The 71392-nt window shown below is 40.8% G+C and overlaps 5 protein-coding genes and 1 long non-coding RNA gene across 8 annotated transcripts in view; 2 read left to right on the forward strand and 4 right to left on the reverse strand.

Moving 5' to 3' along the window:
• Positions 1 to 954: 954 nt before the first annotated feature.
• Positions 955 to 12615, forward strand: tspan5a (tetraspanin 5a). 2 transcript variants are annotated; one of them, XM_053416085.1, is made up of 11 exons: positions 955 to 1332; positions 2606 to 2656; positions 3431 to 3577; positions 3691 to 3861; positions 4411 to 4536; positions 5089 to 5136; positions 5933 to 6049; positions 6170 to 6231; positions 6907 to 7012; positions 9136 to 9177; positions 9290 to 12615. In XM_053416085.1, the coding sequence occupies exons 1-9, from the start codon at positions 1252 to 1254 to the stop codon at positions 6977 to 6979; spliced, it is 876 nt and encodes a 291-aa protein (XP_053272060.1). In that variant the 5' UTR covers positions 955 to 1251; the 3' UTR covers positions 6980 to 7012; positions 9136 to 9177; positions 9290 to 12615. The 2 variants fall into 2 exon arrangements, with proteins under 2 accessions (XP_053272060.1, XP_053272061.1); XM_053416086.1 differs by lacking the exon at positions 6907 to 7012.
• A 1419-nt stretch (positions 12616 to 14034) lies between these two features.
• On the reverse strand, positions 14035 to 37533 carry rap1gds1 (RAP1, GTP-GDP dissociation stimulator 1). Of its 2 annotated transcripts, XM_053416315.1 has the most exons (15): positions 37157 to 37533; positions 34560 to 34667; positions 33632 to 33754; positions 32027 to 32152; positions 27107 to 27253; positions 24635 to 24763; positions 24160 to 24285; positions 22558 to 22701; positions 21840 to 21971; positions 21309 to 21443; positions 21056 to 21181; positions 20514 to 20653; positions 18813 to 18939; positions 17823 to 17951; positions 14035 to 16441 (listed from the first exon to the last, which is right to left on the reverse strand). In XM_053416315.1, the coding sequence occupies exons 1-15, from the start codon at positions 37158 to 37160 to the stop codon at positions 16314 to 16316; spliced, it is 1824 nt and encodes a 607-aa protein (XP_053272290.1). In that variant the 5' UTR covers positions 37161 to 37533; the 3' UTR covers positions 14035 to 16313. The 2 variants fall into 2 exon arrangements, with proteins under 2 accessions (XP_053272290.1, XP_053272291.1); XM_053416316.1 differs by lacking the exon at positions 27107 to 27253.
• LOC128430284 (uncharacterized) lies at positions 18289 to 19092 on the forward strand. Its single transcript, XR_008333986.1, has 2 exons — positions 18289 to 18414; positions 18823 to 19092. It is a non-coding gene; the product is annotated as an uncharacterized LOC128430284 (long non-coding RNA).
• Positions 37534 to 38392: 859 nt separating the features above from the next.
• Positions 38393 to 40110, reverse strand: LOC128430317 (lymphocyte antigen 75). The gene is made up of 3 exons (XM_053416361.1): positions 39821 to 40110; positions 39341 to 39718; positions 38393 to 39225 (listed from the first exon to the last, which is right to left on the reverse strand). The coding sequence occupies exons 1-3, from the start codon at positions 39855 to 39857 to the stop codon at positions 38852 to 38854; spliced, it is 789 nt and encodes a 262-aa protein (XP_053272336.1). The 5' UTR covers positions 39858 to 40110; the 3' UTR covers positions 38393 to 38851.
• An 18423-nt stretch (positions 40111 to 58533) lies between these two features.
• On the reverse strand, positions 58534 to 61051 carry LOC128430643 (secretory phospholipase A2 receptor). Its single transcript, XM_053416748.1, has 5 exons — positions 61015 to 61051; positions 60622 to 60912; positions 60060 to 60413; positions 59877 to 59968; positions 58534 to 58946 (listed from the first exon to the last, which is right to left on the reverse strand). Exons 1-5 carry the CDS (start codon positions 61049 to 61051, stop codon positions 58821 to 58823), a joined length of 900 nt encoding a protein of 299 aa, XP_053272723.1. The 3' UTR covers positions 58534 to 58820.
• Positions 61052 to 69846: 8795 nt separating this feature from the next.
• LOC128430545 (macrophage mannose receptor 1) overlaps positions 69847 to 71392 on the reverse strand; it is a 3029-nt gene continuing 1483 nt past the window's right edge. The window contains exon 5 of the mRNA XM_053416645.1: positions 69847 to 70695. Within this exon, the coding sequence (XP_053272620.1) occupies positions 70570 to 70695 (126 nt within the window). The 3' untranslated portion in view covers positions 69847 to 70569. The remainder of the gene's footprint in view (positions 70696 to 71392) is intronic.

The raw sequence follows: 71392 nt of genomic DNA on the forward strand, positions 1-71392 counted from the left end.
CCTCCCCCATGGCCACATCAGGCTCCGAGATCGCTAGTGCTGCTCGCAGCCCTAGTTCTTATACTGACCCTTGATGATTTAAAATTCATATTAATCAATATCTATGATTACAACAACAAACACCACTAGAGCAAATTACATTACGTTTGGATCATTTTAAAGTATCTAAATATCTAAATATCAATTGGAGGTGATCTCAACTTAATTCATGATGAATTTTATGATAGAAATCCTTCGAGACACTTTGCAAGTCTACCAAACACCATATTTACAAAATTTTCCACGAACAAAGTTTAACTGAAGCATGGAGATATTTAAATCCATATATATATATATATATATATATATATAAATAAATATTCATGGTTCAGAGCAAATCACAGTTTAAAGTCGAGAACTGACTTCTGTTTAATTACATTAAATTACATACAATTGAATTTAGCTAAAGCTTTTATCCAAAGCGACTTACTATAAGTGCATTCAACCAATCGGGTACAATACAAAGTTTCTTCAAGTGTGAAATCAGCTATTGTATTTCTGCTACTCCACTAACTGATCACAGTGTTATCTGTGTGATAAGAGAAAACACAAAAAGAAGAATTCATGTACTGTTCAAAAGCTGAAACCTCCAATCACTGAAATTGAGAACTTTGAAGAACTAACACCTATCAAGAAATGGGAGTTTTTGAGGTATAAAATACTACAATTTACTATTTCATTCAATAAATGAAAATGGACATTATCAAACAATTCAATTTACTCTTCAATAATCCTAATCCTAAAACGATTGACAGAAAGAATCAAACCTTCAACCTAAATTGGATTAAACGTTTATTCAAAAAACTCAAGGGTCATAAAAAAAAGACAGGAAGTGCCCCGTACTTGCTCTCATCGGATTGGTCGCGCTCTCGGTCCTTCAAATCCCTTTGGTAGCCAATCGTTGACGCGCAGTCGCACTAGCGGTGCCGCCTCCTCAGATAGCGAAGCGTATCATTTCTCTTCGTCGGTATTTTCCGTTAACGTCCATTTTATCTTTAACATCTTGTTGTTACCGCCGCGTGTGTCAGCGCGTCCGGAGCTCCGTTCGACATGGAGCTGACATGGTGTTGAAGCGGCCTTGGGAGCTGTCTGAGGCGGACAAAGTGACATGTATCCCTGGGGCGCTGAACCTGTTCCATCCCGCACACAAAGCCTGTGAAGCAGGCCGTGTTTTTTCTCTCTGTCACGCAGAAACACGGATGATGCTCAGACATGTCGGGGAATCAGTTCAAAGGACAAGAAGTCAGCTGCTGCATCAAATACTTCATCTTTGGATTCAACATCCTGTTCTGGGTAAGAGCTGCGCTTTGTTTTACTGCACGTCCACCGCACCTCGGTATTATCATGTCGGCTGGCCAATAGGGAGGAAGGCCCGCTCCTCATCACCTCGGTTCTCGCAGTACTGACGGACCAGTGTGGGTTTCCTGTCGCGTCCTGTTAACACAGAACTGTTCACAACAGCGGCTGCAGCTCAGCTGACAACAAGCAGCTAATCGGCTTTCTGCACTGAACTATAATGACAGCTCAGCGCTACAGCTCATCTACTGACGCACTACTGACCTTTTTATATTCGTCTGTGGTACTGACACACATCATACACACTACTGACACACTACACACTCACTACAGACACACACACTCACTACAGATACATACCATCCACAGACACACTACACACTCACTACAGACACAGGACATACTCACTACTGACTCACTACAGACACACTACACTTTCACTACAGACATAGTTCACTCACTACAGACAGACATCATCCACTCACACAGACACACTACACATTCACTACATCCACTACATCCATACCACAGACACACTATATACAGTAAACACACTATAAAATTTGCTACAGACACACCTCATCCACAATACAGACACATCACACACTACACATTCCCTACAGAGACACCTCATCCACACTACAGACACATCACACACCAGAGACAGACTACACGTTTGATACAGAAACACCTTATCCACACTACAGACAAACTCACTTCACTCTCACCACAGACACACCACATCCAGACTACAGACACACTACACAGTCATTACAGACACTACATTCAGACTACTTCCATACCACAGACACAATAGACAGTAGACACATTCACTACACATTTGCTACAGACCCACCTCATCTACACTACAGACACACTAGATCCACACTCAAACTCACTGCAGACACACTACAGACACACTAAATCACGCTACACACTCACTGCAGACAAACTACAGACAGACTACACACTCATTACGGACTGTATGTGTGTGTGTACGTATATATTTATAGCAGCACTAATTTTAGTGGTGAGCACGATCTTCCCTCACCCAATTATAGCAACTTACACACTCAATACCACTCACTGAGAGTCTTGACACATAAATGAATGTCACGGTGAAATAAATACAAAAGTTACAGACGACCATCACAGACTCACAGTGGCCTCAGATGAACAATGTATATTTAAAATGCGACAGGCTGCCGTTGTGTCAATTTGCATTAACACATTCACGGGCATTTGACATAACTGTATTTTTTTTTTCCAGCTGTTGGGCATGGCCTTAGTTGCAATTGGACTGTGGGCATGGAGTGAGAAGGTGAGTAGTGCTATTATTGCAAAATATAAAAATGATGTGTCATATTTATCTTTTTATTAATAAAATGTGTTCTTCTTGTGAATTTCCATTTGTAAGATTTTTACTAAATGCCAGTATAATTAATATTGTCCTAATTTAAACACACACTCATTTAATGCTCAGTTTTTTTTTTTATTGTGTGCAAGTACTTATTCCTATTAAAGCTGCACTAATCAAGGTTCTACATTAATAATGGATCAAGTAATTTTGTATGATTTTAAAGGTGTTACTTGTAGTGATGAACCCTCAAGGAGTCATCTCCCTCTCTCCAGTTCTGCCCTGGACCTACAGAGTATTTTACCTTCTTTTGACTGTTGTAAATGGACTAAATTCATATATCACTTTTCTAATCTTAATGACCACCCAAAGCACTTAACAGTAAAAAATCCCATTCGCATAGCATCCAAACATATTGTTAAAATAACCATATTAAGTTTGAAACTAGGTTCAACATTCGTAACCTTTGTGTGTTACCAAATCATTGTAAATTCAATGCATGCAGAGTGATAGACAGATGACCACTTTTACTTCAAACATCTCACTGAAGCAGTTTATTCCACAGACTTTTCAAGTTCTCTAAATTCATGTTTGCAGCTGCATTGTTTCTCCTGTGAGTTCATCCAAGTTCCATCCTGTTTAATGTCACTGCGACCCTGTTGGCAAACATGATCTCTCCTGAAAGAGACGCAGCTGCCTGACTCACACTCTGTGTTGTGCTCTGTCTCCTCGCTCCAGGGGGTCCTGTCCAACATTTCATCCATCACAGACCTTGGGGGTCTGGACCCCGTCTGGCTCTTTATGGTGGTTGGGGGTGTCATGTTCATTCTGGGGTTTGCCGGATGCATTGGAGCGCTGCGAGAAAACACCTTCCTGCTCAAGTTTGTATGTTCCATGATATTAATAATCTTACAATCTGCATGCACATATGAATTATCGCAGAATGCAACTCCGCAAATGTGAATTTGTCATCTTGTCTTTTCCCCCTGCTCTTCCAGTTCTCTGTGTTTCTTGGAATCATCTTTTTCTTGGAGCTCACGACAGGAGTCCTGGCGTTTGTCTTTAAGGACTGGATTAAAGACCAGCTCAACCTGTTCATCAACAATAACATCCGGGCGTACCGGGACGACATCGATCTACAGAACCTCATCGACTTCACCCAGGAATACGTAAGACATATTGTAATGTTTATCAGCTCAGTTGATTCTTCAAACATTAAAACAGTCTTTCTACTAGTTTTTTCCCCCATGCTTTCAACCACATATCTTGGCAGTAATTCAATGAAGAGTGGTTTAAAGCTCCAGACTTTTATTGTTGAGCTGCTAGTTACTGTCAACTCTGCGGAGGTGGGATGCACATTCAGCACTGTTGCTGCTGTAAGCACCAATCGATATGTGCATGTTTATAAATATAGAGTGCAAATATAGAGTCATATAGCACTCTGACATCTGTTTCATTGGATGTCTTTAAGCTTTTGTCTTACCAGATGTTCATCTACTGTTAAACAAAATTAGATGCTGCAACATGTGATAATATAATAAATATGAATTGTTTTTTAATATGAAAACTTTCCTTTTACATAATAAACGATGCACATAAGCATTTATGTTTATGTGTTTCATTAAAATGATCTTTTTTTTAATTAAAATTGTATACGTCTATATACTTGTGTTTGAAACAGTCAGTTTCATCGTTCTTTCCTCTCTGTCTGACTTCAGTGGGACTGCTGTGGTGCGTTTGGAGCAGATGACTGGAACCTGAACATCTATTTCAACTGCACTGACGGGAACCCCAGCAGGGAAAAGTGCGGAGTTCCTTTCTCCTGCTGCCACAAGGACCCGGCGGTACGACTCCTCCGCCACTGCCTGCATTTACACACTTATAGAGCTCTACATAACACAGCATTGGTTCACAGAGTTGTAACACATTAGCTCTTTAACGCGAAATTGCTAGCCTGTTTGACCACAAAAGTATACATTAATGTTCGGCGTCCATGTTGCCGTTACCTAGCTGCAGTGTTCACACAACTTAATCACACCCACCATACTGCGTACACAACTTCCCATGCTGTGGTCATCTTTTTAAAGTCATCACATATTCATTGGTGACTTTAAAATATGTGTCTAGCAAAAGAAGTTAAACATTAGGATGCTAACCCCCTCAACTAAGATGTTGAACACATTGAACAGTATAACTGCTGGGCATGTTAGCATACTTCCTATATAGCATTTGGCTCTACGCACTGCTGTCCAGCCTCACAGAGCTGCTAGCATGGCTGCACACTTTTTGTCTTGTTCTTCCTCAGTTCTACACAAAAAGTTGCAAATTTTTAACCGATGCTTTGGTCAAAATGCTGCTTTTATTACGATACTATAAAGCTGACCCTTTGTCTACAGGAGGATGTAATCAACACTCAGTGTGGATACGACATTCGAGCTAAACCAGTAAGTGACATGTACATGTAAACTGTTTACTTTTTCTATGATTAAGGTGTAATTATTCATTTCTTTCTCTGTGTTTGATTTTAGAGATATAGTGATTTTCCTAACAGGGATTTAAAGGGATGGTTCACCCGAAAATGAAAATTCACTCCTTATTTACTCACCACTATGCGATGAAGTAATCTATACGAATCCTGTGGTGTCATACAAGTGCCCTTAAGACCTGACATTCAAAATCGAATCAAAATAGAATAATTTACACCGTATTTTTTGCCTAAATGTTTGCTTGTTCATTCATTCAAACACTCACATTAACTTGAACATGAATTGAATAATTATAACTTAGTATTATTCATTTAATACAAGATTAGCATTAGCAATTGGCCCTTTGCTTGGCACTTGATAGAACCTACAGCAAATTAAGTGGGAAATATTCAACATTTTCCTTAAACCCAATTGGTTTTCATGGAAAGTGTTTGACTTAAACAGCAATAGTAGTATATTCTTTCTCCTCAGTGACTAGCAAGAGGCTCGCAAAGACGTGTGCATCAACTCAAACACTAGTAACTCAACTAAGGATGTCTCTCTTTGGCTTCTTTTTTCATCATAATCAAATTTTGGATAGAAAGATACAAGTAAAAAATAATCTACTTTGCCGCAGAGTGTTCAGAACAGAGAACTTTGGTTTTGGGAAAGTCGTTTTTTAACGCACAAAAGTTAGTTTTTATAAAAGGCCAGATTAAGAAGGGCACACTGAGTGACAGTGTAAAGATGTTGACAGGCAGTTCTGTTTGTACAGGACTTAGAGCAGAAGGACTACATCAATGTGAAAGGCTGTGTGCCGCAGTTTGAGAAGTGGCTGCAGGACAATCTCACCTTAGTGGCGGGGATCTTCATTGGAGTTGCGCTACTGCAGGCAAGTCCCATTCACCTTTCCTGGTGCTCCAGAAAAATCTGGACACAAAAGCATCATTCCGTAATTTCTTCATGAAAACAGATAACGTTGCCATTTATGCTGTTTTTCTTTCATCCACAGATTTTTGGGATTTGTTTGGCCCAGAACTTAGTGAGTGACATCGAGGCTGTGCGGGCGAGCTGGTGAGAAAACGAACAATACTTTGACCTCAGTTCTGTGCCTCATGTGTCCACATTTTCCCCTTGATTTGCACTCATTTGTTTTGACTGTTTGCATTTCAAAACATCAACTCTTTGTCAGAGTATAAAGACTGAAAGTGTCGCTCTGGCAGGAAGAAAGATATATTTCAAATTACATGCACACATTTTTTGCATTACAGATAAAAAGTATGAGAGGAAACTATGGGGGCACAGTGTCTTAATCATACACATGAAACATTGCATAATGAATACCATTGGATTACTATTTCTTATCCCAAAGAGAAATGAATATAAATGCAGCATTTCTGCACTTACATATATGCTAAACATACATACACTATATATCTACACTCAAGAAGTTTCATATCTAGAGTGCATAGATCCATGTCTTGTTCTCACATAATCCACATACACAGACTCTAAGTGCTCTGTTGTTATTGTGAATACTCACTCACACTTAATTTTTGTAAAAAGACTTTGTAAATAGTGCGGAATAATGATGGAACAAGAAATGATGTCTGGAAAAAAATGCAGCTATGACATTGACATTGACAAGAAGTGTAGCTGGAAAGAGAGGAGGATTATTGAGCTATACCACCTATACCAATGCCAAAACTCACCTCACCACCTCATTCTTCCTCCTCCATGCTTCGCCAGGGTGCCCCCCCCTCACTCCATGCGCCGACTCCCACCACAATCCAGCAAGAAAGCATCGGGTTACTACTCATGAGACACACACATGCTGCATGTGTGTTTGTAGCCGGTGGGTGTGATGGATTCATTTGGTGATGTGTTTTGTCTTGAGTGTTGCTGGGATTGGGTGGATCTGTGTTTGTGTTTGCTGTTGTTTTGTGTCCTATGGAGCTGTATTTAATAGACCCTTAAAGCGTTGTATGGAGGCAAAAAGGGGCCACAAGAGTAAAACTTTTGTCGGTTTGTCAGTGTATCATTTGTAAAATTGGACATTCTACATTTAAAACTACATTTTTTTAAATGAAAACTCTCACTTCCTTGAAAACACTGCTTCTTTAGTGATGACCTCACTGGTTGGTCGGAGCTTAATAAAGCGGTGAAGTCATCATTCCAGCTTTAAAATGGACAGTTGTGAAAAGAGACTCGACAAAAAAGACTCCATACAAACACACAACTGAAACTTTGCGTCCTTCACTGTCCATACAGCATTTCCTGTTATTTCAGTATTCGACTGTGTTGGCTCACTAATTAGCAGTTGGTTAGCATTTAGTCCAAAGTACTGCTTCTCTGGACAGTTGACACATCCTGACACATCAAGATGCTGACGTGTGTGTTGCTCTTTAAGTTCATATCAGGTTTTTTGAGCATTAAGGCCTTTGCACACCAAGTTTTTACTTTTTGTCTCAAATTGTTGCCAGACCGCATCAATAGTGTTTTCGTAAGAGATTGCAGTTTCCGAATTTTTTCCCAAGATCCTATAGTTGTTGGATCACTCTTATAATGGAAGACACTGTTAACAAATGGTTGGAATTTGGTGGTCATCTATTAAACAGATGACTAAACTTTGTGAAATCGACCTGGAAATGTTATGGAGGTGAACGTTTTCGACTTTCATGCAGGAAGAGGAAGAGAAAATGATCCTCGCTGCTCAATGACTCCATTTTGTCTCATCAATGTTCACTTCACCACAAATATAATAATAAAACGGACATGGTTTTCAAGGTCTCTGTGCTCAAGGATTTTTATCAGATGACAGATTAAAACCTTGCAAATGAAAAAGAAGGACTTGGAGTACAAAGGCCTTCAGAAGTAATACTGTATGGTGCTTTAAGGACGCCACTACTTCACAGAAAACTTAGGATTGACAGAAAATATTATTTTCGACTCTGACCAGTATGGTCCTGACAAGTAGCAGAAGTCAAATGTAAAGTTTGGACCTGAAAAACCCTCACAGGCAAATGACAATTGTGTGGTTTGTTGTGACAGGTTTAAGCCCAAGGTTTTTATCTGTTAAGTCTCAGTGACCGCAGCCAATCGCCACTGACCTCTGCTTGAACAGAGAGACGGATTAAAAAAAAACAGAGAAAAAGAACCTGGAATTAGTGCAATAGAATTTCCAGAACTTCCAAAACCAGGGAAAAAATAGTATCCGCTTGATGAAACACACGGCAACGTTAGTATTGTAGCTAGGATAACACAGAGTAGTGCGATGCTCCTGAGAGTTTGGGAGAAGACAAGATGCCAGGGACCAACGCAGGGCCAGTCTGCTGTGATCTGAATACAAGATGGAGCAGAACATTATTGCTTTGTTGCTCAGGCTGATGGAGGTTTGTTTGCCTCCAGAAGAAACTTGTCAGACTTTTTGGTTCCGTTCAATTCGCTGACATGTTTAATGTGTTGAATTTACATACAATTAAATCACTGTCAGTCTGGACCTTTGGGAAATTCCGATTGTGTTGATGGAGCGACTGAAACCCTATTAAAATGGCATTAGCTTAGTCTTTAGGCCAGACAACTAATTTTCAGTGTGACTGCATGAGTGTGGTTTCCCCACATCTTCCTACTTAGCTACACAGTCAGGCTGGTTTGAATGAACAAGGCTCAGTCATGTGACCGCCACAACAATCCTTTCTTTCTCCGTTGCCTTTTCTTCCACTTCCCGCGTCTAACAGAAGACATTTGTGTTGTTTGAGTCTTTTCTCTGCCACATCTTTTAATCCCAAACCGTCTCTCTTCAGATCACACTGCTCATCCTCTGCAGAAAAACTCTTCTCTAAGCGTTCCCAGCATAACCCTTAAAGTCGCCGCTCCATGCTTTCCTTTTTCTGCCTGAAACTTCAAACTGAACTGTTGAACCTCAGGAGTGTTGGAGCCATGTTAATGACGTTCACCTCTTTATCTCTTCTTTTCCAGTTTCTTTACCTAATGCTGAAACAGCATTTCAACCTCTAACAGGTAACCCTTGACTTTCAATGAATTACAATCTAATGAACGGATTTTATGTTGTGTTGAATAGAAATACATCAAAAGTTGTCATTCATTAAATGTTGTCTTTGTCTTTTGCCAGACTTTGACACACCTCCTTGAACAGAGTGTCGGGGAGCGTTCAGAGGACGTCACTGATCACCTGCACCACTTTGCTCACTGAACCAGCACCTTTTGCAAGGCACTAATATGTGAGAATATGCTCTGTATATAACACTGTGTGTGACTACTGTAAACAGATAACCGTGTGGTTAAACATGCACTACATGCAGATCATCACAACGCTCCAGTTTTGATAGCTACTGTTAGTGTAGAGACTAGAGGTTTTGATACATCTTTTTGATATTAGATCGGTATTTTTCACTGTGGAAATATTGCTCCATTGCTAAACCCATCTGAATTAGTGTATAAAAAGAAACTGAGGTGTACTTTTTTTCAAAGTCCTGCGCTTGGCTTACGTAGCTTTCTACTACTTTTCCACGACATAATGCAGACGAGGGGGTAAGTCTCTAAAGTACAAAACATTGTCCCGAGCTCGTTTTATTGCTCAAAATAATATTTTGAGGATATTTTGCGTGTCACAGCAGATTGTGGGGCTGCAGTTGAGAAGTAAAATGAAGAAAACTGCACAACTCGAAGGAAACCTCATGAGTTCGAGGAAAAAGAAGAATTTACACTATAGGCTGTATATATATATATATATATATATATATATATATATACATATGGAGGATAAACAATGACAAGTCTACGTGTCAGAGCAGAATCAGAGAGAACATTTCAATTACTCACAGGAAGTAACCGCTCATTATAAAAACTTAACAAATTTTGAAATAATATAATGAACTTAATTTGTGCAGCATGTTTCAAAAGAGACTCAATACAGGGGCTGGCTCCTTCAGAGGACGCCGCCTACGCAACCCACAAAGGCCGAACCAAAACCAGGCAATCTTGTCCCCAGAGGATTTCCGGAAATTGGCGTCAATGAAAAATGGGGGACGGGCATTATCTCCTTTCCTTTGTTTGAGTATGGCCAGCGTTTCCTAAAGGAGATATGTTAGGAAGCATTGGAGCTCCTTCCCTCAGCATTCAGAGAATTTGAGCAGCTCTTTTTTTGTAACATCTTCAAGAAAAAATACCAATCAGCCACAGCCCAGACACTCTTTGAGCTTCCACGGTCTCTTCTGATCTATTCACTGACATGGATTTTTTATTTTGTGTTCGGCCGACTGTTCATCAGCACTAAGGAAATTTGTGCGTTCAGTCCTGATGGTATCTTAGAGCTTAACATTCTCCCTCCACATTCTAACTCGTCCAACATTAAACAGGAAGTCACCATGAAGTACTTCCAAGCATTCAGTATAATGAGTTCATACTCGACCAGTGGACTAACAGGAAGCGCAGTTAATTACATGAGGGGGTTTTCCTTTTACTAAAGGAAGATTTTAATGACCAGTATGTAGCACCAACGTGGTGGTCGCTGCTCTGGTTTTACTTTAAATCACACTAAGTATTGATAACTGTCAAATAAACATCTGATCGGATTATTCTTTGCCTCAGATGCATTCTCTTCTTACACCATTTTATAACCGCTTCTTGTTGCTTGGACAAAGTATACGGCTTCTTAAGTTTAAAAAAGAGATTTGGATCTGGACAGCTGCAAACCACACGTACGTCGATAGATGGTGTAATAATTCCCACCACCAGCCTTTAAACTAACTGTACATTCCAGAGTTCATCTGAAGCTCATGTGAGGAGGCTTGGACATTCTGAGTTTACCAGTTGAATCGTGTTGTGGTGCTTACATGTAGGTTAGGTAGGTCAGCCGGGTTGTAAGCCTGCTGCCGTGACTCAGGAGGAAGAACAAAAACACACCACAGCACAGATAGAGACCAACTCAGACTGTCATGAAGTCCTACCCAAGGTTGAGCTTGCTCTCACATTGTACAACAAGGATTCTGTCCCTCCATTTCTTTTCCACATTGCCGTAATTATTTCAAGGCTGCTGTGGAGAGTAGTTATGATGTCAGCAGCAAGTCTCTTAAGATGCTGCACCATGTTGTAATATACTACCATTAAATGGAAGTGTTTGAATGGCGTATGGCACCAGAATTCCAATACTGTATTCGTGCTTTCGTTGAAAAGTCCTAATAAAATAGAACAACACAACAGTCCTGAAGGTTTGACAAACGACACTTCCCATCTTAAAATAAAATGTAAGTCCAAATAAACAAGTTACTACAAATGTTGTCATTGCATAATATGGTTATTACTTTTTTAATGAGGTTTCACGTAAGTCGGGTGAAACATTAAAACGTCGATCACCCTCATTAATTGTTTATTTGTGAAGGACTTTTTAATATGGTGAGATGGGCTTTTTGGAACAATACTTTCCTCATACGTCACTGCACTTACCTGAACGAGAACTAGTCTGGCACGCGTGTCCTATGATTGTCTTTCACTGTGTGTGCTACTGATTCAGAGCTGAGACGAAAAACTTTAAATCCAGCCCAGAGTTTGAAAAAAAAAAAAGAGTTGAGATGTTATTTTAAATCAGTGTTTCTTCTCATGGTTTGAAGATTATTTCCACAAAGCATTCATCACTGGTTGCGTTTGTTGCAAAGTTATTTACACTACATCGGTAAATTATCTGCAGTCTAAAAATGTCAGTGTTAAGCTACTCAAAAGGGATCAACACTGTTTTTGATACTTAATATTTATTGTATGTTTGATTTGGTTTTATAATTTCCCCTTGTATTGTCCAGATTATCTTTTTGTTCTCCTGAAGCTTAGTTTTCACTCTACAGACTTGAGTGTTATGTCATATTTTACAAGGGGGGTTGTAAAAAATACTGGAGGAGTTGTGCAGGCCTCATCTCTCACGCATCACTACCTGTTTCACTTTCAACGATTGTCTGTATGATCACATTACACTGATGAGTCCAAATGTTATTACCACTGGTGCCTTTTATGCATTGGATCTTCCAAATCAGTGTCACTACGCAGATCCCACTTGCAGGGACGGGCCCCCACACAACCTCTGAAGGTGCCCTGTAGTTGTTCCAGCCTGCTACCATCCCAACCATGTGGTCAGACCATGGTTTATCCCCTCTAAGTGGGAGGTTGGTTGCCCCCCCCGTCACAAGCCCCGGTGGTTTGGAGAAGCTCTGACCGAGTGGTAGTGATTTGGCCCCTTGTCACCACACAATTCTAACAGATCCTAACCCCAACGTGTGACAGCTCTTTGCACCACTGTTATCCACCTCATGTGGTCATAACGTTTGAGCTCATCGGTGTACATCCCACAAACATTGTAATGTAACTACCTCCTCTCATTTGCTTGTTTCATGTCCTGCTCAAATTGGACTGATTTTAATATCAAGTAAGATAATAAAAGTGACAAATGACTTGCTGTTCTCTTTAGTGGTTTCTTTTATTTTTTTACTCCAGATTTTTGGCACTTAACATCCACAAATGTGTTTCTGCACCTCCCACACATCATCTGTCTCCTGGACGTCTGTGGTGTCTATCACTGCTCTTGTAAACTAAATTCAGGGCTGGGTAATAATCAGATTATAAAACAAGTAACCATATACTATCCGCTCTGGTTGCATTTGAAAAATTGTTAGATTCTTGAATTGTGAACACATACATTTTGATTATATATTTATAGAATTTGAAAATAATTAATATTTTTTTAGTGAAAACCACTGATATTAACCAACAAAAAGTGTGTCCGAAAAAATGTCTACGGTCAGTGAAGTTTGTGCAGGACAAAAATAAAATCTGCTGTCATCAGCAAAGAGCTTCACTTTTTCTCATGAGTCGGCAGCGACCGCAGCAGAAACAAATGTGGGATGGTTTTGACTTGAATTTAGTTTCAAGCACTTGCACCACAGTGCACATCAGCTCCCCTTCCTCTGCGATAGCTTAGCTCAGTAGCTAACATCTAAATACTTAATGTGAAGAGTTCTATTTGCATTTGAAATGTGATATGTTTCATCAGAGTAAAGAAGAATATAAGTTGTGTGTTTATGAGGTGCAATATTTTAAAGAAATCCATTAGTAATCAGACCATTTTGTTTCTAAATACAACTAGAAATACTGCACTGCAGCTGTATGCCGCCGATAGTGTATTTTCCAGACTCATGAGGTCACTGCGATCTTTTACTTTGACAACTGAAACCTAAACCTTTCATCTTTGATTACAAGGGACAACTGATCAGAAGCTACAGAAATTCCCTCAATGCGTTCGAGATATCAAAATCAGGCCAAAAACATGTTTTGTGAGACCACTGTGACCTTGCTGTTTGACCACCAAAATCTATTCATTTATTTCGTGAGTCCAAGTAAATGTTTGTGCCAAATTTGAAAGAATTCCCCTGAGGTGTTCCTGAGATATCACGTTCGCAAGGCAAAACATTGCTTGAGAGATAACAGTGACCTTGACCTTTGATCGCCTTATTCAAACGGGTCATCCATGAGTCCAAGTGAATGTTTGTGCCAGAAACTCCCTTTGGACCTTCCTGATATATAATCCAAATCTAAATGTAATCTGTAATCAGTGACTGGCTACATTTCAAAGTAATCGGACCTAACTTTGATTTACATTCAAGGACTTGACCATTTCTCATTTATTAGAGCTGGACATTTCAGTCAGTAAATAAGACTGTTGCTAATTATTGGGAACAAAAAAAAAACCTTCATACATACATACATATACATATATATATATATATAATCTGAAATATGAATCCACATTCAAGATTCATTGTGTATGAGGACAACAGAGACAAAGAGAAGACAAGAAAAAAAAAGAGACCAGCCTTGACCAGCTATTATCTTTTAATTATCTGCTGAGTTACAATCCTCCAAATGTACAACTCATGACATTTACAACAAACATTTAAGTTTATAGTATTTTATTACGCAGTTACTATGGATACATCTCGACTGGCATGTGTCTTTAGAAGAGCACAAATCTGATAAATACCATTCATACCTTTTAAAAACAAAACAAAAAGTGTAGGCCCAGACCAGGAAACACAGGGTGTCGGTAACAGTGTTGGACATGCTGAGATGTGTGGGTTTGCAGTTTTTCCCTTTGACTAGAGGAATGGATGAGAGACTTGCAGTGGTTGTGATACGTTGATCTGTGTTGGCGCTCGCTTTCCTGTTCTCTCCAGATCCCAGACTTGGCTTCAGGCGACTGAATCCCCACTGCACGTTCACGAACACACAAACAGACCACACACTCATCTATGTGGCTGCTTTAGTTCGTTCTGCTCAAATGACGGCCCATGTTTTTCTGTCTGCCGAAGAAAGTGAGTCCTGATGCTGGACTGAGCCTGATGTTTTAACATCTTCTGACATCTCCAGCATGAATTTGATTTTGTTCTTCCCTGCTCTTCATGGGTTACACCCCCTTCTCTGCTCATCCAGAAATATTTTTAACAGATGAAGTCCATCACTTTCACTTAAGAGGAAAATTTGGATTTTTGTTCTCATGTGAACGCAATACACTTCTGTATTTCTTGAATTCGGTCCAGAGCACAAAAAACCAAACACTTCTACCTGTAGACAATGCAAAGTGTCAAACGCTGATTGGTCCGATGTCGAAGACACAATTTTCCCAGCAGAATGCCAAGTGGCAGAAAATGGTCAAGTGGATGGAAAGAAACAAAAGAATTTGATTTAGTCTGGGACAGAGAAAGCTCTTAAATTCGAGACATTGAACACCATGCCCCATCTTTTAATTTACGTGGTTTGTATTGACTTGAATGGAAGAGTCAGGCTAAATCACATATTTGTTTCTTTGCCCCCACAATATTTTATTTCCTCCCACTTTATATCACATGAGGACGACCGGCTGCTACCTTGTGAGTTTGTATTTTTCAACATTACGTACATAGGCTGTTTGACAGTACTGGACCTGCAGAGATCTGTGCACCCCTGTTGACCTGACTACAGGCCTGTTCTTCACCCGGCTCTTCCATGATTCTCTTCCAGTGACGGGGTGGAACCCTGTGTGAAGCCTCTGAACTGTAACTGTAGAGCTGCTGGACCAGGGGGGAGTTGGTTTGGAAAACTGTGGATCTAACTACCCGGATTCAAATCTCTTGACCCAAGTCTTAAAAAACAAGCTGCAAAAAAGAGGAGTGGAGGTGTGAGTAGAAGGGGGCAGGCAGTTCTCTGGGGGTATGCGAGCGGCAGAGAGGTAAAATGAACACTGGCACACCTTCAACAGGACTAAAACATGCACAGTTTCTAGTCAGTTTATATTTGAGCTACTTGGGACACAACTGGGCACGTCAGAGATGGCTGCGTTTTCTTAAAAATGAATCACAACAGTAAAGGTTTTTTTTTTTGTTGTTCTTTTGTGCACACTTTCACTGATGGATTTACCGGCGGATGGAATCACAGCTATGGTCGTAAAAGAGTGTCTCTTAATCTATTGCGTCAGGCTGTCTATGGCGCCTCAGCTCCTGTGGAGCTACTTGTAGCAGAAGATGCATGCACAAGTAGAGGTGGGGACTAGGGCTTGACTGATGCTTCACTTCAAAACAAAAAAAAGATGCCATGAAGTCTGTGGTTTTGACCTCAAGATAAATCCCCTACTTGAGCATTATGGGGCGTCAGACTGTGAAGCCTGAAATAAATCATCTGACCCACCCAAAACAAATCTCTTTATTATGGCTAACAGGAGAGGTTTGGTATCCCATGGTCTAAAATTTGTTTACGAAGCTTTCTCTCATTTCGCTTGAACTCATTCAAAATAAAAATAAAAACTATATATTCGAAAAAACTAAGATCTGTGATTTGAAAAGACGCTGAAAGTGCACGCGTTCTAAAAGCCACATCAGTCTAACCCTAGCGGAGGTGGGCGGGACAGAGGGTCGAGACACATCTGTGTGTCTGGCTGGCAGTTAACGCGACATGGTACCTTGGCACGTGACAATGGGGCACAGAGGAGCGCAGTCATGAGGTGTCATTGGGTGATAAGGTGGTCAGGCAGGCATTTAGGTGGGTAGGTGAGTGGGTGGATGGGTGGGTGAGTGTGGGGGTGGGTGGGGGGGTGGGGGGGGAGTGGTCTCGGACACAGTCATTTAGCTCTGGGCAGTTAGCCGCTGCTCTGTGAGCGATGCCTGGTGTGATACCGTCTTGTTTTCATGAGCCCTCAGCTTGGACACCACGTCAATGAAAGCCAGGCTCTGGACTTCTTTGTGAAGAGGCTCTGAAATGCAGAAGAGGTATTCAAATAAATGGTACAGTCCATCAACACAGAGATGTCACACAAGTGACTCTGCTGCGGTTTCTCAGAAATATGAGTGCTTGTCTCTTTGCCCCCATTTCAGTCTTAAGCTACCACCATACAACCCTTAGCACTTCTTCCAGGTGTTTCACAATAAAAGCCTAAAAGTGAGGGACGACGCCTTTGGAACACATTTAATGTGAAACATCTCACAAAGGAAATGTAGTTTCACCTTAACAGTATCAACAAAGTAACACGACAGCAATACATATGGTAAACAGATAGCTGTTTGATTGCACATGTTTAACACAAAGTTATGGAGGGAGCTGTTGTGGATATTTTCTTATGTTTAAAGAATTGGCACATTCCTCCATTATGATACAAACTGTTTCTTCTAATCAATGTTTTAAATACTGTTTATTATGTCGATGTTCCCAGTTACACGCAGCATCTATTGCACTTCTGTCCGTCCTGGGAGAGGGATCCCTCACATGTGGCTCTCTCTGAGGGTTCTATGTTCTTTCCCCTGTCAATAGGGTTTTTTGATAGTTGTTTGTTAAGGGTTAAGGGGACCTTGTTAAAGCCTGATGAGACAAATTGTGATCTGGGAATATGGGCGATAAAAATAAAATGGGATAGATTTATTGATATTGATTGGCGTTTACAGCAGCCAATAGTGCTTACTGTGTGTCATGGCCCCCTGTGTAAGAGTTGACAGCAGCCCAACATGGAAAGTCATATTGTCAATCATCAATTTATGCAATAAATAATCATTTACATTTATTTTGTTATTGGACAGCTTAATGTAGATTGATATATTCCTTTTACTTTAATGCACCAAGCTCTTTCACAAACTTTATTTTGGGGAGATATGGGTAAAAGGCAGATTAGCAGTTCAGACTGGGCTATTTTTTTTCTTTGTGGAATAATGCCATGCAGTTTGTACTTTGTTTTTGTTTATTATTAAATAAATATAAATGACGTTTTTTTATTGTATTTTTGATAAATTCATTAATATATTAATCAAGTAATAAAACATTATCGTTAGATGAATCGATTAATCCAAAACTTGATCAGTCTACTTGGTTCTTTGGCTTTTGAGGTCGCGGTTTTTTTCTCCGTCAGCTTGTCACCGGGAGGCTCAGACCACAACTCTAATTTATGACAATGAATGACGCATCCTACCTATAGGGGGAGCCTGAGTATAGCTAGGAGCAAAACGTGCATTGTGTTGCTTTCTTGAGGGTGACATGACTGTTGGACCCACTACATGTTTCACGTTAAACTCGCACATAAACTGGAGACAATGTTAATCAAATTTGAAATACAAACCAAGTCATATGTGAAATATGTTTAGTCTTACCTGAGCCCATGACTGCACAGATAAGGATCATGGAGTTGTACTTGATCTCTGGGGCACTCCTCTCATCCGACAGCAGCTTGTGCAGCACTGACACCAGGTTGGCTCCAACAAAGTCCTTCTCAGCTGCAACTGCAACCCAGACACATTGAGTCACCATCATGAACAGTGTTGTACAGTATGTGCTGCTGAGTAGATGGTCGAGGTTTTCTTAGGGGATGCAATGCATGTCACAGTCACCAGTAAACCCAATAGACCGATCAGATGATTCTGCTTAAACTCCAATCTATAAAAATGTTGCAAAAAAAATACCATGTTTATTGCTTATTTGGACTCGTTCTGATTTTCTTTGATATAATGTGGTCTTTTCTACTGCTTTTACGTTATTAGTAAGCTGAATTTTCATCAAGTGTTTTTGGAGCAAATAAAACAAGCTGCAGAACCAGTGGCCTTGGCCATATATACAAGACGGAAGTCGAGAGTGGGGGGAGTTTCAGTAGAGTTTCATTATTCATGCATTTCTGATGTTTCCTGCTGTCCGGAGAACATGATGTGGAAAAGCTGCTTCTTAATCTCTAAAAGCAGAGGCAGTCATGTGAGTTAAAGTTTTAACTCAGAAGTTATTATTCAGAAAAATTGTTGCTTTCATATCCAAAAAATGCATGAATTCGTTTTTTCGAAAGAGGCAAAAAAAAAAGAGCTTGAGCAGCCGTAAAACATTTTTGAGGAAGTCAAAATGAGGAAGTTTATTTCAACCCTATCAAAATTCCTTTCCGATCTCTCCAGGGACAAAGTATGCTGTATTTTTAAAGACAGCATACTTTGTGATGGGAATATTGTGTGTCTGTGTGTGTTTATCGTGCAGTATGATCACGTACACTCATTACCAACAAATAGCATTAATAATAATAAACTTTATTTAAAAAGCCCCTTTAATAGCAGCTCGAAGTGCTTTAAAATAGGTGAATGACTATATCCGTTTTCTCTTCTTACCCAGATCCAGCGCCGCTATGAGTCCCAAAGCCACCAGAGCTTCATTCTGCATAATCATATGCTCACTGGTTGCCATGGTAACTAAATGCTTGACTCCTCCTCCCTGGATGACAGTTCTGACCACTTCCTGAAACCCACAAAAAGAGGCTGAGATGAATAAAACAGTTCTGATGCATTTTTTATAAATAGAGATTATAATTGTTTATCTGATGAATCTCAGTTGCTTCCTGTCTGTAACATGACAATGTTTACATGAAGAACAATAAACTGGTGACCTTAATTGATTATTATGACCACATTCAGTTAAGATAAATCAGAAAAAGGCTGTTGACAAGGCAGCTCTTACTCAGTCCTAATCAGGTTGATAGCCGAATGGTTTCGATGTGAATGTGTCTACTGACAACACGGTGATTCAATGATTCATCACCGATGCAGTAAACCCATCACTTTATACTTTTTTTTATGGATGCAAGTTCTCTGACCAATAGCGAAAACAAAATTATTTTTTCTTTGAAATAAACTCAGCTCTGTATTTAGTCTGCACAAGACTTATTTTTATAAATCATAATCATAGTTATCATTTAAACTTTCCTTCATTGTACCATGTGTCCCCAAACTGTACAGCCTCCAACTCCCATAATCACAGTGCCAGAGACTCATTACCCCCCCATCACTGGAGGGGCTTGACAGACACAGAGGATGTTGACTTGAGCCAGTTTGCAAGAACCCACCTACGTGGAGTGTTTCCTGTAAACTGAGCTGCTGCATCTCTCATAATCAACTCAGGGGTGAAAGAAAATGTGAAGGCTGATGACATTTTTTTTCATTTGCATGGTTTTATTTCAAATATAACTACCTTTTTGTTTTTGCTTTTGTAATTAGTGTGGCTGAGACACACTATTTTGAAACGTTTAAAATTTTAATTTGGTTTTAGGAAATCATTTTGTGAACAGCTATAGATAAACAAAGCTGTGACTAATATTATTAACTCAGTGGTTTGATCTAAAAACTGTTGATAATTCACATCTAGGTTTATCTCGACACCATCATTTGTTTGAGGCCTGTGTGAGAAAAAGTGACTGAATATTTCTTCCACATATCGAAGCATATATTATTTTTATTCATATTGTTTTGACACCAAGCAAACTCTTTACTTGTTCTGTAATGAACTGTTGATTTTGGAGGCTGATCTGACATGGCAACTCTCCTGGTGCTGCTCATACATTAGGAGTAAGGATGAAGGTGCAAACGCAGCAACAAACGCTGTCAAGGAAGAAGAGTGCCAGCTAGTAGGCATGGCTGCAAACACTACAAAATGTTAGATGAAGAAAATATCTGCTGGCACAGTTGTTCAGGGTTTTTTCCTTAACGTGCAAGTGCATCATCAAAGGGTTTTTTGACAGCACCTATAACAATGGAACTAAAATAACTCTGCTGAGAGTTTTCAACCATTCTGGAGAAACATTGCTTGGACAATATTCTCTCAGTAAATGAGGTGTGACGGTCTTATACTGATTGATTGACTGATATTTCAGGATTCAGTCATTACATCAGATATTCTTCTGGACAGGAGAGAACACCTTAGCAACTGCAGTATTTTAAAGTTTTGCATTATGGGCTGTATTTATTCAGCGATGGTCACAAAGTGAAGCTGTGACACGTTCGGCCCCCACAGAGGAGATGGGCAGCGCGGCGTCTCACCTTGGACTTGCTGTGTCGAATGAGAGCTGACAGGAGCCTGTTGGACTCGCCCATCACTCCTGCGTGATCTTTGGCTTCGCACCACTCCACCAGTCTCTCCACCAGCTTCCCGTTGGTTCCCAACTGGTCTGCTGCCTCAGCTGAACACACAATCACACACACACAAACAAACACATAAAGAGATTACGGCCATCTGTGCAGTCGGCTCTCATTAAAGTCCAGTTTGCGATTGAAGGATTTACAGCACTGAACCACGTTTTTAATCTCTCAGACTTTTTGATATGAAACCATCTGCACCTTCTTGAGCAGCACTTATCATCTCTGTGTATCTTTATTACTCAGAATTGAGGCTCTTACAGTCTGACCTAAGAATCTCTCATGATGGTTTTACCAAAGCTTCAACACAGCCGAGGGAACAGAACTTATATTTAGAATATCTTTCACAGGGACTTTAAACATAATTATCTGATCCGTGCTACATGACGACAGGATGTTTTTAGATTCACTTATCTGTTTGCTTAAAGTTAACATAAAAGTGCTACCTTGTGTATCGATGAGCATACGTAATGTTCCCAAAAGTTTAAACTGGACTGGAGGCATCTCTGACTGCAAAAACTTCAGCACCACGTCTGCTACGCCCGCTGACAGCATCTTGGATTTGTTGACCACTGGAACGAGAGAAGCCACAGGGGAGATTTAATCACAGGCTTAAATCAAACCAATGGAAAACTAACATAAACCTGTGTGTGTGTGTGTGTGTGTGTGTTGAATGTTTGACTTGATGCAGCAGCTCACCGGGTATGGCCAGGTTCCGCAGGGCGCTGAGAGCTGCGTGTTGCACGGTGACGTTTCCTTCCTCCACGTGCCGATCCAACAGCTCCAGAAGCTTCTGCACGATACCAGTGTCCACCATGTGGATGCAGTTCCCATCTAGACAAAATAAAAAACGGGACACTTTAGTTCACTGGGACGTCAGACAAGACCTGGGCTGGAAAGATGGACGAGTCAATAGTCAATAGTGAAATATATTTATATAGTCAAGCGCCTTACATTTCTATCATACACCATTCTATGACAGAACAGCCAGCACAGTATCGTAAACTTCAGGTTGATGTGGAATTGCATTATATTCTCATGTTGTTCGTGTTGTTAATAGAACTATAAAGATTCTCAGTCATCCAGGTCATGTTATGCTCTGAAATTATCATTTTCTCTATTGGACCTCATGGCTGTTTTAAAGCAGGACTGTCCCACGATGTATTCTCATTTATTTGCTCTACTTTCTCTGGCAGCCTCATGTTAAAGCGTGTGTGAAGCAAAGCTTACCGTTGCGAGCAAAGTTGGCGATGGCCAGGGCCCCCGCCAGCTGCAGCTGATGGTTGTGGGATGGTATCCAGGACAGGACCCTCTGGAAGACGCTGCCCTTTCCTCCCTCAAACAGCTTCTGCATGGACTCATCTATACAGCAGAGTGAAGACGAGTTAAAGGAGCTGCATCAGTGAAGCATATTGACTAATGATTGCTCGTCAGCTATAAGACTAAGAATGGCATGGTGCTGCTTTAGCACCACGTAACCACGCTCGTCTGAATTGAAGGGTTTGGTCAGACTAGCGGCAGAGAGGCCAGCATGTATATTTATAACACTCATATTCTGCGGGTAATAAAATATTTACATTAGGCCTGAATTATTTATTCTCTACATCAGTGCAGGACAGAGGATATCCATGATCATAGATGTGTGCAGGTGAAATTTTGTCTACACTAATGGAGTCAGGTAAAGCGTGATCCTGTCTCCTTATGGTCTGTACAGCTTGCTCTAAGGTCTGTGCAGCAACGGGAATGAGCCTTTGCACAAAGTATGGATTTCTACTGTTACACAAGGTTCATCATATGGATTCCTGTGCTCTGGAACTGAGGGAAGCAAGACATGAATTTAAATGTTGGACAAATCCAGCCTGTGAGGTTTGTTGCAGAGCTGATGAAACTAAAACCATTTCTAGAAGTCAACATTGTATCATTGTGTCAGTCGAAGCCTGGCGTTCACCTCCCAGCAGCAGGAGAACCATGAGGTCGGAGGAGGTCTTGAGCTGGGCGATGTCCTCCTCCCTCTCTCCGTCCACAGTCTGAGCCACCACGTCCAGCAGACACTCCACCAGGCCGGCCTCCACCAGCTGCAGCTTTATAACATCTGGCGAGAGACGGGGGGTGAAACGCTCAGAGGAGGCTACGGTGAGAAGGTGGGTCTGAAACTCCTGTTGCTAAGTGCATCGTATGACACCATTATTACACATGGGACTCTTCTCAGCCCAGCAAACCAACAGCCTGCACAGCATATGAAGCAAGATGACTAGTTACTCAGAGGAGCTTTATTTATTCAGGAAGTCTCAATGTAAATGGCTTCCAGTGGTTTAAGGGCAGCAGAGTTAGAACCAGAAATCTTCACAGCTGATATACGAGTCAAGTAGCTTAAAATATGTCAGTATTGGTGTAAGTTAAGGATAAAGAGTTCAAAATCGACTATTGCATAGTTTGTCCAATAGCGATCAGAGTGGAAACTACTTGGTATGTTATTTGAAAAACGTACTCATGCAAAGGTTTATCTTAATTTGATGCATTCATATTAAAATATACATTATTTAGACAATATCAATGTCTGTATCAGTTTCAAAACCCAATGACGGAGCAGCTGAGTTTTGTAGGACAATCTGTTATGCCAATACTTTTTAGGTCATGATATTGCATGGTTAAAGACAGAAATATTTGTCTTTAAAACTGCATTTGAATCATTACATTCGTCAATAGGGTTAAGTTAAGACAGACAGAAAGACAGACAGAAAGAGAGAGAGACTGAGAGAGACTGAGAGGGAGTGTGAGAGGGAGTGTGAGACAGAGACAGCGATTCCTCAAGAGCAGAGTTCAGCAGGACGTTGTCCTGGAGACTGACAATGTGGGAGAACCCAGTGTTCCTGACATAATAACAACCACAGCCAGTAAGATGCTTTTTACTGTTGCTGAAACACACACACACACACAGCCCCACACCCACACACTGCCATGTTTGAAAAAGAACAGCTGAGTGAATGCAGGCTCTGTCTGGCATGAATGTGCTGTTAGCATCGAGCCTGGTTAGCATGACTGTGCAGATAAATGTCTACACAGCAGGTGGACATGAGGGAGCACTGCAGTCAGTCGCTCTGTGCTTCCCTGATACAGAGGATGTAACAACACAAGGTATATGGCTAAAGTCTATTCATGAAGTCATCACATTGTTATTTTGATTTTACCAGTTTTAGCCATTCCTTCATTTATTTTGAAAGAGCAATGAGGAAACTCCTGACACAGATCTGGCAAGTGGTAAAAGGACTGTATCTATATATTCCTTTTCCACTCGGAGCACTTTAAAGTACAAGTCTGCAGTGCTTCTCTACGCAGTAATGCAGACTGGAGGAGCCGGGGTTCGAACCATCGACCTTCTGGTTTGTGAAAGACCTTCTCTACCTCCTGAGGCCCTGCAAAAAATTGTGTAATGTGATCACAACTCAACCTGATCAATCACTCACTAAGCCGTGGTCGATGGGAGATATAGCGCTAGGCGGTTGCCTGTTGGCCCAAAAGGAAATATCAACAAGAAAAAAAAGCCCATTACCATTTTCTGCAAGTGGAGCCAGGACCTCAAAGATCATCTCCTTCTTCTCGTGCTCGATCTGCTTCTGGAAGAGACGCACCAGCTCCTCAGCGATGTTGGTGGAGGCAAACTGCTCTTTGCTGGACTCTGAAAAACACAGGAGGGTCATCACAGGCGTGACCCACCGTGACCTAGATCCCTCAAACGGCATTCTCTCTTACACACAGACACACACCCGTCTATCAAAGTCAGACAGGCTAAAAACAACAACACCTTGCAAACAGAGCTGATGTGCCCACTAAAGGCTTTGATCTGATCAAACAAGATGTACAGTAAGTGCAGGTATGAACATATGTGTGATTGGCTGACAGTTGAGCCGGCAGGGGGACACAGACTGTTGTGGACAGAGGCATTGAAGAGCAAGGATCCCCAATTATTTTGTTTCAGATTTCCACAACGTCATTTGCTTGATAAACTGATATTTAGATATACTCACCGAGCTCGGCCAAATTCCCAAAGGCAATTAGACACATCTCTGTCAGGGCTGTGTTGTGGGAATGGATGCCTAGCAGCTTCACCAGAGTGGGAATCACACCCATATTGATCAGCTGGGCTTGTAAGGAATCTGGAGCACACAAAGACACAGACAGGCAGTTGATCCGCTGTTCAAATTGAAATCAAGAGCTGAGGTCAAGAGATAACCATGTGTGACAGAGTCGGAACATTTTAATCAACAGTGATTGTTCAGCCTTGAACAGCAGTATTAGTTGTGACTGTATTGAGTTATATGGACAAACTGGACTTGAAAACAGAGGGGATGTAGCATTAGCATTCTGAGAAATGCTATTCGAACAAATCGTGGTGTAGCGTGAAGAAGAAGGCACTTATCAACTCAACAATAGTGTCATCTAAAGTATTAACAAGGTAAAGCAGCTAATCCATCAATGTTGAGAGGTTCACACACAGAACCTTCAAGTTTTCATACATACCCACATACGCCTGAATGTATTTCCACACTTAATGTGTGTTTTGTCTTTAGCAGGTTAGGAAAATACAGTAATTTTCTAAAACTTAAAGCTAATGTCATTTTTTACACCAAGAGATAACATTTCCAGTAATTTCCAAGCTGAGTATTAATACTACATGTAGTATTCTCAGAGACCATGACTAGTATAATTTAGAACATCATAAAAATCAAATATGATTATGAAATGTAATCCAAGATCAGATATTTTAATTTGGAACTATTAAATACCTCCCTTAATAGGTATCAGTTATTTAAAAAACAAATGAAAATAATTACATCATTTTTATATATTAAAATGTAAAGATTGAATTGCTCTGTGTCTTATATTTATCTAAGATACACGCTTCTACCTTGTTAGAATTTTACTCAGGCTCAGGGTGCCCTTGTTGTCACAGAGAGATAAATGCATTTTTCCTGAAAGATTCCATTTAACTGTGTGGTAGAATGGGAGGTTTTTTCAACATTAGCTCAATATGAAGAGTCAGCGACGTGCTGAAAGTTGCTGAAAGCTGCAGAAAGCTTCAAAAAAGTATCAATCCTGTTAGTGCAGTGCCAACCCTCCCATCACCCAGCTTAACAGATCCATCATCTAGTGCCAAAAGATTCCTTGGCAGGAGCTCGGAGTCTGTCGCGTCACATATTCTGCTGCTCTCAACAAGCCTCGTTATCACAGACACAAACTGCAGGATAGTCCAGAAAAGAATATGTCCCCAGGAAAACACTCACATTTCTCACCTTTTTAAACGGACTGAAACAGTTGATCGTGTAAAATTCAATGTGAAAAACAGTTAAGATGATCGAAAATGAGGATGTTATGAGGATGAGGACAATTGGAAGAGAAAGCCTGTGTTCTGCAGCAGGATCAACGGAAAAACCTTTTATAGATAATAAAATGAAATCACTTCAGTGAAAACAGACTTTGTTTTTTCTTAGATAGATGTATATCTAACATTTTACAAAGTTAGATTAGTTTTTTTGTTTCAAATCGCCAAATGAGAAACGTGTGTGAACTAAGTAGCTGGAGTCGGGATGACATTAGCCTAGCTAAGCATAAATATTGGGAGCAAAGGGGAAGCTGGTAGACTGGATCTCCTACCAGCCTCACTAGCTGGTTTTAGTTCGAGAAAGCATCCTGTTTTAACACATACGTCCACAGCACTTAGTTTACACAAGATGAATTCTTATACAGAGCGAAAACGCTCACCTGTTCGGAGATTGTATTCGTTTTTTTACACAGTGTTAAAAAATTTAAACATTTTAGAGTATCGACGGTACTTGCAACGGTATGAGCCATCCTTATAATTTTAAGCTTTACCATGTTGATGTTAGGCAGATGCTCAAAATTGTTTGCTTAGCATGTTAGCATGATAACATTTGCCAATTAGCACGAAATACACAGTAGAGCTGAAGCTGATTGGAATGTCATTAGCTTTGCAGGTACTTGGTCAAGTATTGAGGTTATAAGGATACATGATCACGGAACCAAAATGTCTGTATAAGATTTTGTGCCAGTAATCTCAGGGGCTTGTGGATAATGCTACTTGTTGAAATGCTAATCTCGTATGACCAAAGGTTCTGTAGTTATCGTCATAATAGTTGTTGAGGTTAATGTATTTAAGTTTGGACCAAAGTGGTGGACCGACCACAACACCTAACCTTGCCATCACTAGACCCATGCCACTACAAGGGGCGAAACAGCACGGAGAAGTTCTACCTTATAAAAACGACCCCTATGAAAGCTGCCTCGTATAACTCCAGATTACCGCAGAGATGAAGTTGAGAAAGCAACAGAGATCATGGTAGAAAGATGAGGAGAAAAGGTCAGAAAAGCACAGAATCCTCTGGCTCAGTTCAAGCCTATTGTCTGTGTGTAAGAAAGAGAGCATTCGCTGATTAGTTGAGATGAGTTAACAGTTGTTCTCGGGGGAAGATGGTCATTACCATTATCATTGCTATAGTTCATCAGCATGCCACAAAAGACAGTCAAGAGCTTCTCATTTTCCGGCTCAGTATTTTGGTAGAGGGATTTAATGTGTTCAGCTACTATCTGAGCCCCTCCTGCCAGGTCAACGGCACTCCTGCCCTCATCTGCAAAACAAAGAGGCCAGGACACAAATCAACCACAAAGCAAAGGAAAAATAAAAATGAAAATTAACCACAACTTGAAAATACATATGAAAGCAATGCAGAGAAAGCAGTGCAAAACATATAAATCAGTGCAAACCAAAGCTGTAAAAAGAGTCACAATGCTGAGTAGAACAAATGTAAAGGAAAGAATTATGATCACAACTATATGACATGAATACGGATTCACGTGAGGCGTATTGTTTCATTATAAGAATCCTTCCAAGAACCTGGAGGTTCCTTTAATGTCTTGTTTAAAACATTGGAGGCCATAATTCTTCCCTTTTCTTAAGATTTTTCTTTCCAGGGTATAAAACAGAATGAAGCTGAAGCTTACCCTGCACAGATTATACAGTTTCGATGGAGCCAAAAAATTCAAACTCAGCGTAATCAACAGCAAAAATCACAGGAACTGCAATCTTGAAAAACAACAAAAACCTGAGAAGAAGCTTGAATAAAGACCATCGACCGTGGACATGCTTGGCTCCATGAGGCCTTTATGCTGTGTCTGTTTCCAGATTGTAGTCCTCTGAAGGCCAGAACACTTCACCTATGATGTCGATGCTCATCAAGTGCCTTCATCGAGTATCTTTCATTTCTTTGTTTCTTTACTAGTGCCAGCCGTCTCTCTGGGAGGGCTTTATCTGGTAGAAAAGCTGCCAAACCAAGTGTTACATGAGTCACTCCTCTCAGTATCAGTGCGTCTGCTGCTTTTAATCACTCGTGACAGCGTGCCACGCCGGAACTCTCTGCAACAAGGACATGTCATATACATTCTACACAAACGCTCATGTGTAGCTGTTCTTGTTGCTGATTCAACGCCTTGTTCCACAAAGAGGCGGTGGTAGGACTCTTGTGGTGGCATTTTCGGGTGAATATCTTGAATATTCAACTTTTACACTTGATAGTGAAACGGGTATACACAGACAATAATAGGTTTCACAGATCTCAAGCAACGACCAGCAGGAGCCTGAGTAAATGCCAAGTGCAAGGCTGTGCTAGCTTTACAGGGTTAGAATGTAGCTACGGCTGGTCCATAGCTAGCACTATGGATATCAGCCTATGTGAGAGATGCCTAAAAGAAGACCAACAATTAATCACCTGTTATTGTGTGCACGGCATGTAAATCCCTGGGGAAAGTGAAAAATCTAAATATATTTCTGTATTTACTTCATCAAGCATGTCTAACACTGTCAGCGAAGGAAAAGATAAAGAGATTTCTTCATGTCTGAACTAGTGTTGCACGGTGTACCGGTACTAGAAAGGTACCGCGGTACCCTTACGTTAAAAACTATATGGTTTTGCATATTTTTAGTACCGGTACTTCATTGAAATAGCAGCAATCAGAGCGCACTCTCTGTTCCGCTCCCTGTCGCTCTGCATGCAGACTGCGAGGGGCGGGGCTGCCAGCTCTCACACAAGCAGGCGGCCCTCACTCACAGCGTGTGATCTTAGGGGAGACATGGCTCTTGCCGACCGTTCTCGACTTATTGAAAAGAAAGATGCAAGAAGTGAAATCTGGAAATTATGTGGCGCGACCGGGCGGAGACATAACAGGTGGGGCGCGCGACCGGGAGGTTGAATGTGAGGCGCAACTAATGCTTTGACGTCCGCATCTCTTTAATGGCGGAGCAGTAAAAAAAGTCATTCTTTCTCCAGAGCCAGGGGCCGCAACCCGCGGCTCTTCAGCCCCTCTGCAGTGGCTCCCTGTACAGTGTTCATATGTTGAACGGTAACGTGAGGGAACGTCACGTTAATTTGTCACGGCTCCTGGTTTTATCATGCTGGCCTGATACGATGCTGATTTGACAAATTAACGTGACGTTCCCTCACGTTACACGTGTGTGTTTTTGCGCACTTAGAAACATTACACCCCAGTCACTTGAATGTGTTCTTGCCCTTTTGCATGTATTCTCGTTTAAGACGTTGATCTAGATTTCAATTTGGCTGCAAGAACGTAGCCCAGTTCATTGTCAAAGTTAAACTCAATTAAGAATTAAGAAAAAAATTAAGAACGAAAATGCTATACATGCTAAATAACCTACAATTTCACTTATGTGTATGCCTGTAGGCTAATACTAATATGAATGCCATTTGTTAAGTGTTCAAAAAGCTGGGCAGGAACAAGCTGGTAAAAAAGGGAACCTTACAGATGTTTTATTTATTACTATCAGATAAACCAGTATCGTATCGTATTTGTGGTATCGTATCAAAAGTATCGGGTATCGTGATATTTTGGCAGGTATAGTATCGAAGTCATAATTTTGGTATCGTGACAACACTAGTCTGAACAGCTATATTGTGTTATTTTGAGATCTCAGTTGTTGTTCATGATGTCTCAAGCTCAGGGTTTTGCTAGATTTGAACCAAAGGAATTTCAAAGGATTCTCTTCATGTTAAAAGTTGCCCAGGCAATGACACATGATTTCCAAACAATTGAATACTAATATTACTTGTCTTTACTTTGTTGCCGTTATTTGTATTGTTTCATTATGAAAACATTGTTGGTGAAGGTATTTGTTGACCTGGCAGTCTGCAAGGCCTGTACTATTATAGGGAAAGCCCTGCACAAGTTGATAAACTGCAACTAGCACAGCTCGAGTGGTTACACTTATTGTATAGTACATGATACCTACAACAACAAAACGTCCTGAGGATTAAATAACGGCAATAGACCAACAATACAGGTATATAATGATAATAACTAGTGACTAAAAACAGACTTAAATGTTTTCACCAAATAAAATAATTTAAATTTGCTTTGACTAAGATCAGACGAAGAAGACCAAACCGTTGGTCAAAAATTTGGATGATGTTGTATAGGTATGATACAAACTGACTGGGACATTTGACACCAGGAAGGTGTGGTGTTAATAACATATCACTGTGGGTTTCTGGAAAGGTAGTCAGCAGCTGCTTCTCCACACTCTCTCAGTGCGTCCCCCATAAAACCGTGCCAGCTCACCGAGACCCCCCTCCACTCCAACAAATGTCACATCCCTCCAGATTCCACGGATACCCAGCTTTTCACCAAGACGAGGAACTCTGCACCAGAACTGACAGCTGTGAATAAAGCCTCTAAGGCTGCCTACAAAATCAGGCTTAAACTCCACTGCTCGGTCCAGAGGTCAAAACTCAAACGCTCCACCGACACATTCACTCGTGTTTCTTATAGCACACAATTTCAAAGACGATACAGGAAAATGGATTTGTGTACAAGTAGTTCAAACACAGAATAACTAAATGCATGGTCGTTCATCTTTAAAACAATATTAGAATGTTTAAATATACCTGTTGACCCATGTCCGTTTATCACTGTCTTTGGAGTTCCCCAGAACTCTTCTGCACTGTCTAAGTCGGCCACTGACTCAATTGCCTTTCCTACACCAATAGCCAGGCTCATACTAATGAAATGAAAAGATAAGAATCCACCCAAATTTACTCATTGGATCAAAGACCTGTTACACTCTTTAAATACCGATGTGTTTCACAGGGACCTTTAACAAACTAAGGAATCCATTTATTTACCACATTGAGGAGAATTTTGAGGCCATGCCCACTCACTACTGGTTTCGCACATATACATTCTATTTTATTGTACTAGTAATTTTTTCTGGGTTCTGCTACCAGCTTTTTGTTTTCTTTAACTTGTGTTTTCCGACTTATTTAAAGAAAAGTTTTAAATTATCAAAAATATATAAATGCCAGTTCTACAATTATCTCAGTCATATATGGAATTTGAAGTCTTTCAGCTGCAAGTGAGCCTGTTCGGACCTCCTGTTAACATCTGCCCTGATTGATCTGATCAGTGTTCAGCTCTAAATTTAGGCGTGAATGCACCCAAAACTCATTGCTCACACATCTGAGATCTGACCACTCACAATGCATGTACCCATATTCTTTAATCAGTGTGAGGGGCCACACTGAAGGACTGCCTATTCAGCTGAAGTCCTCTCATCAAAGATTAAACGTCATCAGTATTATCGCAGAATAGTTCAAATGTGGTGGGAATGTTCAAAGTTTTAAACTGAAATAATAGAATTATTAAAAATATAAAAACACTGACACCAACACCATATAAGGCGTGCAACATTAACATTGAAAGACAGCTTTAGCTCACTCAAGCAGCTTTTTTACTGTACAACGGAAACTTCTTTCCTTTTGATGCAAGTTCAAATGTGCAAATAAGAACAACACAACCATTGTGAATAAAGTCGTGTTCATGTAAGAACAATACAGCCATATGAAAAACAAACCCGAAGTCAGGACGTTGATGATCAAATAACAATAAAAGAAACGGAGAGGTGGAGAGAGGGTTAACAACAGGTTACGAGCTTAAGTCAACCCCAAATGTCTGTGGGTTGAATGTCATCAACGACCACTGGGAGAATAGGAGGGTTTGTAATGGCAGTGTAGCTTGTGTAGTTTGCATGTGTGTATAGTATAGTACCTTTACCATGTCTGTTTTCACATGGACTCCAGTAACACAGGTACCAAGTAAGCAACCAACCAGTGTCTGGAGAAATGAATTCTATACCAATGTGGTTACTAAGACCTGAACTATATTTCCCTGCACAGTCCTATAACCCTAATAAAGGCTTGTGTGCCTGAAAATCAAACCACTGTAGGCCAAAGGCAGCATCATTTTTATTACTTATCTTCTATTAGGTCTGTGACATTGATGACAAGGCTCATGAGGGATTCAATGTTCCCTAAGCAAAGCACACTCCTACTTACGGCTGTCATAACAGATGTTGCCAAGAGCTCGGCCGGTCTGCAGTAAAACCTCCTGGTCGCTGAAGTTTAACAGCTGAATTAGAGGAGGGATGAGGCCGGCTTCCACACACGGACCCCGCATGAACTCTGGAGAGAAGGGGGGATATTGGATAACAGGTCAGAACAAACTTTGGAAAGTAAGAGCATTAGACACACATTTGAAGCAGAACTTGATGATAGGGTCGGTTTCAAATGTTGCGGCCTACATTTCATTTCCAAGGCATTTTGAAGTTAGGGCAACACAGAATGATCAACATATTGAAACACAGTGGTACATCCGAGCTCTGCAGGAAAACAAAAAACAGCAGCAGCCCAAACTAAGATTCCTTAATAAAATAACTCAACTGTGAAAGTTAAAATGACAAAAGGTTGAATTTAAATGCAGGAAATCAGATAGAATCCTGACTCCTTTCATTTATTGAAAAGTTTATGGTTGCAATACCATAAGATGTATGCGTTTGTAAATTAAGGGGTGGCTTGTACTCTCAGCGGACTGGAATGTCCCCAGTTAAAAATAAAAACTACTATTTAACAATTTCCAGAAATAATGTCTTTAAAATGTGTATTTACCGCTTACAATGAAACTACCTAACCTAGATAATATATTAAATGATACCATAACATTTATAGTCTGTGTTTTGTCTCCATGAAGAACTGATCTGTTGCTGAATCACCTGCAACTAATATGGTGAACTTGTATTTTTTTTTTTACTGGAAAGCGTGGAACACCTTCATACGACACAACTAAACACATTTATTTTCTTTCCAGTTCTGCTTAACGCTGTGACAGTGGCAGATAAAAATGACAATAACACCCAAACCATGAATCATCATAGTAGCTCACCCAGCTATCTGTAAAACATCTTACCCAGGGAAACATCTAGATCTGTATCTGGGCAGTAGGGGTGGATCTGTTGGGTTTTAGCAGGGCACATGTGTGTGGTGATTTAAACATGTTTTTACATTCAATCTTGCCTGGTTCTGCTCTAAAACAATCCCATCAGCTCAAAAGCATCAGGCAGAAAGGGGAGTTGTCTTAAGCCCTGCAGTCACTTGGCTGCTTGCAGACATTTCCGGAAGGGGTGACAGATAATGCCAGCGGGTTGTTGCCAAGCCTGGCAAACTGCTGAGGAGTGATCATTAGCTGCAGTCTTGAAAGCTGCTAAAACCCATTCATTGTCCAAACCTTTTCTTGCCGCGAGTTCTATTCATGTCTGTTTTTCGCTACTTAAAAGCTTCTCCTGAGCTCACACTGAGGCATTATGGAAATGGAAGCTAACTGACACTGCAGATATGCAAGATTTGATTCCTTACACAATAACCTCACACTCGGAGCTTATTTTTAAAACACCAAGAAGGGCTGCACAAACTAGCCCTGGCCTGAAATGATCCGTTAGTCAAAGACATTTCTTCAAACAGTTAATTTGTTGAAATATCACTGACACAGTTGATCCAAATCCATACATCAAACTGCAATAGAAAGTGTAAAATCTGAACAATGACAAATGAGAGGAGAGAAAGTCAGGATGTTCCTGGGAGGAATGGACTCGGAAACCGAAACCTTACCATTTTTAGCCAACTCAGCAATCATGTTGGCTACTTTAGGAGTGCAGGAAGACTGGGGGCTCAGCAGGGTGGGGAGCCGTGGGAGAACACCCATCTCCTGGATCTTCATACTGGCCTCAGTGTCTGCAGAGGAAAAACAAAAAACCATATCAATCATATGAAGTTTTCCAGAGATACAAATTGCCAACATATTATCAGTATCACCGTTGCTGCCATGTCATTTTCTGACTGAAGGTTATTGCTGATAAAAAAAAGATGTGACATTAAAGTGGTCAGCTATGTTCATTTCAGTTAATTTGATTAACCTGTTTGGCACACAACACAAAAAGTAAATTTTACAGGAGAAAGTAATCAAACTTATTTCCAATGCTCTTGACTATGGAAGCATAGTGCTGCCATAGTGCTGCCACTGCAGCATGTTATGACAGGGAAATTAAGGTATTACCAGACGTTTTTCATGTTCGGGTGATATGGTTGAAACTGTCCACCATCGATCACAGTCAGTAAAGATTTAAACAGTATAATTAACAGTCAGGAATTGTACCATACATATATATATAGGATTGTTCAGCTTTGGCAGAGGTATGAGCGCCATTGAGGTCCACTCTACTTTTATCAACATCTGATCTCACATTAATGAGAAGGCATCAGGGTTTATTGCCAAGTTGGATGACATATATAAGGAATTTGCTGTGGTGTGTTATGTGCAAGCATAAATATAAAAAAATAGGACACAGAATAAAATGTAAAAATATTATTAACACAAGAAAGCACATTGTACAGCAGTACTATGGTGTACTGCACGAGCCTGCCTACTCTGGGCCTTAGAGCCCTTGGTCCAGAGTAGGCAGACTGCCTCGGTGATTTCTCCAGGACGAAATGAATTGTCTTTTTACTAAACCCTCAGTGTAAACCAGGCTTTACGTACTGTTGTTGACGAGAGCCTTGAGCAGGCAGTCCAGACAGCTCTCCACGCTGTCAGTGGCGCTGTCTGTCGACGCTAGCTTCAGCTTCTCCAGGGCCTCACTCAGGTTGTCTGCAAAGAGAAACATTTTATGAAAAACAGGTGACAACCACTGCTGGATAAATATCTGGTGAAAGGGTTAGTTGGAGGAGATGATAGTAGAGATGAGGAGCATGATACAATCTGGGACTCTCAAGCTGAGCCAGGTGTGACAAGAGGCAAGCCAAACCAAACTGAGCCCAGTAGCTATCATCTCATGAGGAACAATCCTCCAATAGTTTGGGGCATTAAGTGTAGACAGCAGATACCCAAGCCAAGTCTGCATCTATTGTTTGACATACCTTGATTTCAGTTCAAATAGACATTTTTGCTAATCTCTAATAACAGCTATCTGCATTTGAACGCAGATGAATTAAAAGCCAGTGGCCGATACATTTCGGTTAATGTGTTCTACCTCCTCTGCTCTCCACAAGCCCTGTTTACCTGCCCACTCAGTCGTGATTTGTCAAATTATTAACTGAAACCAGAAGACTTCCGGCCCCAAGATCGTACGCCTCGCAGACAGATTCTGCATATTGATAACGTGCAGAATCGGTTTATAGCAATTAGAGCCATACTGGCTAAAACAAATTCTATTCTCCTATGATAGACTGGAACCTGGAACCTGTTAAGTGTGTAATGGGATGGGTTCCAAAAGTGGATCAGTGGATGGATTGAATATCTTCTAACTTATCTATATAGTGCACTATAAAGTGAGTTTTCCATTTTTAAGGTGGTGTCCGAATTTTTAGCAAAGTTTTTTTAAACCTTTACAGTGCGCTCATTGTTTCCCATAATGCATCATGAAAAATGGTGTACAACCGATGGTCACTAACTGAGCAATATATACCATGATGCATTGCGCTCACAGCGGAGAGACGAGGGGAACGAGCGCAGCAGGAACAGCCCGACCTGAAACACACCGTAAATGGAAATACGAGCAGAGCAGCTCATCACAGCTAAAACTGCAGGAAACTAGTTTAATTTAGCTGAAGCATCTTCTCCCCTTTAGATTTTGTAGAAAGCTGGACTGTTTAACTCCCCCTGACTCTCCCTGGCAACAATCCGCTGCCCTGCCAGCCATGTCAACCACAATGATTTATAAGTGGTGAGCATCCATCACATGCTACTACAAATGATCCGCTAGTCATTTCTGTTAAAATAAATGAAAACTAGTTGCAGGCTGTTTCCTCATCACATCTTTAATAACAACCATGAGCTTAATGAAGGTTTTTCCCTCTGGGTTCATCTCAGAGAGTTGCATTAGTGTCATGTTTGACAACTCAGCTCCTCCTCTCCACAAGAGTGTGGCACCACTTCGCTGGATCTGTGCTCCATACAGATCTATTTACAGTCTTAGCCAACAGACAACAACAAGGTTAAATGCAGAACATGTGTTACAGCCTGATGCATATTGACTCGGTGTGCAGAGCTCTGCTATGGCTGCATGTCGAATCACAGCACTGCTTTAAGTTCGGCCTGCACAGTCGACGACCTCAGCAAAACCTGATTTGGACTGACCCCATCAGGTTTGGTCCAGATCGAACTCTAAGGATGTGGGAGGCTGACACACTACTTCCCCCTGTACACTATGGATCAGCAATAGAGAAGAGTGAATGTGGTAACAGCAGGAGTTATCTTTTAAATTCATGTCAGTGCCGTGCCTACAAGCCAGGTGATGCTATGATTGCATAAGGGTTGCAGACACTGTTGCAGTGACCTGGTTGTTTCCTGGAGTTGCTAATGCACCGCACAGCCCACACATCCGTCCGTCCCTCGATTTGTTAATCAGGACCGACCACACGGGGGATCCGTGGCCCGGAGCTCAGACCTCATGAGATACCTCACGAATGCATATTGCTCTAGATGCAATCTAGAGGATGCCTCCTCTAAGGGATGCTGGTTTTCAAATGGGATCGCTTCAATTCTACATGCACACGCATCAGCAGAGCATCCACCGTCGAGAGGCAGTGCGGACAGTAGCACTGGAAAGAGCAGTGCAGTATAAACAGTATCACAGAGTGGGCTGCTGCTGCTGCTGCTGGATCCTATTGCATAACAGCTGTGGGGATGGAGGAGTGGCATCCACACCATCAGCCACACGCTGCCATTTCAGGGGATGGGAATCCATGTGGTCGCCGGGACCTCGGAGCCATTTCGGGTCCCAGCTGATCCGCACCGGGCGAGGAGACGGGACACGGGGAGGGCGGGTACTTCATCCTCCACAGAGCAGGCGGGGGGGGGGGGGGGGGGGGGGGGAAACATGATGATGGAGTCAGGGGCATCCACCCCACCCCGAGCTCGGAGGCGCGTGCACGTACACGCGCTTCGGCTCCAGGCAGCATTTTCCTATGACAGCCACGCAGCGATGAACGGTACACACATGACACACAGATGAAACAAGCCACACAGGATCGTAGTCGACTCATGCGACCGACCGCCCGGTCACGTACACGGTGAGGACAGTTGTTGTTAGCTAACCGGGCTCTGCGGTTAGCTGCTTAGCCTAGCTGCCTACTCACCCATCGCAGCAGGATGTTGCTCCGGCGTGCTAAACTCTCCAGGGCAGCCGTAAAAAACCGAGTCGCAGAAGCCGGAGGCCCCGTGTTACCACGCCGCGCCTCTTCGTCCCTGACACCGCCTTTACGCCGGTGAAGTCAGCGGGTTGACGTTAGCTCGCAGCCGCCGGGGCCGGTGGGGCAGTCCCCGTTCAGATGGATGCTGCTGCTTCTGCTTCTGCTGCTGCGGCGGCCTGTGCCCGATCACCGGCTGACTACCAGGCTAACACACCCGACCTCCTGTCATGTCCGCACCTACAGAGCAGAGCTGCTGGGATGGGAAGCGGCTGGGCTGAGTGCTGCTGGAGCTCCTCCGGACCACTGAGCGGCCACCGTCAAGCTCTCCGTGCGGCGTGTGGTGCAGGACTTCCGGACACAACCTTCAAAGTAAAACGCTTTAAGGAACATCGTGTTGGGTGATACATTGCCGCTAGGGGGCAGCCGCAGACAAGTAAAATCCTGTGGTAAAATCCCAGGCCAGATGAGTCACTGACATTTCCCCAAAGCAGTGAGAGTCAGTCACATGCACTACAAGCAGCCAGTATAGACTTTAAAGGGATGCTTCACCCCAACATTTTTAAATTCATTCATTATCTACTCACCACTCTGCCACTTCTTCAGACATTTAAAAAATTACAGAAAACCACACCACATGTATTTCCATACTGATCCTGTGGTGTCATCCAAGTGTGTGTGTCTGTGTGTGTGTGTGTGTGCGTGTGTGTGTGTGCGTGAATTTCTTCACGTGCGTGTGTGAACTCTACTGAAATTTCACAGGATGAAAAGAGAAGAAATGGAAATGAAGTAACAGGACATAGTTCAAAATTAGTGTATTTTTCTCTCCCATAGTTTTGTATCTCAGACTCTAGAGCTGCAGGATCCAGATCTGACAATCAACAACAACAATAAGTGTGATTATGATTAATAACATCATTGCATGCATATCACTCTTATCATTCTCATTTTAACAACTAGTCTGACAGAGATTAAATATGATGTGTACCAAACTGTTCCTGGTCTGTCTCTCCCCTACGTCTCCTCCGGCCCTCTCTCTCCTCTTTTCCACCCACCTCTCCACCCTTCCCCCCTCTGCTGGTCACTATTTCAATACATATATTTAATGAAGCTACTAATGTGTGCTGCTCAAGTATATTATGCCCAAAAATTGAATAGAAGAACATATAAGTCATTTATTTATGTTGCATTTACATATTTTTATTTGATTCATTTTCTTAATTTACACATTTTTGTCTATCTACTTAATCTTACCAATCAATTCTCTATAACACAGTGGTTTCAGTAAATTCAAAACCAGTTAATTGTTTAGTTATTTTAGTAATTTTGCTTTTAAATCTGAAAAAAAAACTGCTGAGAGCTAAGAGCTGAAATCTCATTCACCAGGAGAATTAGTGAAGGAGTCTGAAACCAGACAGAGTCAAAATGTTCCAAAGTGTCAGTTTGTCTTGAAGAACCATCACAGAGCAGATTCATGAAGTGATAACACACATGTACATCACAAGACATTTCTAGTTTCTCTCACTGTAAAGAAACAATAGACAGAACACACATCATCTAATTATTAATTAATGCATTCATGTTATAAGAGTCACTATTGAGACAATAACTGTTTTTCTAATGTCAGGATGTGTTCTCTCTCTTTCACTCAAGGAAGCACCATCCACGCATGCTGTAGCAGACAAATGGTTTTCTTTCTTCACAGGAACATAACCTCCAGTTTCCTCCCTCCTTCAAATCTGCAACACCACATACAACTTTCATCGAGCCAAGTGGGTTGTTACCTTGATACCATGAGCTGAAAGAGTAGTTACTGCCATCGGACCAGTAAATCTGAGGATCTCTGTACAAACCGATCCATGCCCTTTTGCAATGGGGTATCAAGTTCTGTGTCTTGTTGTTGTCAGCGTCGTTCGTCACAGTGGCCAGATCTGTGTAGTGTTCTCTGCAGTGCCTCTGAGCCTCAGACCAAGTCTTTGTTGTATTCACCAGCACAAAGTCAGAATCCTCTAATGTTCCTGCAGTTAAGTTTGAGAACAAGAGAGGGATTGTTGAGATCACACAATGGTTTTCAAAATCACATCTTATATATTATGTTGTATTGTAAAGATTAAATATCAAGCACATCATTACCGTTGTAGCAGACAAATTGATGCTGGTCATGGCACTGAGCATCATACCATGAGCCAGAATTTAACTGGATCACACAGAGCTCATTGTTGGGTTTGTGATTTGTGGGGTCAGTAGGATCCCAGTTCCTATATTCAGCTCCACTCTGGTTGAACCCATCTGACCACTTCCAGTCAATATGACTGTACAGTCCAATCCAAACCTCAGAGCTGTTACCAGCAGCAGAAACTGTGTCTTTAAGTTTCTTCATTTCTTCAGTGTTTTCAATAGTGGCCAGGTCTGTGTACTTCTCTCTGCAGTAGCTCTGAGCTTCAGTCCAATTCATTGCATCAGACACAAAGTGGTACTGATGGAGGAGGCATGTGGAGAAGGTGAGGCACCCTGAGGATGAAACCAGTTGTTTTTGTTATGTATGAGGACTCAAATTAATCTCTATATTCAGATTTCCTGTTAGACATCATACAAACAGTTAAATTCACTGACCTGAGAGACACAAGACACCAATGAAGATCCCTTCCATCCTGATGCTGCTCTGTGGACTGTCTGTGCCAGTGTTCACCACTAACACCTAACTTAACTAGTTCTAGTGCAGCTTTAGGGAAATGTAACACCAACTCCTCCTCTTCTACTGAAAATAGACTTCTGTGGAACTCTTTCTGCAAAAAGGCAAAGATGAAAACAACAACATTGGTCTCATTTACCTCTGGAGGCATCTCACTATGCAGAGAGTTCTGATCGTATCTGACCCAGACTGGTCTCTGCCTCCACCCCTGTGCAGGTGGTGAGTGAATGAATGTCTGTTTGTCTTGCTCACACTGTGGATCCAATGATACCTCTGTGACAGGGATGTTTGAAATGTTTATTTATTAATGTTGTGATCACGTCTTATTCCATCCAATATGTAGATCAGATGAAAACAAGGATGAAAATTATTATTATTATTAACCTGCGTCATATGCATTATTTTAACAACCAGTGGCAAAATCTCTCTCTCTCTCTCTCTCTCTCTCTCTCTCTCTCTCTCTCTCTCTCTCTCTCTCTCTCTCTCTCTCTCTCTCTCTCTCTCTGTCTCTCTCTCTCCCTCTCTCTGCTCACATTGAATCTGCTTCTCGAGGTTTCTTAGTTCTAGTACAATAGTTTTTTTTCCTCCACAGTTGTCAGTGCTGCTCGTTGTGGATTTCGCTATAATTTTACAAGGTGTCAACTTTAAGTGCATGGGGATAATCTATTTCATGATTCGGTGCTGAAACAATTGAATTGAATTAACTCATTACCCAATTGCATATCCTCAGGCTGTAGCCCCACTGTATATTTTTATGGACTCATATGAGGTCACCCTGACCTTTGACCACTGGTATCTAATCCTTAACATCTTCAAGTGACAACTGCTCGAAATGTGAGGAAATTATCGAACCACAGACTTGAAATATCATGTTCAATCAATCAATCAATCAAATTTATTTGTACAGCCCATATTCACAAATCACAATTTGTCTCATAGGGCTTTATGGTGTCTTGGTGTGACATCCTCTCTCCTTAACCATCAACAAGAGTAAGAAAAAACTTCTAAAAAAAAAAAAAACCTTTTAACAGGGTAAAAATACGTAGAAACCTCAGAGAGAGCCACATGTTTGGGATCCCTCTCCCAGGACGGACAGAGGGGCAATAGATGTCAGCCTGCACAATATAGAGTCGGCCATAATGGATCCACCATTGCGTCCTATGATAAGCGATCCACAGATCGTAATCCATGGTGCGGCCACAGCGGGCCCGGATCTGCGGGCGATAAAGCAAAGGGACTCCGGGGAAAGGGTCAATTCAGAAACATGTATTGATGAGTTATTAATTACGTTGATGTGATAAGGATGGAGAAGAGGAAGGAAAAGCTGAAAAGAGAAGCTCTGTGTGTCATGAGTCATAAATTCCCTTTGCACCTAACACATGTTTTGGTGTTTTTGCCTTGTAATCAATGATACAGTCCGAACTTGCGGGTACACTGAGGCTCAAGGTGAATCTGACTGGCTACTGGTTTGTATGGCAGTACTATGAAAGCCATGTGGCCAACTCAGTAGATCAGACATCAATACCTCTATGCCTTTTTAGACTAAACGCTTCCCATTCAAGAGGCCAAAACATGTTTTATAGGTTAACCACCACCAACTGAAATCGAATCAGTTCATCTGTGAGTCTATGGCTGTGTTCCAAATCCCTCCCTATCCTGAGTTTTTTTTATTCCCAATGTAATTGACTTATTTATTCCACCAATGCATCATGAAAGTAGTGTACAACCACTGGTCAATATCCGAACAATATATCCCATCATGCATTACACTCGTGGTGAAGAGACGGGAGGAGCGAGGGCAGCAGGAACAGCCCGGCCTGTCGTTCTAATGTAAATAGAAACAGAGCGGTGCATCACAGCACAAAGTGTTGGAAACAAGTTTATTTCCACATTTAAAGATGATCATCCAACTTGTTTTTTTCAATAATGCTGCAAAATAAACATAACAAATTTACATTTTGATTTTCCACATTGCTGTTGTTGTACATTTTATTCCTGTGGCAATGATGTCTTTTTTCGATGCAGACAAAATGCGGCGAATAATGTGTGAAAGAATTTTTGTTCTTTTCCGATGAGCTCACTATATTGTGCTCTATATAGCAGTCACTTTTGAACTTTTCATTTCAGTTATGATCTTTTGTATGGACTTTGTTTTGTGTTTTTGGATTTGGTAAATGGTTGGTAATTGGTTTGTATTTATATAGCGCTTTTCTAGTCTTGATGACCACTCAAAGCACTTTACAGTACAGTTTTACATTCACCCATTCACACACACATTCATACAGTGCATCTATTCGCAGCACTTTTCTTATTCTATGGGGGGCCATTCAGGGTTCAGCATCTTGCCCAAGGACACTTCGGCATGCAGATGGGTCAGACTGGAGGACGACCACTCTACCCCTCAGCCACAGCCGCCCTTTGTACTCTGTATTTTAATCTTCCCCTTGCTTGTGTGTCCCTCACCTCAGTTTAGTTTCGTCCATGTTGTGCCATTTCCTGTTTTATTGTAACCTTCACTTCCTTCTCCCCCCATGTGTCATTGTTGGTTACTTCAATCTTGTGATTGTGTGCACCTGACCTCATGTGTCTCACCTGGGTTCAGTTATTCTGTCTGTGTCAGGTCGTCTCTTCACTTTGGTTCTGTTCAGTCCAGCTTCTATTTCTCTGTTTTGAGTTTCAGCTCTTGGATCACCTGAGTTCTCTTACCAGCCTTCTGAGTGTGAGCAATTTAATTTGTTGATTTAGTATTTTTCCCTGCACTTCATGTTTTGATCTGTTTCTTTGGCAGCATTTGTGTCCAGTTATACAACAAACGTGACATTAATGAGGCAAAAAAGTTTTTTTGTGAAGTCAATGACCAAGTGAATACCTGTTTAGGATGTCACAAAATTCCCTGAAGGTGTTTTTGATGTATCACATTCACAAGAATATGAGGTCACCGTGACCTTGACATTTTACATCAGTTAATTTCTGAGTCCAACTGAAGCTTCGTACAGAATTTGACACGTGTTCATAAAAATGGGGCAGACAAACAACCTGAAAACCTCTGTCGTAAATTCAGCTAATGGAACTTTCTAACATGGTTATATACCATGATGGCATGCTACCATCTTAGGTTACTTTATTCTGAATTTTCAGGCTTTGTAAGTGCTATTTCATATGTTTGGGTTATTTCTCCCCCTCCATAGAATGATCTTTGACCTATGGGATAGTATCTGACCTGCTAAGGGAGGGGCAAAGATCTAGTGGGTGACTTCAACTTAAGTTACTAAAAAACATGTCCAAATTTAGGCATAGACCCTGTGCTACATCATTTTATCTATAGTATTGTTGGAAACACCTCCTCTTTAAAAGGTCTTGCCTTGCAGAGGCAAGGCAGATTTTCACTATTTTGCTTCTGTGATTTCTCCGGGCATACCATGGAGCCTGTCTGACCTGTAATACTCTTGTGTAATAAATATTATACCTGTAAGTACTGGGAACTCTGAGAATTCATTCAACACCGACATCGACGAGACTCTGCTGCCTAAAAGATACAACACCTCCACCTAGGTTTTTCTGCATCAAAGGAAAAATACACATTAAACATTACAGCAACATGTCTTTCAGTGTGGTCATTTCTGGCTGAATATGTCTGTCAGGTCATGGTCAAGACCTGTCAGACTGTCCTGAAGAGAAAAGTAATGAGTTAAATATTAAGAACAAGCTAGATTGGGGGGTTGTTCTCCAGAGGCTGGTGAAGTATTTTCATAAATCAAGTGCCACAATTTACACAGAGGGGCCAATGATATATCAAACATCTATGTCCAATTCCTTATTCAGGAGGATGCACATTTAAAGATTCAGTGTGAAGAATTTGGTGAGATGTAGTGGTGCAGTTGCATATTGTAGCTGAGTTCCCCTCACAGCTCGCTCCCCTTCCAGACCCGCTCCTGATGTAATTATTAGGTATTCAAATATAAGGGGCTCATTTAAGAGGGTAAGAAGTCCAACATATTATTTCAGATTATTTCATATTCATTTTCTGCCAATCGATCCCTTTCACCAAAATCGTACACACTGAACCTTTTGATTCATTCCATGTTTACTTTGAGCTCTATAGCTTTGAACACACACCATTAAATATAGTTAGAATTTTTTTTTATCGTTCAAGCACATTGTGTTCTTCCAAAAAACCTGGAAAATAAAAAGTTATTAGTTCATTTAGACAACTGAGAGGACCTTACCTCATGGAACAGACAGCTGAACTGGGTGAGTTGTGTGATGCAACAATATGATCGATATTTAAATTCCCATATATTAGTTTTCACTATACCTGACATTCATGGTCTCAATAGCTACACTTTCTGATATCTCTGTCCCAGCTACTATAATGGGGGAAGGTTCCTGATACTCACAGAGGAATCATGGCTCCTCCTTGGAGTTCACATCATGGACCATAGAAAGAATTCAGATAATTAGTGTGGGTCCAGGATTTTTTCACTTTGTTTAAGATTGCGAGATGAGAGTGTTTGATAAAATTTTTGATGATTTTTCAGGAAATAATTTATGTATCTTGACTGAAAAAGAAATCAAGCATGATTGGTGCAACTTGGTTGAATTTTAAGTTGTTGGGCCTTGGTGGAGTTATGCACTTTACTCAGTGACATTGTAGTTTGATTATAGGGCCTAAAATTCCAATTAAACTTATGTTTCAAAGCTGTTTTCTGTCTGCAAACATCCACAGTGAGCAAGAAGGGAATCAGACATTTGTTGGTGGTTAAATCCATGAGTGCATCTGCAGGGCTGTTTACTCCCTTTGTCTGTGTCTCTGTTTGTCATTTTTAGATATTCTCTTGTCTCAAACTCTGAGGCTGTGTTAGAGCTGTGCTGAACCGGGATGGAGGAGAACAACATGTTCCTCTGAACTACCCCCTGACCCCATCCATCCTGAGACTGAGACAGACTCCTGCAGTACACCAGCCAATCAACTGCTCAGTTACACTTTCTGAAAAAGTGAAAGTACAATTAATTAAATACCCTGAAATCAATGAATTTATTTGTAATTGTAAAAGATACTTCCTGTAAGTGGCTAAACTGAAAAAAATAACTCATTGGGCGAAGTCAATTCAATTGTAGCTCCAACTCAATTTAATAAAATCCCTGCAAGATAATTTCCTCTCATTAGTTGAGCTAATTTCTCTCACAAAAGCTAAAATATCATTCTTACATTAACAAGTTGATTGGTTAAGTTGATTTACACAAAACCAACTTATATTTTTTAAAGGCAGCTAAGGCAGCTAAGTTAAATAGATTTTAGTGAGTCCAACACAAAATTTATATAATTAGAAATTAATAAGGTAATATTGCTTTTCATCTGATCCCCGTTCAGACGCATGAGACAAACCTCGTTTTAGGTTTATTTTTATTTTTAAATGCTCAGAAACTGGCATAGTAAAAAACAACCAACACTGAAACTTTTTCAAAAACATATATTTTTATGCTTATTATATATTAACTTTTACTTGAATACACTTTTCTGTAATGCTAAACCTTTTGACGTGTACTGGAAGCAAATGTTAATCTTATCAGCTCTGTGGCAGAGTGACTTGCAGCATTAAGAGGCCAAGGAAACGACAGTTTTCTCCTAATATTCAAAATTACTTCCATACAGCCATAAAAAGCCAATTTATCTTTATTTGCATCTAGCAATATTGATCACAGTTATATGGAAATAGCTATTCAGCAGTTTGAGTCTCATGCCCAGCTGTGTAGCTGGTGAAAAACAAATGTCTATCAATCGCCCAGTCCCAAAAACAACAAGGCAATCAACTTCTTGGTCTGTAAATGAAAAACAGAATCCGGTTTTAACTTATTATAACTGATTTAAGCAATAATTTAAATGTAGCTTCTAATCTGTAATAGAGTGAATGTCCACATTAAGAGGTCATTCACAACCAAAGAAAACTACATTAAAATCGTGTTTATGTCCATTTGGCCTGAGTTGAGAGTCATGAAGGTGACAAGGCAGCAGTACACAAGAGGTGTAGAGCAGAGTCAAAGTCACATAGATGGAAAGAGGAAGTTATGTGGACAGAATTTCCATATGCTAACAGACTTCTCCCAGCTCATGGAAATCCAGTCTTTAAAAGTGTGAGAACCAGGAAAACATCACTGAGGTCACAGATCTTTGTCGGCTGTGTTTCCCGGTCATGCAAACAACTTTATTTTCAGCTACTGTATTTTTGCATTGAGCTTGTGCCAATTCAAATTCATTTCTGATAAACACGAAGTGTACTTGAGGTTGTCTGGAAAGCTCCGATCAAGGGCATTAATGATCCCAAACAGCATGATGAACATCAACAACACCCTTCCTAAGTTCTCCATGACTTTGATGCCTTCAATCACGATTCCCACGTCCTCTGGCTCCACATCTCCATCTCTTCGGACAGTTTATGTCCCCATGATTGCGAGTGCAATGTCCCTTTCTGCACCCTGAGTGGCGGAGGCCTAACCAACCCAAATACAAGACACTTTATAAGTACAATGCTGAACAACACAATAGAAAATTACAAACAAAAATATAAAGTAGAATTGTTACATGAACTGCAGTTTCATAGAAAGAAGTTCATCAGTTGTCGGGTCAAAATCTATGGAAGCCCATTTCAACGTGATGAAGAAAATAAAAATTCTTTATCTCATTATTATTATATTATTATCTCATTATATATTGCCTATATGAGCTCATAATTCCTATAAATAGGACACATTTTGGCTGCTAAAAATGCCTGTGGCTTAAAACTAAAGACCAGTGGTAACAGACCTGGGCAAGTCACAACTGTAACTCACTTAAACCTTTAGTGAGTTACAGTCGCTGTCACTCTGTAGCGAGGAAAAGGCGGACATTGCCAGCTAGCTAGCCAGATTGCCCGCCAATTCCGATTTGACTAAAAACTGAGCAAAAGTTGCCTGGATAAGTATTGACGGCTGTTGCGCATATTTCGGTCAATATTACAGAATGCACATTATTTGACAGCAAGAAACATTAAATATATTTACTCACCAAGGTTTGTTCTTCCACCTGCAGCAGTGACTCTGGCTTGCAGCTTGAAGCAGACTGAGAAAATGCCCACCAAAAAAAATCGGGAGAATCAACCACTAGGGACGGTCCCCCAATTAAACTCAATTATTTTGCGTTAATATATTAAGATGCATTTATTAGTCCCAAACACATGCACAGACATGCAAAGGCACACTCATGCAGGTAGGGAAATTTAACTTCTGCTTTTGACCCATCTGGTGCAGGACACACAGAGCAGTGAGCGACCATGTATGAGTAAAACAATTTAAATATTTTGTGTTACATCTGTAAAATATTTATGTACACTACTTAAATGGATATATATATATTAACAAAGCAAACAATATTTAAATGTGTCACCTCTATGAAGGGCTTGAATAATTCTTTTGAGTGTATAGGAATAAAATTAAATAAATAAGTAATAATATATTAGAGGATCAAACATCATATAAGACAAACACAACCCTTCTGACTTAATATTTACTTGTGTATTTGCAGTTCATACTCAAACACGCAAACAAAAGCTTGTGTGCAAAAACCCTGTGTCAGGGTTTTTGGACTGCTGTACCCTTAATGACCATGTGGGAACCTCAGTGTTCCTGTTTTCCCCGTCACGTGTGTGTTGACTTGATTGTTTCATTGAGTTCACCTGTACCTTATTTGCTAGCCTTTATAAGCCACCTGATCTTCTTTGTGTTTGCCGAGTCTTGAAATTGACACCCTTGAGTTAATTTACGAGAGTTGCTCAGAGAACCGCTGCTTTAAGATACTATACCTGTGTTGAACCTTTTTTGTTCTTGAGATCTTTTTGTTACATGTTTTTGGACGTCCTTAGTTTACTCTGTTAAATTGCCCAGACTGTGTTTTTAGTTGTCTGGAGGTATTTTGAGTTGCTGTTCAAACCGTGTGGATCCTCTGCTTGACCCAAGTAAAGAAACCTTTTTTGATTCCCTACAAACAGGTCGTCTGTCTTTGTCTCTGCATCTGAGTCATCACCCCCCGAGCTCAGTGGTAGGCAATCCGCTTACCACACGGGAAACCCAGGTTCAAATCCCGACTGATCCTTTCATCCTGGTCATCAGGGCCTGGAAGCTCTCGGATGGAGAACAGGCTCGAGCCTGCAGCCTGCACTGGGCCTCCAACGTGCTACTGTAACATCTGTAAGAGATGCTCCTTCCCCACGAGGCTTCAGGAAAGGTAAGAGAGAGAGGGAGGGGTTAACAGTTCTACCAACTTATCTTTTTTAAAGGCAGCTAAAGTGAAATATCTACCTAGATGATGTTAAATAGATTTTAGTTAGTCCAACGGAAAATTACATGATTGGAAATAATAAGGTAATAATGCTTTTCATGTGTTCCCCAATTTAGACGCATGATACAAACCTCGTCTGAGTTTATTTTTATTTTAAAATGCTCAGAATCTGGCATAGTGAAATCAATCAACATAGAAAACTTTTTTGTTTGTTTTACATACAACAAATGTCAAGAAACTAACTGATCAGGAAATAAAAGCAACACAATCCTGACAGTAATCCTGATTTCAACAGTAATACAAATGCATGTATATGTTTATACTTATAATATATTCACTTTTACTCTAATAAACTTTTCTTTAATGCTAAACCTTTTGAATATCACTGGAAGCAAATGGTAATCTTAACAGCTCTGTGGCAGAGTGACTTGTAGCATTAAGAGGCCAAGAAAACTACAGTGTTCTCCTAATATTCAACATGACATCCATACAGCCATAAAGAAGCCAATTTACATAGAAATGTCTCCCCTTGGGTCCATGCATCTAGCATTATTGATCACAATTGTTCAGAAATAGCCTTTCACCAGTTTGACTCTCATGCCCAACTCTGTAGCTGGTTAAAAATAAATGCCTAGCAATCCCCAAGTCCCAAAAACAAAAAGGCAATAAACTTGTTGGTCTGTAAATGAAAGCATCTACATTGTAATGTCCATTTGGCCTGAGTTGAGTCATGAAGGTGACAAGGCAGCAGTACACAAGAGGTGTATAGCAGAGTCAAAGTCACATACAGTGCCTTGCATAAGTATTCACCCCCCTTGGACTTTTTCCCATTATGTACTGTTACTAACTGGAATTCAAATAGACTTAAATAAACTTTTTCCCGTTTGATCAACAAAACATGCATAGTACTTTGGAGGTGCAAAATAAATTTTATTGTGACACAAACAATAATGAGAACAAAAAAGTTGACATCTGTTGGGTGCATAAGTATTCACCCCCCTGTGTCAATACTTGGTAGACCCCCTTTCGCTGCAATTACAGCTGCAAGTCTTTTGGGGTATGTCTCTACCAGCTTTGCACATCTAGAGATGGAAAGGTTTGTCCATTCTTCTTGGCAAAAAAGATGAAGCTCAGTCAGATTGGATGGAGACCGTCTGTGAACCGCAATCTTCAAGTCTTGCCATAGATTCTCTATTGGATTGAGGTCTGGGCTTTGACTGGGCCATTTTAAGACATTAACATTCTTTAATCCAAACCATTCCTTTGTAGCTCTGGCTGTATGTTTAGGGTCATTGTCCTGCTGGAAGATGAACCTCCGCCCCAGTCTCAAGTCTTTTGCAGACTGCATCAGATTTTTTTCAAGGATTTCCCTGTATTTGGCTCCATCCATCTTTCCCTCTATTCTGACCAGTTTCCCTGTACCTGCTGAAGAGAAGCATCCCCACAGCATGATGCTACCACCACCATGTTTCACTGTTGGGATGGTGTGCTCAGGGTGATGGGCAGTGTTGGGTTTTCGCCACACATAGCGTTTTGCATTGAGGCCAAAAAGTTCAATTGTGGTCTCATCTGACCAGAGCACCTTCTTCCACATGTTTGCTGTGTCTCCCACATGGCTTCTGGCAAACTCCAAACGGGATTTTTTATGGATCCCTTTCAACAATGGCTTTCTTCTTGCCACTCTTCCATAAAGGCCAGATTTGTGGAGTAGACGACTAATAGTTGTCCTGTGGACAGATTCTCCCACCTCAGCTGTGGATCTCTGCAACTCCTCCAGAGTAACCATGGGCCTCCTGGTTGCTTCTCTGATTAATTTTCTCCTTGTCCGACTCTTCAGTTTGGGTGGACGGCCTCCTCTTGGTAGGTTTGCGGTTGTGCCATATTCTTTCCATTTTCTTATGATAGATTTTATGGTGCTCAGAGAGATGTTCAAAGCTCTGGATATTTTTTTATAACCTAACCCTGCTTCATATTTCTCCACAACTTTATCCCTGACCTGTTTGGTGAGCTCCTTGGTCTTCATGATGCTGTTTGTTCAGTAATGATCTCCAACAAACTCTGAGTCCGTCACAGAACAGGTGTATTTATACTGAGATTAAATTGCAGACAGGTGGACCCTATTTACTAATTATGTGACTTGCAAATGTGACTTGTGAATGCAATTGGTCGCACCAGATCTTTGTTAGGGGTTTCACAGTAAAGGGGGTGAATACATATGCACTCAACACTTTTCAGATTTTTATTTGTAAATAATTGTGAAATCCATGTAATATTTCCCCCCACTTCCAAATGATGCACTATTTTGTGTTGGTCCATTACATAAACTCACGATAAAATAAATTTTAATCTGTGGTTATACCATGACAAAATGTAGAAAAGTCCAAAGGGGGTGAATACTTATGCAAGGCACTGTAGATGGAAAGGGGAAGTTATGTGGACAAAATTTCCATATTATAACAGACTTCTCCCAGCTCATGGAAATCCAGTCTTTAAAAATATCATACCCAGGAAAAACATCACTGAGGTCACAGAACTCTGTCGGCTGTGTTTCCTGCTCATGCAAACAACTTTATTTTCAGCTGCTGTATCTTTGCATTGAGCTTGTGCCAATTCAAATTCATTTCTGAATAAACTCGAAAGTGTACACATGAGGTTGTCTGGAAAACTCCGATCAAGGGCATTAATGATCCCAAACAGCATGATGAACCTCATTATCACCCTTCCTAGGTTGTCCATGACTCTGATGCCTTCAATCATGATTCCCACGTCCTCTGGCTCCACATCTCCGTGGCTTCGGACAGTGTATGTCCCCATGATTGTAAGTGCAATGTCCCTCTCTGCACCCTCAGTGGTGGAGGCTTAAACAACCCAAATACAAAACACTTTTTAATTACAATGCTGAACAACGGTGGCGACATTGTGCGGACATTATGCTTCCGGTGTGAGTTCATAATTCCTATACATACAACACATTGTGGCTGCTAAAAAATTCCTGTGGCTTAGGACTAAAGACTAGTAGTGGTTACAGACCTGGGCAAGTCACCACTGTAACTCATTTAAACCTTTAGTGAGTTACAGTCACTCTGTAGCGAGGAAAAGGCGGACATTACCAGCTTGCTAACCAGATTGCCCCCCAATTCCGATTTGACAAAAAAACGAGCAAAAGTTGCCTGGATTAAGTTTTGATGGCTGATACGCATATTTCGGTCAATATTACGGAATGCACATTATTTGACAGCAGGAAACATTGAATATATTTACTCACCAAGGTTTGGTCTTCCACCTGCAGCAGTGACTCTGGCTTGCAGCTCAAAGCAGAATGAGAAAATGCCCGCCAAAGAAAATCGGAGAATCAACCACCAGGGGCGGTCCCCCAATTAAAATCATTGATTTTGCGTTCATGAATGTGATAAGTGAAACAATTGAAATATGTTGTTTTACTTCTGTAAAATATGTATGCACACTATTTCAATGGATATATATTAATTAATCAAACAATATTTAAATGTGTCACCTCTTAGAAGGGATTGAATAATTCTTCATAGAAGACAAACACAACCCTTGTGACTGATTGTCTCCTTGTGTGTTTGTAGTCCATACTCAAACACACAAACAAAAGCTTGTGTGTAAAAACCCTGGAGAAAGGGCTCGAGCCTGCTTCTAGCGCTGGGCCTCCAACATGCTACTGTAACATCTGTAAGAGACGCTCCTTCCCCACGAGGCTTCAGGAAAGGTAAGAGAGGGAGGGGTTAACTGTTCTACATATAAACTGTGCTTTCAGGAGAGTACATTCATAAAGACGTGTGGAAGAAGCAAACAATATATCTAGATCATGAGTACACACTAATACTCCCAAAAACATGTAAAAAGTATTTTTGTTGATATTCTGCATATAAAAACAAGATTATACGTGTTAGTGATAATCTGTAAAACTATCCCAGTGATGTTACAGTAACTGAGTGTTGTACCTCCATAAAGTTCAATCAATTTCTATAGCCCATATTCACAAACCACAATTTGTCTCATAGGGCTTTAACATGGTGTGACATCATCTGCCCTTAACCCTCAACAAGAGTAAGGAAAAACTACTAAAATCCCTTTTAACAGGGTAAAAAGAACGTAGAAACCTCAGAGAGAAAGTTGAGAGCTCTGTGTGAGAGGTCAATGTTTCCTAATCTCGATCAACAGAATATGTGTGTGAAGTTCTTTAACTTCCTGTTCCATTATAAAGTTCTAGTTTCATGGGTTTGACTGTTGATGTCAGAGACAATTATGCAAATAATGAACATGTAAGCAGAGGCCAAGGGAGGACTGTCTCTGACCTACATTTCCCATAATGCAACTTTTAAGCATTTTTCCTTGCACCTGATAACTTCCAACTCCTTTTAAACTTTACTCCCTCAGTTTATATTTCAGGGTTTCAGTTATAAATGTGTGGTTTACAAACTCAAACCAAAGTAACTGGTTTACAGATCTTCTAACACCCACATACATTTTTTTACAGATTACTTTATATAAGTGTTAATGGTGAAGCCAAGAGTCTTGACTGCCCCCTGGTGGCTCACTGAAGTACAAGCCATACACACTGCCCCCTAAATGTTAGTGGAGTGAAGCAGCCCCAGGACATAACCGAGCCTCCTCCATGTTTCAGAGTAGGTATAGTGTTCTTTCTTTGTAGGCTTCATTTTTGCCAAAAAGCTCCAGTTTTGTCTCATCCTTCCAAAGGACATTCTCCCAGAAGCCTTGTGGCTTGTCAATAAGCAATTTAGCAAATTCCAGTCTCGCTTTTTTATGATTTGCTTTCAACAGTGATATCCTCCCCAGTCGTATTCCATGTAGTCCACTTTAGCTAAAACAGCTATGGATGATGCGATCTCACACTGATGGACCTTGACCTTGGAGTTCACATCTAATCTCTTTGGAAGTTGTTCTCAGAATTAGAATCAGAATCAGGTTTATTGGCCAAGTAAGTTTGCATAAACAGGGAATTTGACACGGTAAAGTAGCTCTCAGTTGCTTACACAGAATACACATCACAAAACAAACATAACAAAACAAAACAAAACAATACAAACAGTCGGAACAGTGCTACGGTCTAAGAAAAGAAGTGCAGGTGTGCTTATTACAATTATCCAGTGAGGGTGAAATAAGTAAGCATAATTAAATATAATTATAATATATATTATATATAATATAATATAATTTCGGGAGTAACTGTACAGTGGTTATTATAAGGATCCAGAGTTATTGCACAGTGCCACAGTGGGTTGGCTGTTCAGAAGTGAGACGGCGAGGGGGAAGAAACTGTTTTTGTGTCTGGTGGTTTTGGTGAACAGAGATCTGTAGCGCCTACCAGAGGGGAGGAGTTTGAAAAGGTTGTGTCCTTCATTTTGTCATACATTTTCCTGATGCGGCCACGTCAAGGGAGGTTGGCTACAGTCCCGTGGGGCTTAAACTTCAGAATAATATGTGCAACTGTAGTCACATGAACATCAAGCTGCTTGGAGATGGTCTTATAGCCTTTACCTTTAACATACCTGTTTAAATTGTCTTTCTAATCTCCTGAGACAACTCTGTCCTTAGCTTTCTGTGGTCCATGTTCAGTGTGGTACAAAACATGATACCAAACAGAACAGTGACTACTTTTCACCCTTTAAATAGGCAGACTGACTGATTACAAGATAAAGACACCTGCAATGCTAATTAGAGGACACACCTTAGTTTAACATGTCCCAATGGTCAAATTATTTTCATCTTTTCAAGGGGTACCATCATTTTTGTCGAGGCCATTTTCTTTATTTTCATTTTTTTTCAATGATTCTGTTGAACCACAATTCAAAAGAAATGTCTAATTTTCATAAGTTAATTTTCAGTAAATTTGTATCTATTATTACTTTTGTCAGTTTCAAGCTATTTCAGTGACCATTGTGGGGTTTTCTGTCTTTGACGGAAGGGTACCAACAATTTTGTCCACGTGTGTGTGTCCTTGGATGCCAATCATTTTTTTCTCCTAATGCCAATCTTTTAATTAAAAAAAACACACTGATCAAGCCAGATCAGAATCGAGCAGCCGCTGCATCAGAAAGTTGCTGTGTGCCTGAGAAATAGCTAGCTATCTCCTGCTAAAGGCAAAAATTGACACATTTAAAAAAAAGGAAAAGGCCATCAGACAAGCAGACTTACCACCTTGGTATCTAAAACTCGGAGGAATGAAATCTCTTCTTCCAATTGCCACCACATACCTCTGCAAGTCCGGCTTTTCTACATTGCCGGTATTGAAAACAAAGCACAGAGCATATCTATCTATATATATCCACTAACTGCCCTAAATTAATACAATCCATGACATGATAATGATAACAATAATGTCCCATTGTTTCTCTCAGGATTGTGTCATGTATACATGAAGCCATTTCACACAATCAGATAGTAGTTGTGATCACTTTTAAACCCCAGGCGGTCTTTTATTTGTGAACTGATATAGAGAAAATGTTATTTTGCTCCGTTGCATGGTTGTCTGCTATAATAAATGTTTGTCTTCTTCATTCTGTTTGAATACTGCTGAGGCTCTGTTTGTGTGTTGTTTACAATGCAGATTATTGACATTAGGTCTGGAAAAACCAGTGATTTAGTTTAATTATTCCATAGAACTTAACAGTCCAATGAGCCGTTGGATACGGTGTGACCAGCCATGAACTTGTCCATAGGAGACGACTGACTTGCTCGATGTCAGTTGAGACAGCCCTTAGTTCTACATGTTGGAAATGAAAACGTAAAAAAATCCACAAGGAGAAAGATGAGCAATATGGGGGGTGTGAAGGCCCCAGGGTCCAAGGGGACTGACCCAACCATTTCCACGTACGTACCTGATCTAGTTCTGTCTTTTAAAACTCTTTAGTTAGCATTGTTCTAGTTCATTATTATTATTGACAAGCCATAGTAATAATTCGGTCTACAGAGCCAACTAATGGTAATGAAAACAACCACATTAGAAGTAAAAATGCAATTTTTGTGTTACAGTTTTTCACAATTGTTAATACACGTTTTTCAAAACAATAACGGCTTTCTCAAAACTGCACACAGACAACTGAAAACCTCACACACAAAATGCTAAACCTGACACTCCCTTTGCAAGATGACTCTTTGCCATCAAATCTCTTAACTGTTCACAAAATGGAACTCGTGTTTTCATTTGGTACACACAGCCATATTTTCAAATGACACTCACATACCATTCATTGAGTACACACAACTAAGCATTTGCTTGCACACTACCAAGCATTTACAGCACACTGAGGTAAAAAATTGAAAACACAATCATCGAAATGGAACATACCATATAAATGACAATGACTCTGGAGAATGAACCATTTCTCCTCATGTAAAATGTCTCAGTGTAGGCCTACTTTTTTCATAGTCAAACATAAAACAGCACACAAATATGCAGCCAAAAAAAGGTTTATTTCGGTACACACAGAAACTGTAAACCAACCTGCTCAACCCCCCCAGTGTGAGACACTGTAGAAAAGGAACAATATTGGATAACAGGTACAATACATGCATGTGTCAGTGCTGAATGTTGGTACTTACAAGCACACACTCTCGCCGTAACTCCTTGATGCAGTCTGTGTTCCGTTCGAATGGGACCCTGAACACTTGTTTCATCCGCATGGCATTCCTATGAAGAAAACGCTCCAATGTAGAGAGGCTGAGGGTCTGGACGTTTCTAAATGTAGCATGGTCAGCCAGGATCCTAGTTTTTATTTGTCTGAGTGTGATAGAGTTGTTCTCACGAACCATATCTACAGTTTCAGTCTCCTGTTCGGCTGTGAAAATGCGGTGAAATTGCTCAACAGACCTGAATGTTTAGAGATTTGAGTATTTGTGTGTTGTGGGTTGATACTTTGAGATTTTACTTGAGAAGTGTGTGCAACAACTGAACATTGTGTGTAGTGTTTTGACAACAAGGTGATGTGTAATTGACATCAGAGTGTAAAGAAGGAAAGTCAGAGTCTAATGCAGATAAGGGAGTGTGAAGTAGTGCCAAATTGGGTCGAGCGATTGGTACATGAAGTGAAGGTTGTGCAAATTGTGCCAAATTTTCGCTTTGTGTGTTAACAACTGAGAAAAACTGTAAGCTCTTTCATGAATTCAGTTTGTGTTGACACTGTTGGAGCTGAGTTCATTCCACTTTATTACTGCTGTTCTGGCTACTGCTGTGTTAAAGAACACTACAATATTGGTTGCTGTAAGTTTGTGATTGTGTGTGCGTGTGTGAGTGTGTTGTACATGCAGTGTGCGTGTACATTCCTGTTTTTGGAATGGTGGGGTAATGGCGCTGCAAATGCATACATTGCTTCTGCAGTCTATGGTCTTACCCCTAGGGGTCACCAGAGTCGAATAGAAAGGTGCTAGAGACTGTCTCCTAATCTACAGGATGTACTGTTGGAGATAAAAGGTCTAATACCGGAGGTGTGGACTCGAGTCACATGACTTGGACTCGAGTCAGACTCGAGTCATGAATTTGATGACTTTAGACTCGACTTGACAAAATGTAAAGAGACTTGCAACTCGACTTGGACTTCAACCTCAATGACTCGTGACTTCACTTGGACTTGAGCCGTTTGACTTGATAAGACTTGCTCCTTTACCCAAAACACAACGATTAAAAAGTATGTTATTAAGGAGCGCTCTGTATCATTCATCGTGTTTGTGTGCGTCTGTGTGTGTGTGTGTGTGTGTGCAGCGCCGCCGCTCCCAAAACGCGCACTACGCGCTGTGCATCGGGCACCAAGTCCTGAGGGGGCACCAAAAAAAAGCAACTGAAAAATCATCATAGTTATAATAATTATGTAGCCGAGCGTTTGGTTGTATCATAAGTCCGGCTTCAGCCGACAAAGGACACGAGAGCAGGTCATGCGCTCGGGACAGCACACCCGTTTATCCTCAGTTCATTTTACAACTTCACTCATCACAGCACCCACTTCTTTTAAACCCCCTTTCAAAATAAGAGTCACTACCAACAACCCACTTAAAACCGGAAATACAAATCAACCCTCAACAATAACGTCATTAAATAAATTAATTTACAATTATAATGCCGATATTATTTCAGTATAGACATATTAGGTACCTTTTATCCATGTATATCACAAAAAAGTCAGAACAAGATATATAAAAGCACAACCCCGTTCATTGTTATGTTCAAGTATTTGTTATGTTTCTCACATGTACACACAAACACAGACAATATGAGGTGAGATAAATGAGATGAGATAAACACAGGACAGGACAGAAACTGCTGTGGCACTATAGTTAAAATGCTACATACAATGTTAGCACTTTTGTACAAATAATTACAGTTGCACTTGTTTTTTCAAATGTGTTCATTCTGTAGGAGTGGTTTAAAATGAAGAATATTCTTGCAAAATATGAGTTAAATGTTAATAGTGCAATAGGGAAGTGCAATGTTGGCACAATTTTTTTTCTGTAATTTCAATTGCACTTGTTTTAATAAATAAATAAATACAGATTTTAAAAGCATACATGATCTGTGTAAATATATTATTACTCAGTGATCAAAAGGACTCGAAACTCAAACTGCAGGACTTGGACTTGACTTGAGACTTGTCAGTCTTGACTTTGGACTTGACTCGGGACTTGCCTGTCTTGACTTGGGACTTGACTCGGGACTTGAGGGCAAAGACTTGAGACTTACTTGGGACTTGCAAAAAAATGACTTGGTCCCACCTCTGTCTAATACTGGACCAGATGCTGAGTCTACACTTCTTTTCCAACACGTATACTTTGCTATTACTGGAGTCTCAATAGTTGATCGAAAGAATTCACTGGAGATGGTCAGAGTTCACTGCGGTAGATTTTATTCTTTAACAAGATGTAAATCCGAGCTGGCTCCGGAACCCAACGGAAGACACACTTTTCCAAGTCGACTTTGTCTCCCCCAAAAGTTACGTCAGGGGTCGATTCTAATGGTGTATTAAAGTTGTGGCTGTTGGTCTAACTTTGACACCATTATAAATCTTGGAGTTTCAGGCCTTACTCGATTTAGAAGGTCCTCTCTCCACACTCCATTAGATCCGGGCGATGTCTATCTGCATTTTTTTTTTAATGATACATTTCCACACACTTAATATAGGTTAAAAAACAATAATTCCAGTAAGGGCACATACAACATAACATTTCTTTATGCTGTATATATGGTGCTGTCTGGTGGAAGCGTACAGTTGCAACCAGGAATCTGTTTCACATGGGCTTGACCTGTGCTGTGGGTCTTTGTCATTCCCATAGTATAATACATAGTATAAGACATAATAAGCTGTAACATTAATAACCTGCCTATTAACTAATTACATTTTCCTTCCGATGGAGACTCTCCCTGTATCTGGTGTTAATTAGACATTCTTCCAGGGCTGCATAAAGTTCCTAATGCTCTTTATACACAGGCGCACAGTTTAAGCATATAAGCACACAAAGCCTAGTTTTTCTATAACAACATTCATTGGTATGGTTTAACTGAGTACAGTGATAGAGGTGTGTATACGTGCAGACATGAAACATTAGCGCATGCAATGAAAGTTGAAGTCAAATTTTTAAAGCTCAGTTTTTTTTTTCTTGTCAGAACCTTTTTCCTCCTTGTGGAAAACTTTCCCATCAGCCTGTTCTTTCCACTTCAAGGTGACGCCACTCAGTCCGTTCTCCTTCAATCTGTCCTGGAGCTGAAAAACAGAAATGGTAGCTATTTGAAATACTTTCAACAGATTCCTTTACTTGTTATGTTTTTTTAGTTAATTCAATTAGATTTATATTGCATATATATTATAATAAACACAATCTCAAGGAACTTAACATAGAAGGTCAAGACTTTAAAATGTATAGAGAAACCCAACAGTTCCCACAATGAGAAGCACTTTGGAGACTGTGAAGAGAAAAGTTCCATCAACTGAAAGAAACCTCTAGAACCAGACTGAATGTGGGCAAAAAAGAGAGGGGGGTGTAAAAGAGGAAAGAGAAAAGAGAGACAGTAGGAGAGGGGGAGAGAGTATAGAAAGAAACAAAAATGAGTGATCATTATTATTGGAAAGATGTTATAAGTGACAGCAATAAGATTCCATATATTATTATTAATAATAATAATTAAAAGGAGAGTATTTAGAATTGTTGTTTGTCTAACTCCTGCAGCTCTGTACACATACACAGCATCAGGTCCCTGAGTAAAATTTTCTTTTGAGGTATTTTTGATCTTTATTGGAAAGATGATATTTCCATGGACACTGTTCTTTCGTGGCAGGAGCTGTAACTGCTCAGCTACCAAGATATCTGTCTGCTGGAATGTTTGTATTTTTTTAACGTCACATAGCATCATGCCAAAATCAGGATTCATGTTTCCTGGTCTCAAATAAAAAACTGCAGATCTACATTACCAATACCTCGAAGAATAATATGTCATAAATAATTAAAGGAGTCAACATGATTAAAACTCTTCTTTCCATTGTTGTGGCTGCTTTGAATTGTAGAACATCTGTGACTGGAGTGTTTTTACATTCACTCGTCTCCTTCATGGTTATTTGATGATGTTAAACTCTGTAATACATCTGTCCAGGGTCTATGAATGATTTAATGTTTCAGGGTGGATTTTGGAGACTTGCCTCTTTCAGAATATGTTCTTTCACAACAGGGTCATTCAGGTCCAAAGAGGAGTCCTCTAGCTTCACCCTCATCTTCACCACAGTCTTCACTGCTGCTTAGACAAAGAACGAGGTTGAACGGGCCTGTCAGAAAACTCACAAATACCAAAACAAGCAGAAATAGAAAAGAAAAAAAAATCTCACTTGGGACGCTGTAGCAGACAAATGGTTTTCTTTCTTCACAGGAAAATAACCTCCATTGTCCTCCCTTCTCCAAATCTGCAACACCGCATATGACTTTCATCGAGCCAAGTAGGTTTACACCCTGATACCAAAAGCTGAATGAGTAGTTACTCCCGTCGGACCAGTAAATCTCAGGATCTCTGTACAAACCGATCCATGCCAAATTGATAGGTGTTATCAAGTTCTGTATCTTGATGTTCTCAGCGTCGTTTGTCACAGTGGCCAGATCTGTGTAGTGTTCTCTGCAGTGCCTCTGAGCCTCAGACCAAGTCTTTACTGTACTCACTGACACAAAGTCAGAATCCTCTAATGTTCCTGCAGTTAAGTTTGAGAACAAGAGAGGGATTGTTGAGATCACACAATGGTTTTCAAAATCACATCTTATATATTATGTTGTATTGTAAAGATTAAATATCAAGCACATCATTACCGTTGTAGCAGACAAATTGATGCTGGTCATGGCACTGAGCATCATACCATGAGCCAGAATTTAACTAGATCACACAGAGCTCATTGGCTTTACGATAGTTTGGGTCAGGAGGTTGTACAAGATCCCAGTTCCTATATTCAGCTCCACTCTGGTTGAACCCATCTGACCACTTCCAGTCAATATGACTGTACAGGCCAATCCAAACCTTAGAGCTGTGACCAGCGTCAGAAACTGTGTCGTTAAGTTTCTTCATTTCTTCAGTGTTTTCAATAGTGGCCAGGTCTGTGTACTTCTCTCTGCAGTAGCTCTGAGCTTCAGTCCAATTCATTGCATCAGACACAAAGTGGTACTGATGGAGGAGGCATGTGGAGAAGGTGAGGCACCCTGAGGATGAAACCAGTTATTTTTGTTATGTATGAGGACTCAAATTAATATCTATATTCAGATTTCCTGTTAGACATCATACAAACAGTGAAATTCACTGACCTGAGAGACACAAGACACCAATGAAGATCCCTTCCATCCTGATGCTGCTCTGTGGACTGTCTGTGCCAGTGTTCACCTCTAACACCTAACTTAACTAGTTCTAGTGCAGCTTTAGGGAAATGTAACACCAACTCCTCCTCTTCTACTGAAAATAGTCAGTGTTCTGTGGAACTCTTTATGCAAAAAGGTAAAGATGCGAACAACAACATTGTTCTCATTTACCTCTGGAGGCATCTCACTATGCAGATAGTTGTGATCGTATCTGACCCAGACTGGTCTCTGCCTCCACCCCTGTGCAGCTGGTGAGTGAATGAATGTCTGTTTGTCTCCAATGATACCTCTGTGACAGGGATGTTTGAAATGTTTATCTATTAATGTTGTGATCACCTCTAATTCAATCCAATATTTAGATCAGATGAAAACAAGGATGAAAAGAAAATGATGATTATTATGGTAATATTATTATTATAATGCTGATTTTCATTACAATAACTATTCTGACAATGTTTCTCTTTCTCTCTCTCTCTCTCTCTCTCTCTCTCTCTCTCATGGCGGAGTGAGCGTGGAGCTCAGAGCTGTGTGTGAGTGTGAAAGGTATAGTGGGTTTAAGACTGACTTTACTGAGCTTTATCATTTAGGTGTTCGTCTTTAGTTGTTTAGTTGTTTTTTCTGTTAAGATCAGTTTGCTGTGTGAGTGTGTGTGTTAACAGGCAGCTGATTTTGAGCGTCTGACTCGCCGGCATGCCATCAAGCTGATCTCCGCAGTGGCATGCAGTGTGGCAGTGGCCGCGCTGGCTGTGGGAGAGGTGGTTGGGTGTGACTCGGTCAAGTCGGCCTCCCGGATGAACGGGGCCATTGTCATGTTTTTAGATAGCACGGCGAAGGTGAGCGAGGTGGTGGAGAAAGGACTGGTGATCCACGATACTATTAACCCTGTTCTCCCACTAGTTAACCCAGCCACGAGGCAGATGATCTCTAAAGCACCCCCTTTCATTAAAAACGAGACTCTGGCCAAAGAACTGTCCCGATACAGTCAGATTGTGTCCCTTATAAAAATGGTGTGTCTTGGGAGTAAAGCCCCCAAACTGAAGCATGTCATGAGTCACTGAAGGCAGCCCTATAAAACAAACATATCATATTTAGGTCACACAATTTAAACCAGTTTATATATATTTTTTAAACATTTCGAAACATAAAACACATCATAATGTCATACCTTTTAATTTATCCAAATAACGCAGGGACCCACGCCGTTCCTTATTGTCCTGACGACAATTACTAAAACAGGAAAAGACAGAGCCGTGATGATGATTCTATTTATCAATTTCAGAGTCTGCAGCCATGTCCTGTATCATGGTGCGTAAGGTGGAGAGGGCTCTGGTCACCCAGCCACCAGGGGCGATTTGGTTTGCGAGAAATGTATTTCAAGAACTACCTATCATAGTGCATACGCCCCCCTTTTCTGCCAGTAGCAGGTCTAGGGCCTCTCGGTTCTGTGTGACCATAACGGACGTAGGGGCGAGCTGTTCGGATATCAGCTCCTTTCAGATTTACTCCAAACACAAAATAATAATGACTTGTCAGTGCGGCTTTTTTAGTCAATATGTTAAAGTGGAGTTTAAGAGTCAATGATCTGGATTTAAGCCATGTGGAGATCCTTTTGTGGAATTGATACTCGCCGTTTGTCAGGGTGGAAGTGGTGAAGTGGTCCCCGGATGGGAGTGGGTTATGGAGACATGGAGACCAGATCACAGAGATTGAAAGGAAACAGAAAAGTGATTAATATGCTGAGTCGCGTAACTGAGTTTAAAGTATATAAGCTTATATTTGAAAGGGAAAATAAACAAATTGAGCCTTGAGCCTTAGCCCCCCCAAGTTTGGTCTGTATCATTGTATCGTTGATTACAAGGCAAAGGCCCCAGATGACGCTAAGGGAATTTAGGACACATGACACACAGAGCTTCTCTTTCCAGCTTCTCCTTCCTCTTTTCCATCCTTTCACATCAAAGTCATTCATATCTCATTAGTACATGTTACTGACTTGACCCATTCGCCGGAGTCCCTTTGCCTTATTGCCCGCAGATCCAGGGCCTCTGTGGCCGCACCATGGATTATGATTTGTGGATCGCGTATCAGAGGTTCGCAATGGTGGATCCAGTATGGCGGATTCTATATCGCGCGGGCTGATCGTAGTGGTAATGGCGGATCCTTGTCGCGTTGGCATCGGATGGTGGTGGTGGACCACGACCAAGGTGGAGGCTGATGATGGATCCTAATTGGCGGCAGTGGACAATGACTGTGGACTATAGTGGCATCTGATCTTGCTGGTGGATCATGATCTTGCTGGCTGCTGACCATAGACTATGATTGCAGCAGGACTGCTTGACATATAGTATTGAAGTTATCCTTCAAAATATATACCCTCATCAATGCTGCTAAAAACCTTTAATCTTGATGTTTTCCTACACGTGGCATCTATTGCACTTCTGTCCGTCCTGGGAGAGGGATCCCTCACATGTGGCTCTCTCTGAGGTTTCTAAGTATTTTTACCTGTTAAAAGGGTTTTTAGTAGTTTTTCCTTACTCTTGCTGAGGGTTAAGGCAGACCCGGCGCCAAGGGCGGGCCAGACCGGGCCGGGCCCGCCCATTTGGTGTCTTTGCCCCCGCTCATTTGATGTCTTTGCCCTTGTAAAAATAAAATGTATTTTACTTTTTTATTTTATTTTTTAAGCTAAGATATATATGATGTCAGATACTATTTCAAATCTCAAAAAATAATTGTTAAACTAAATAAAAAATGTGTAGAAAATAGAGACTGTGATTGACGTGATGTGTGTAAACCTATCACTATTCAGAATGCGTCACACGGAACGACAGCGTTAAGCGGCAAATTCAATTTAGTAGCTTTTGAAAATGGATATCAGACGCTGGTTAAAAACTAATGGAACTTATCCGGAAAAAACCCTGCAGTTACAGTAAGTAGGCCTAAAGTTAGCTTAAACCCTGACCGGGCTGAGCCTCTTGCTGGAGCTGGATTTGAGTTCCCACCGCTAGCTGTAACAACTCAGCCGCCACTAGCCCTCTCCTCCGAGACCTTGCCTTTTACCTCTGACTCCGACCTGCCAACACCTTCCGCCTGCTCCTCGCCTCCACCAGCATCCAGCTCAGTTTTGAGAAGGACTTGACTCGAAAATGCATGGAGCAGTGGAAGGACCGTTTGCTAAGGAGGTTCCATTCCACAGGGAAAAGGCGTCTCCAGCTTTACTAGCATCAATCGGTGAGTTAACTATTTTCATTATGATTACATGTCACGCTGTTCAATCAGTGTTGCAGAGAATGGGGTTGTTGCAGGAGGAGAGCCCTATTGTGGGAGCAGATAGGCAAACACTGTTGATTCGCTTTATTTTTTATCTCATTTCATGCGCATCAGCCTGCTAGGCCTACTTGCTCCGTGTGTGTTTGCAGGAGCCGCGATAACTCCTCATCCAAACAGAGGATGGTGGAAAGTACCGGTATTCTCCGTTTCATAAGACTACTCATATTAAATTGTAACGATTTTAAAAAGAGAACAGTTAGTCTAAAACAGTTAACCAGTGTTTAACATAGGCAGTGGACAAGATGACGATCAGCTTTTTTTCTCCCCTGCTCACAGCGTTCTCTCTCAAAATAAAATCTAATAAAATCAAAAAAAATCTCCCAGCTCATAAAAAATTATTTTTGCCTCGTCAACTTATTGTTTCCTTTACAGGACCACTTTCAGAACTGAACAGGGTTTCCCGTGCATCCTTTTTCCTCTCCACACAAAGTTCAACGTTCTCTCTCCCATTGCACACACGCATGCCCCGGCCGCTCCCGAGAGCACAGACAGTGAACCGATAAAAAAATAAAAATAAACACAACTTGTTATGGTAATTGTTTTGTTTTTTGTCGCTCATTTCCTACAAATTCTGGTGAAAAGAGACGAAGTCTGTTCACATGCGACAATGTTTTTGCCGAGCACATGATTCAATGTTGCGAATGTTTTGTATGTTTGTTTATTTGCGCACACAATGCAAATGTGATTTATATTTGGCTGTTTGTGTGTGTTAATGTGTATTATTTGCCAGCGGCGTGCGTCAATGCTGTTGGCCATGCATGCTGCTGTGGACTGTCGCAATTGAGTTTTTTGTAGGCTACACCTGTCTGTCATAATATTGATGCGGGCCCTCCCACAAAATCGAAGTGCCCCCTGTATAGATTTGCTCTGGCGCCGGGTCTGGGTTAAGGACAGAGGATGTCACGCCATGTTAAAGCCCTATGAGACGAATTGTGATTTGTTAATATGGGCTATGTAAATAAAATATGATTGATTGATTCTTATCACCCTAGGAAACACATGTGAATCAGCTGTTGTGTTTAGATTCCTCTCCTTTCCCCACCTATGGAACCAGTCTGGATTGGTTCAGAGAGACACCCCTAAGTCCTCCTATATAATATCTGTGTTTTTGACTGTTGTTCATCATCACTCTGAGCTCCTTGTGACTCCCTGTGTTGATCCTTTCTGCAAAAACCCCCACTATTAAATACACGTAGATAACTTTGTAGTTTCCAGCCTCTTGTATCTCCAGATTTCCATCACACTCATTAAAGCAGTAATTTAAATGTAGCTTCTAATCTGAAACACAGTGACTAACAGCATTAAGAGGTCATTCACAACTAATGGAATTTACAATAAAATCGTGTTTATGTCCATTTGGCCTGAGTTGAGAGTCATGAAAGTGAAAAGGCAGCAGTACACAAATGGTGTAGAGCAGAGTCAAAGTCACATTGATGGAAAGGGGAAGTTATGTGGACAAAATTTCCATATGTGAACATCCTTCTCCCAGCTCATAGAAATCCAGTCTTTAAAAATATCACACCCAGGAAAAACATCACTGAGATCACAGAACTTTGTCGGCTGTGTTTCCTGCTCATGCAAACAACTTTATTTTCAGCTGCTTTATCTTTGCATTGAGCTTGTGCCAATTCAAATTCATTTCTGAATAAACTCGAAAGTGTACTTGAGGTTGTCTTGAAAGCTCCGATCAAGGGCATTAATGATCCCAAACAGCATGATGAACCCCATTATCACCCTTCCTAAGTTGTCCATGACTTTGATGCCTTCAATCACGATTCCCACGTCCTCTTGCTCCACATCTCCATCACTTCGGACAGTGTATGTCCCCATGGGCGGCTGTGGCTGAGGGGTAGAGTGGTCGTCCTCCAACCTGAAGGTCGGCAGTTCGTCCCTCAGTTTTGGTGGAGGCCTAAACAACCCACATACAAAACACTTTTTAAGTACAATGCTGAACAACATGATAGAAAATTACGCTGCCGCTGTGAAAAAACTGACAACTGTGACACAGAGCCATTGAGCGGCGCAGACGTGATGCGTCTGGTGCGTTGCTATATGAGCTCATAATTCTTATACATATGACACATTTCGGCTGCTAAAAATGCCAGTGGCTTAAAACTAAAGACTAGTGGTATTTACAGTTCATACCCAAACACGCAAACAAAAGCTTGTGTGTCATCAGGGCCTGGAAAGCTCTCAGATGGAGAAAGGGCTCGAGCCTGCAGCCTGCGCTGGGCCTCCAACGTGCTACTGTAACATCTGTAAGAGACGCTCCTTCCCCAAGAGGCTTCAGGAAAGGTAAGAGAGGGAGGGGTTAACTGTTCTCTGCATATAAACTGTGCTTTCAGGGGAGTAAATTCATAAAGACGTGTGGAAGAAGCAACCAACATATATAGATCATGAGTACACACTTATACTCCCAAAAACATGTAGAAAGTCTTTCTGTTGATATACTGCATTGGTTCCCAAACTGGGGTACATGTACCCCCAGGGGTCAATATTTGATTTGCGTTTTGCATGACTCAACATCTTTCGTGTCCTATCACACGGGCTGCGGGGGGTACGTAGCTGGAGATTGAAGGTCTGAAGGGGTATGGGACAGTAAAAAGTTTGGGATATACTGCATATAAAAACAAGATTCTATGTGTTTGTGATAATCAGTAAAACTATCCCAGGGATATTCCAGTAACTGAGTGTTTTCATTCATAAAGTTCAATAAATCAATCAAATGTTATTTGTATAGTATATATTCACAATTCACAATTTGTCTCATAGGGCTTTAAAAAAGTGTAACATCCTCAGAGAGAAGCTGTCTAAATAATTGGTAAGATTCTCAGCTGTTTCTGAGATTTCTATTCTTGATAGGGTATTAGTGCCAATTTAGGGCAGGAGATGGTTGATTTAAATTATAATGGTTAGAATTTATCATTAAAGAAGGTCATAAAGATATTGCTATTCAGGGATTGAGGAATTCTGGGTCCGCAGGAGGTGTGACTCTCTGTCAGCCTGGCTACAGAGCTGAAGAGAAACCTGCGGCTGTTTTTAATTTCTTCTATTGGTTTCGAGTAGTAGGCAGCTCTTGCTTTGTGGAGGGCCTTCTTATAAACTTTAACACAATTTTTCCAGGCTAGGTGATTTTCCACACAGTTGTTGGAGTACCACTTCCTTTTTTAGTTTTCCTGACGCATGTTTTAATTCATGTGTGTTGGAAATTACACCAGGGAGCTAATTTACTATGTTTAACAAGTTACAGCATCTCCACCTCCTCGGCTAAAGTCTCAGGGAACGTGTGTATTTACATGACGGGGGTGTCTAAGTGAGGGACATTAAATCAACTTGTTTGATGAGTAATTGCAGAGGATTTGTTAATTTATATTAGTTTTATATGTAGAATTTTCCTTCTGAGTTAAATAATTTGATGGGACGGGTGGACAGACACAGTCTCTATGGGGTTGTGGCTCTATGACTGATCCAGAGGGAGCGCAGAGAAGTGTGTATTACTGCAGCTCTGCGTGTTACGTCCAGTCCTGATTATTAACATTAAGTTGGCCTGATATTTATCGTTTATTCTTCTGTTCTGTGTTGTTAATGTTTACTCACCTCTCCTCTCGTTTCAGATTCCTCACTCCCTCCCTTGTTTGTGTTCCACCTTGTTGATTGTCAGCTCCTCCCCGATTGTTTGCACCTGTTCCTCGTCACCCAGTGTATTTAGTCTGTGTGATCCTGTGTCGCGTTGCCAGTTCGGCTTTGTTTCCCCCGTGTTTCAAGCATTCCAGCGATTCCCATGATTAGTAGACTTCCAGTGATTCTGACCCCGGACCATGTAACCGATTCAGCTTCTGCTTTTTCCCTGTCTGTGCCTCTGCCTGTTCTGTTGTCTACCCATGTACCGACCCTAGACTGGATCTTCACCGACCCCTGCTACTGCCTGACACTCATTGGAATCGTTTGCTTATTATTGGACTGCCTTACCTGTGTACTGAACCTGGTCTCGGTCTCCCTCGACTTCGGCTACTGCCGACCCTTATTGGAATATTGTTGTTACTGGACTGCGGCTCTGTGTACCATAATCGTCCAGTAAAAGTGATTCATTATCATCTCTGTTTCAGAGTCGAGTTTTTGAATCCTACACCTCTCAGTACATTACACTGCGTCCTGGTCCCAACTCTGGGTTGTCATTTGGGATTTATAAACTGAGTAATATTCCTAGATTAGAGAGCTGCTCCATCCCAAGTGGGATGAACGCCGTCTCTCCTAACCAGAAAAGGTTTCCTCCAAAAAGTTTGCCAACTCTCTACAAAGCCTACACCATGTACAGGACACCACCTCGACAGCCAGCGGTTAAAAGACAACATGCGGCTAAACATGTCATCACCTGTCGTGTTAGGAAGAGGTCAAGAGAAAACTATAGTGTCCGACTTTTTTTTGCAAAAGCACCTACCCACTCAAAATTAACTTTAGTGAGCTCTGACATACGAAGCCCGGAATGAATGTGATTTGTCAAAATAGGAACACAAACCAGAGGGATCCAGTCCCAAAATCTTCACCTAAATACAGGATTTATTATTTCAGCTCCAGAATCAGGCAGTTTGGAAGTTATGAGACAGCCCTTAGTTCTACATGTTGGAAATGAAATCGTAAAAAAATCCACAAGGAGAAAGATGAGCAATATGGGGGGTGTGGAGGCCCCAGGGTGCAAGGGGACTGACCCGACCATTTCCACTTAAGTACTTTATCTAGTTCTGTATTTTATAACTCTTTAGTTAGCATTTTTTCTAATTCATTATTATTATTCACAAGCCATAGTAATAATCTGGTCTACAGAGCCAACTAATGGTAATGAAAACAACCACACTAGAAGTAAAAATGAACATGTTATCTTTGTGTTTAAGCTCTTTCATGACTTCAGTTTGTGTTGACACTGTTGGAGCTGAGTTCATTCCACTTTATTACTGCTGTTCTGGCTGCTGCTGTGTTAAAGCCCACTACACTATTGGTTGCTGTAAGTTTTTGATTGGTTTTGTGTGTGTGTGTGTGTGTGTGTGTGTGTGTGTGTGTGTGTGTGTGTGTGTGTGTGTGTGTGTGTGTGTGTGTGTGTGTGTGTGTGTGTGTGTGTGTGTGTGTGTGTGTGTGTGTGTGTGTGTGTGTGTGTGTGTGTGTGTGTGTGTGTGTGTGTGTGTGTGTGTGTGTGTTGTACATGCAGTGTGCGTGTACATTGGGGTAATGGCGCTGCAAATGCCTACATTGCTTCTGCAGTCTATGGTATTACCCCTAGGGGTCACCAGAGTCGAAACAGAAAGCTGCTAGAGACTGTCTCCTAATCTACAGGATGCACTGTTGGAGATAAAAAGTGTAATACTGGATCAGATGCTGAGTCCTGACTTCTTTTCCAACACGTATACTTTGCTTTTAATGGAGTCTGAACAGTTGGTCAAAATATTTCACTGGAGATGGTCAGAGTTCAATGCAGTAGATTTTATTCTTTAACAAGATGTAAACCCGAGCTGGCTCCGGAACCCAACGGAAGACACACTTTTCCAAGTCGACTTTGTTTCAGGGGTCGATTCTAATGGTGAATTCAAGTTGTGGTTGTTGGTCTAACTTTGACACCATTATAAATCTTGGAGTTCTGGAGGCCTCTGTTTCAGGCCTTACTCGATTTAGAAGGTCCTGTCTCCACACTCCATTACATTCGTGCGATGTCTATCTGCATGTTTTTTAATGATTACATTTCCACAAACTTAATATAGGTTAAAAAACAATAATTCCAGTAAGGGCACACACAATATAACATTTCTTTATGCTGGATATATGGTGCTGTCTGGTGGAAGCGTACAGTTGCAACCAGGAATCTGTTTCACATGGGCTTGACCTGTGCTGTGGGTCTTTGTCATTCCCTTAGTATAAGACATAATCAGCTGTAACATTATTAACCTGCCTAGCAACTCATTACATTTTCCTTCTGATGGAGACTCTCCCTGTGTCCGGTGTTAATTAGACATTCTTTCCAGGTTGCATAAAGTTCCTGATACACAGACGCACAGTTTAAACATATAACCACACAAAGGCTAGTTGTTCTACAACATCATTCATTGGTATGGTTTAACCGAGTACAGTGATAGAGGTGTGTATACGTGCAGACATTAAACATTAGCGCATGCAATAAAAGTTGTTGTCAAATTTTTAAAGCTCAGTTTGTTTTTTCTTGTCAGAACCTTTTTCCTCTCTGTGGAAAACTTTCCCATCAGCCTGTTCTTTCAACTTCAAGGTGACGCCACTCAGTCCGTTCTCCTTCAATCTGTCCTGGAGCTGAAAAACAGAAATGGAGAATATTTGAAATACTTTCAACAGATTCCTTTGCTTGTTATGGGTTTTTAGTTAATTCAATTAGATTTATATTGCATATATATCATAATAAACACAATCTCAAGGAACTTAACATAGAAGGTCAAGACTTTAAAATGTATAGAGAAACCCAACAGTTCCCACAATGAGCAGCACTTTAAAGACTGTGGAGAGAAAAACTCCATCAACTGGAAGAAACCTCTAAAACCAGACTCAATGTGGGCAAAAAAGAGAGGGGGGTGTAAAAGAGGAAAGAGAAAAGAGAGACAGTAGGAGAGGTGGAGAGAGTATAGAAAGAGACAAATATGAGTGATAATTATTAATGGAAAGATGTTATAAGTGACAGCAAAAGAATCCATGTATTATTATTATTATTAATAATAATAATAATAACAAGTAAAAGGAGAGTATTTAGAATTGTTGTTTGTCTTAATCCTGCAACTCTGGACACATTAACAGCATTAGGTCCCAAAGTAACATTTTCTTTCGAGATATTTTTGATCTTCATTGGAAAGATGATATTTACATGGACCCTGTTCTACCAAGATATTTGTCTGCTGGAATGTTTGTATTTTTTGATCGTCACATTGCAATCATGCCAAACTAAGGATTCATGTTTCCTGGTCTCAAATAAAAAACTGCAGATCTACATTAGCAATAC

The sequence above is a fragment of the Pleuronectes platessa genome, chromosome 23, assembly GCF_947347685.1.
Source record: "Pleuronectes platessa chromosome 23, fPlePla1.1, whole genome shotgun sequence".
Classification (NCBI taxonomy): Eukaryota; Metazoa; Chordata; class Actinopteri; order Pleuronectiformes; family Pleuronectidae; genus Pleuronectes; species Pleuronectes platessa.

Bases quoted from the DNA above. Each gene is read 5' to 3' on its own strand.
- LOC128430317 (XM_053416361.1), bottom strand. From the start codon at position 39,857: ATGGAAGGGATCTTCATTGGTGTCTTGTGTCTCTCAG. The intron at 39,719-39,820 runs GTCAGTGAATTT...TTTCATCCTCAG, and splicing joins TGGTGTCTTGTGTCTCTCAG to GGTGCCTCACCTTCTCCACA. The intron at 39,226-39,340 runs GTAATGATGTGC...ACTTAACTGCAG, and splicing joins TCAATTTGTCTGCTACAACG to GAACATTAGAGGATTCTGAC.
- LOC128430643 (XM_053416748.1), bottom strand. From the start codon at position 61,051: ATGGAAGGGATCTTCATTGGTGTCTTGTGTCTCTCAG. The intron at 60,913-61,014 runs GTCAGTGAATTT...TTTCATCCTCAG, and splicing joins TGGTGTCTTGTGTCTCTCAG to GGTGCCTCACCTTCTCCACA. The intron at 59,969-60,059 runs GTGAGATTTTTT...TTGTCTAAGCAG, and splicing joins TGTCTGCTACAGCGTCCCAA to CAGTGAAGACTGTGGTGAAG.
- rap1gds1 (XM_053416315.1), bottom strand. The intron at 33,755-34,559 runs GTACGTAAAGCC...TTTCCTCTGCAG, and splicing joins CAAGGCTCTCGTCAACAACA to ACACTGAGGCCAGTATGAAG. The intron at 22,702-24,159 runs GTAATGGGCTTT...GTCTCTCGCCAG, and splicing joins GGCTCCACTTGCAGAAAATG to ATGTTATAAAGCTGCAGCTG.
- tspan5a (XM_053416085.1), top strand. From the start codon at position 1,252: ATGTCGGGGAATCAGTTCAAAGGACAAGAAGTCAGCTGCTGCATCAAA. The intron at 1,333-2,605 runs GTAAGAGCTGCG...TTTTTTTTCCAG, and splicing joins GATTCAACATCCTGTTCTGG to CTGTTGGGCATGGCCTTAGT. The intron at 6,050-6,169 runs GCAAGTCCCATT...TTTCATCCACAG, and splicing joins TTGGAGTTGCGCTACTGCAG to ATTTTTGGGATTTGTTTGGC.